The sequence below is a fragment of the Colius striatus genome, chromosome 6 (genome assembly GCF_028858725.1).
Source record: "Colius striatus isolate bColStr4 chromosome 6, bColStr4.1.hap1, whole genome shotgun sequence".
NCBI classification, from domain to species: domain Eukaryota; kingdom Metazoa; phylum Chordata; class Aves; order Coliiformes; family Coliidae; genus Colius; species Colius striatus.
The window spans coordinates 29942521-30014609 of record NC_084764.1 but is presented as its reverse complement, the minus strand read 5'-3'; the positions used below and the strand labels follow the sequence as shown (position 1 = coordinate 30014609).

At 37.9% G+C, this 72089-nt stretch overlaps 2 protein-coding genes across 6 annotated transcripts; one reads left to right on the top strand and one right to left on the bottom strand.

Moving 5' to 3' along the window:
* Positions 1-13018: 13018 nt before the first annotated feature.
* Positions 13019-20703, bottom strand: GPR65 (G protein-coupled receptor 65). The gene is made up of 2 exons (XM_061998145.1): positions 20625-20703; positions 13019-16273 (listed from the first exon to the last, which is right to left on the bottom strand). Exon 2 carries the CDS (start codon positions 16151-16153, stop codon positions 15098-15100), a length of 1056 nt encoding a protein of 351 aa, XP_061854129.1. The 5' UTR covers positions 16154-16273; positions 20625-20703; the 3' UTR covers positions 13019-15097.
* A 3422-nt stretch (positions 20704-24125) lies between these two features.
* Positions 24126-65244, top strand: GALC (galactosylceramidase). Of its 5 annotated transcripts, none has more exons than XM_061998526.1 (17): positions 24126-24164; positions 25401-25469; positions 27262-27325; positions 30548-30661; positions 32018-32157; positions 34546-34584; positions 43705-43835; positions 48375-48530; positions 50994-51118; positions 52286-52413; positions 52888-52977; positions 54895-54984; positions 55315-55459; positions 55992-56172; positions 58858-59021; positions 60677-60753; positions 62623-65244. In XM_061998526.1, exons 3-17 carry the CDS (start codon positions 27286-27288, stop codon positions 62764-62766), a joined length of 1764 nt encoding a protein of 587 aa, XP_061854510.1. In that variant the 5' UTR covers positions 24126-24164; positions 25401-25469; positions 27262-27285; the 3' UTR covers positions 62767-65244. The 5 variants fall into 5 exon arrangements, with proteins under 5 accessions (XP_061854510.1, XP_061854505.1, XP_061854506.1 ...); XM_061998521.1 differs by lacking the exon at positions 24126-24164 and adding an exon at positions 24194-24424; XM_061998522.1 differs by lacking the exons at positions 24126-24164; positions 43705-43835 and adding exons at positions 24194-24424; positions 38936-39063.
* The last annotated feature ends 6845 nt before the right edge of the window (positions 65245-72089 follow it).

The following is a 72089-nucleotide window of genomic DNA, read 5'->3' as shown; positions in this document are numbered from 1 at the left end:
AGTGAGACTAATGAAAAGACAGTGGGAAACAATCCTGTAGGAGAAGGGGGTGATGGAGTTATGTCATTATTAATTAGTGCTATTGTAACCTCATTTCTGAAATGTGGATATTTACTTTTTTTTTTAAGAGTTTAGATGTAGATTTCATACTTACATGACAGATTTTAGATTTTCAATGAATTAATGGGGTTTTTTGCCAGTAAATTGAGCCAATGCATTGAGTTACTGATACTGGTAATTCCTCAGTCAGATCCATGGCTGAATTTCTAAAACATTGTTTAGAATACTCTGGCTTTTATTAAACTATATATCAGTCTTTGCTGAGTCAACAAGATCAGTGGAAAACTCTCAGCCCAAGAAAATCACACTCGGTAGATGGTTCAGGGCAAGAAAGTTATAATTTTTAACTAACACAAACCCATCTAAAAGGTTAAGGATTTGTCCTGCTGGTCCTCTGAGGATGCATATGACAATTTTCCAGTGAGTGTACACCAAGCAGGGTGCTGAGTGACACCTAGCATTTACAAGTTAGAAGCTTTCCTGAAATAAAAGTCTGATGTGAGCTGATGAGCCAGAGCTCCTGTCTCTACTACCCAAAGGCTACCTTTGTAATGTAAAGGTGCGTGGCTTCACTGAAAAAGTCTTCTCCTTATGCCTAAGATTCTTCATTTACATTTAAATATGAAAGCAGATAGAGAGCTTTAAGGGGTTTTCCTGTCAGACCACAAAAACAGTTGAACAATATTTTTGTAGCTAAACAGAAAAACAAAATATTTGACCTTAATGTTTTGTCTCAAATGGGAGTTTCCTTGTAACTTTGAGTTTTAAAATAATAGCTCCAAAATATTAGCAAATTTTATAAAGAGAACACTCTTTCAAATAACTTGGCATGCTTTATTTTAGAAAATGCCAAAAGCAAGCAGCACTATTTTCACAAATATTGTCTTCTAAATTATTTGGCTCTGGCTTAAATTGATATGAATTCATAAATATATACTAGTTACTTATTTTTTAACAAAATAGATAATATTTTTCCTTTATCTTCAAAAAAAAGAAACATGTAAGATACACCATTATTACATTGTTATAGAAATTTATGTATATGTAGAGAGCTGTAGTGGTTTTGCCTGGGCCAGGTTTTTTGGTAGCGGGGGGAGCTCCAGGGGTGGCTTCTTTAAACAAAGAGTTGTCAGAAGCTTCCCCTGTAGCTGATAGGGCTAATGCCAATCAATTCTAAAATGGACTCACAGCTGACCCAGACCTGACCAATTAGTGATTGAGGTAATGCCTCTGTCAATAATGTATTTGAGAAGGGAAAGAAGTTGCTGCACAGTTGCTAAACAGCAGCAGCAACAGGGAGTGAGAATGTGAAAACATTGCAGACACCAAGGTCAGTGGAGAAGGAGGGAAAGGAGGGTCCTTAGGTCCTGGAAGAAAGACTCCCCTGTGACCTGTGCTGCAGACCATGGTGAGGCAGCTGTGCCCCTGCAGTCCATGGAGACCATGGAGACCAACAGAGATCCACTCACAGCCCACAGTGGACCCCGCACTGGAGTGGGTGGATGCCTGAAGGAGGCTGTGACTCTGTGGGAAGCCCCCATTGGAGTAAGTTCCTGGCAGAACCCAGGAGTTTGTGAGGAGAGAGGTGCCCACACCAGAGCAGGCCTGCTGTCATGACTTGTGATCCTGTGAGGGACTCAGGCTGGAGCAGTTGGTACCTGAAGGACTGTTCTACTGGTGAGTGACCCACACTGGGGCAGGGTGAGAGGAGCTGCCCCCGTGGGAAGCCCCATGATGGAGCAGTTTGTGAGGAGCTGTAGCCCATGGGAAGGACTCACACTGGAGAAGTTCATGAGCGACTGTCTCCCGTGGGAAGGACCCCACAGTGTAGCAGTGGGAAGTGTGAGGAGGCCTCCCCCTGAGAAGAAGCAGCGGCAAAGTCCATCTGTAATGAACTGACCGCAGTCCTCATCCCCCATCCCCTGCACAGCTGACGGGGAAAGAAGGAGAGTCCTGGGAAGAGGGAGGAGTGGAGGGAGTGTTTTAGGATTCAGTTTTATTTCTCATCTCCCTGTTCTTATTGTTCCTTTAATAAATCAAACCTTTTTCTCCCTAAGTTGAGTCTGTTTTGCCCGTGACACTAATTGCTGAGCAATCTCTCTGTCCTTATCCTGACTCACAAACTGCTCATTATATTTCTCTCTCTCTCTCCTGTCCAGTTTAGGAGGGGGAGCGATTTTATGACTTGGTGGACACTGGGCTAAACCACCAGTCTTTTTGGCGCCCAACATGGGGCTCAAGGATTGTGAGGAGTTTGAGATAAGGATTGTAATTGGGAATGGCAACGGGCAAAACATGGATTGAATGGTGTTAGAAGGGAACGATTGTGGAGATTTTTGGTTTGTTGTAATTATGGTGAAGGGACAAGGTGTAGATCGTATGTAAATTTTCCACTTTTGTTCAGTGTTGTGATGATATTATTCATTTTGGATGTGGTGAATTCTTTTTTTTGTTGTGAGTGAAGATTGTGAAAGTTGTGTGATAAATGTGGATTTTTATGACAATTCTTAAATATGTGATTCACAGAGGTGAGGGATGGAAAGATCTCAAGGAACTTTAAACAGCTATAAAAGGTTGGAGGATTTTTTTGGTCCATATCTGCATTTATGATATAAGCTATCCTGCATAATACTTTTATCTGGAGGTTGGAGATTTCAATCCATGGTGAATTTAAGACTTGTCCATCATTTGAAAGATTATATTATCCCAGAGACATCAAAATATGAGGTACATGCAGGAAAACACAGGTAAAAAGTGTATGTAAAGGACATGCATCTACAGCCCATCATGGTCCCATGGTCTACGTATCACACAAATACTTAGTATCTAGTCCTTAGTCAGACAGGGCAAACCACTGTGACACCAGTGAGGCTGTCTTTCCTTGGCACATAGGATCTGGGTGCCAGCAATGTGGTGGGATGCCAGCAGTGACACTGCTCATTGAGGTGACTGTGGTTACAAAGACAATAACCAAACTCATCAGAAGTGCAAAGTGCTCTTGCCAGGTTTTGTGTAAAGGCAGCTGGGCCAAACTTGGAGCCCATGTAACCAAACTACTCCTAACTGGAACTGCCTGAATTCAGAGGTCAACCCATTGACTTTCTGAAAAAAGTGCTTCAGAATGTAAGTAGAGGTAGGTTCCCAGGACCTAGAGACATCCAAAAGATGAAAGCACCACAGGTTTCTCAAAAATCATTCAATCAAGTCAGTATTATGTCTAAACTTGTAATTTTTTTTTGCTCAGCAAAGCTGGTTTATCTGGCTATAGTAATTTCTTGAAATTCAATGTGCCTTTAAATCATAGTCACAGGATTCTAAGCTAAGGTAATGACATGGCATTTATTTGAATAAACAACTTTTAATGTTAAACCCACATTTTCTAAGTTGCTTCAGTTGTATATTAAGAAGTTCTTCAGAGAATTAACTAACGGGGATAAAAACAAACCAAATAACAGGAAAAACAAAAAAAAAAAAAAAGAAAGGGAGAGTGAGTGTGGGGAACCCCAGAAGGTTGTGGTAAAAAGGAACCTGGATTACATTACATCAGTTTATGTTGACACTTCATGTATATGAGGCTTCATGGTGATAGGCTGTGGAGTTCATTCAAGCTCTGAGAGAATTTTCCTGAATATTGCTTACGGCTGTCATTCTGGTAAATGTGTCCTTTCTGACTATGCCAAAAAGCTGATGCCTAGTGAGTTTTTGTTTTTTTTTTTTCCTTCCATAGCAACATGACCCTTCCTTATATTGTGCAGGGGGTCAGGATTGCTTAAATATTCTTCTAGATACATAAGGGAGCAAGATGAAGCAACACAGAGGAATGAACTTGGGAAAAACAAAAGAATGGAATGGATATCAAGAAATAGTGAAATGGAGGTAGAAGGAAAAGGAAGCAGAGGACTGTAATTCTTCATATTGGATGGACTCATACAACCTAATATTTCTTTTTTCTTTATTAAATTTGATATTTAAATATATATGATTGAAACAGCAAAATGAGAGCTGATGGTGTACTACAGGACATTATTTGCATTTTACTGGACAAGTATGTCCTGATGGCAAAAAGAGAAGTACATGTAGTTCAATGCAGGGTTTATTAGCTTTCATTTTTTGGTTTAATTGCAGACATTTGGAATCTTCTCAGTGTCACATTATTGAAATGTAATTTTTTTATATGAATAATACAGCTTAGAATAAAAACTGAGCACAGAGGAGCAAAGTTAATAAATGTCGAGAATTTAATTCGTTCCCTACTGCTTCCTGAAACACATAAATCACTTTGAAATAGAGATCAAAATTGTTCAAAAAGCTAGCTAATTAATGAATATCTTCACTTCCAGGGTTGAGAAGATTCATAGGTGTCACCAAAGTAATGAAGAAAGCTTGTGTAATTGTTCCTTTTGGTCTTAATACACAGAAAGAAAAAAAACTATAAAGATAGCAAAGTGTAAAGGAACATTGATTGTACTTACAGGGAGGAAAAAAAAGTAGTAGCATCAGATAAAGATGTAACTAGCCTGGTACACTGGTTTGGGCTCAGACAGAGTTAATTTTCTTCACAGTAGAAGATGTAACCAAGTAGTTAGACAGTGAAAGTACAGTGATGTGGTTTATCTTGATTTCAGAAGAGCATTTGACACTGTCTCCCACAGCATCCTCACAGCAAAACTGAGAAAGTGTGGGCTAGATGATCAGGTAGTGAGGTGGATTGTTAACTGGTTGAAGGGAAGAAGGCAGAAACTTGTGATCAATAGGACAGGGTCTAGTTGAAGGCCTGTAGCTAGTGGAGTCCCTCAGGGGTCGGTGCTGAGACCAGTACTGTTAAATATATTCATTAATGACCTTGATGAGAGAACCAAGGGCACTGTCAGCAAGTTTGCTGATGATACTAAACTGGGGGGAGTGGCTGACACACCTGAAGTCTGTGCTGCCATTCAACAAGACCTGGACAGGCTGGAGAGTTGTGTGGGTAGAAATCTAATGAAAGTCAACAAGGGCAAGTGTAGAGTCTTGCATCTGGGAAAGAATAACCCCATGTAGCAGTGCAGACTGGGGAATGAACTCTTAGACAGTAGTGTAGAGGAAAGGGACCTGGGGGTCCTGGTGGGCAGCAGGATGACCATGAGCCATCAATCTGCCCTCATGGCCAAGAAGGCCAATGGCATCCTGGGGTGTATTGAAGGGCTGTGGGCAGTAGGTAGACAGAGGTTCTCCTCCCCCTCAACTCTGCCCTTGTGAGACAGCATTGCATCCAGTTCTGGGCCTCTCAATTCAAGAAAGACAGGGAGCTGCTGGAAAGAGTTCAGTGCAGAACCACAAAGATGATGGAGTGGAGCATCTCTCTTATGATGAAAAGCTGAGGAAGCTGGGGCTCTTCAGCCTGGAGAAGAGCGGACTGAGGGTTGATCTTATTAATGTTTACAAATGCATAAAGGGTGGTTGTCAGGAGAATGGAGACAGGATGTTCTCAGTGATGTCCAATGATAGGACAAGGGACAACGGGTACAAGCTGGAACATAAAAGGTTCCAAAGAAACATAAGGAAAAATCTCTCCCCTATTCAGGTGAGGGAGCACTGGAACAGGCTGCCCAGATGGTTTGTGGAGTCTCCTCTGGATACATTCAAAATCCACTTGGATGAGTTCCTGTGTGATCCACTCTAGATGGTCCTGCTCTGGCAAGGGAGTTGGACTGGATGATCTTTCGAGATCCCTTCCAACCCTTAAGATTCTGTGATTTTGTATGGGGCTATGCTTTTAATCTGTTCTGAAAACAACATTAATAACAGAGGGATGTTTCTGTTATCACTGAGCAGTTCTTGCACAGTGTCAAGGCCTTCTCTGCTTCTTACCCTGCCAGTGAGTGGCTAGGGGTGAATCTCAGCTGCTGGTGAAATGTGTCATATGTGTGCTGGTGTGATACATCAAATATGATGTTTTGGTAGATACAGGGAAATATTACAGCATGGTATTGTGGAACTGGTGCCAGGCCCAAGAACAGAGATCACATAGGACCCAGGGGAAAACGGCTAGTGGGATGAGTTTGGGAATGAGGGGCTCATCAGGCTAGAGTCTGGAAGAGCCTGCTTTGCTTAGCAATAGATGCCTATTGCTTGTATATATATGTATATATTTACTCTGGAATAAGTACTGAGAAGAAATGAGACACAATTAATAAAAAAACTTCACAGAAAGAAAAGTAAGCATAAAACAGCTGCTAATAAATCCAAGCTGGAAGAACATTCCTAAAGCTCAGTGTTAGGCCTTTTGTTTCGAGCTGCTGTGCCTGATGATTTGCAGCCTGGCAATTGGCAGCAGCTCAAGGCAGAGGCTGAAAGGACTGTGACAGCTCACTCCGTGGGACCTTGAAGCATGGTGGCCAACTCTGGGGACAAACTCCTTTTTCCTCTGTGTAAGAAACACATCATTAAACTAGTGATTTTTTCTCCTCCTTTATAAAGCCTGGCTGAACAGACCAAAGTCGCCACCTAGTGAGGATAGTCTCTCAGCTCACTCATTGCAGGCTGCTGTAAATGCAATTGAGACAATTGTCTCTACGTAATATTTTGCTGCATTTCCCTGAGTGAAAATGCTACATAATGCTTTGAAATAACAAATAAAGCATAAGGAAAAAAGAATTTGCTGAGGTGACAGGAAAGAAGGCGTTTTCCAGAAAATAATATGTATCCAAGCACAGGGATTCCTACTGCCTCTCACTGCAATCATTATGGTGCCTACTTTAATGTGTTTGGAGTGCATCTACAGGGGTCTTGAATGGAAGGGCCAGACTTAATGTCTGCACTGTCTCAGGCCTGCTGCACAGATAGTGCTTCAAAGTGTCTCTGTGTTCTTGGTTCTAGTTTTGCTGAATGAATAGCTAAAAATACACTCCATAATTGGCTAAAACCCAAAGAAGTATCCAAAAGTGGTTTCACTTGTCCGTAATGAATTGAGTGCAAAACAAATAAAAGAAAACGTGTACAAAATCAGCCTTTTTTTTTTTTTTTCACACAGGCTTCCAGTGAAATCCATTTTGCAGGTTCCTTCAGCCTGAGCTGAGTGATTGGACAGGAATTTGTAGTCTGAAAAACTTTTCATAGCTACAAAATAATTCTTGAAGTATATACTTTTCTATTACTTCCACCCTGACACCCTTTGTGAGTTGCTTCTTTTGACAGTAAAGAAATAAACTCAATGTTAAGCTTTAGAAATTGCATGGCAAATCACTGTTAAGATTCTACTAAAATATAATGACATTTAAAACACACTATACTTGGGATTTTTTTCTTCCCCTCCTACGTTTAGGCATTTAAAATTCACATTGTCAAGTGACACAATAAAAAAAACACAAGGAAAAGTAAAAGAAAACACAAAAGCCTCCAGATACAAGATCTGTGATTTCAAATAACCACAAGTAAAAAATCTGAAGAAATGATCAGGAAAAATAACAGTGAGACAGAAAAAATATTTTTTTTTTCTTCAATAAAGTTATTTCCTTGACTTCCCTCAGTAGGGAGGGAGTGGTGCTTACTGCTGGTATAAAGCTTACTGCTGATATAAAGTAAAATTTGGTATGTACTAGTAGTGTAAAAGGAATCCAAAAGGAACTAATTTTAAACTGCTAAGTGCTACTGCCTAAATGTATTTCCTGCTTTTCTTTCAGTATGAACACTAGACTTAGTGTGAATTGTGTTACACAAACAGAACATGAGGAATTATGGTGGCTGTGAATGTCAATGAGAGGTTATATGTTAGAGTCACTGGCAATGCCTTCAGAATACAATGTAGTATCTTATTACTGTTATATTATGAGGTCCAATAGAGTTATGGATTGTGCACCAACAGCCGTAGAGATGGGGAAGTGTGCTGGTTTTGACTGGGGCAGAGATTATTTTCTTCATAGTAGCTAGTACAAGGATATATTTTGTATTTGTGCTGGAAACAGTGTTGATAATACAAAGATGTTTTTGTTATTGCTGAGCAGTGCTTACACAGAGTCTGCTTCTCTTCCAACCCACTGGTGAATGTGCTGAGGGTGCACAAGGAGCTGGGAGGGAGCAAGGCCAGGACAGCTGACCCCAACTAATCAAAGGGCTATTCCATACCACTGGAGGCCCTGCTCAGTATAGAAACTGGGGAAGAAGAAGGAATGGGGGGGATGCTCAGAGTGATGGCGTTTATCTTCCCAAGTAATCATTATGTGTGATGGAGCCCTGCTTTTCTGGAAATATTTTTGCTTGTGTGTGTGGCTTTTGCTGTTACCTATTAAAGTGTCTTTACCTCAACCCGCAAGTTTTCTCACTTTTACTATTCCTAGTCTCTCCTCTGTCCTGTCAGGGGGAGGAGTGAGCAAGTGGCTGCGTGGTGCTTGGTTGCCAGCTGCGGTTAAACCATGACAGGAAGGAAGACTGGCACTGATCACATTAAAACAGTTGTCCAAGAAATGATATCCTGTATTTCACACATTTTTGGCACTAACTCTGTAACAAATGTGAATACAGCATTGTTTGTCTATACAAAATCTCAGTATTAAGCTTTTTTTTCAGTCTGATTATGCTCACAGAACCTCTACGCTGATTGAGGTGACATGTGCATGCCAGGAAGGAGAGCTTGCTTCTTCCTGCATGTGGTTACTATGACTATATCAGCAGCCACCAACAGTTTGACCTTTTCTGTTGTGCTGCATTCTGAGAAAAAGCAGAAACTTTAGTTTACTGAGGATTATTTATTGTGTTGTACTTCATGAAGATAAGCAAAGAACATGGGTGAAGATGTGTTTATTCCCTCATTCTGAGAACACAATGAATCTCAGGAATTGCTTCATAGATATTTGGCATAGTTACAATTTCTCTTGACCTCTGAGAAGAAGAGTTTTTTACTTGCCTTGCCATTAAAGAGTCCTTGGTTCTCCTAAGGTGAAAAAATACCTCAGAAAATGAGTTGCCTTCTTTGAGAGACCTTGGAGATGTCGTATGTGAGCCCTGGTACCTCAAACTAGGATACTAGTAGGAACAGGGAGTAACAAGGGAAAGAGAGGAAAACAATGGGGAAGAGCTGTGTACTGAGGCCATTGGCTGCCTCCTCTCACACCTACTAATCATCTGTTGTGTGCCTGGATGGACTGCTGAAAGTTGAAGTGGAAGAGCTTATAATGAGCTAGGAGAGTGACCTGAAGTGGTTGCTGTACTGCTTTGGCTCAGTTGTCTATCTGGCATGTAGAAGTATTCTGTTCAAGGGAATATGAGGGGAGGAGGCATTTTCACTGGAGCTGTCTTTTCCAACCCTTCATTCTCTGTGTTCATTAGAGTGGAGCTGCTAATCTCTGCAACCTCCCCAGAAGAGACAACCTCATCAGCTGTGCCTCCTCTATCCCATCAGTTTATTTCATTCAAGGATGTGAACCTTAGGGATTCTAATGATACTATGTTTACAAGTTGAACTGCATATTCCTTACAGTATTTCCTCACATATATAACTCAGTATGTGAAACAGAGCCCAACGTATGGACTTCTTCTTCGGACTCTTGCTTTCTGGGTTTAGTACTTGCAGTAACATCTGCTAAGGTACCACCTACCAGAAAAGGAAACAGTCAACATTTTTTCCAATAGCTCAGTGTATCTCAGAGATAGGGCTGGGAGTGAGAACAAATAAGTTCTGCTAGAAACTTGAAATGAGACTGTTCCTGGGTGTAGTTTTTCATGCAGGGTTGGGAAAAAAAGCCATTACTTTGCACATCTGTTCTTAAAAGGGAAGAAGCTTTTAAACAGTGAGAAATGACAGGTGAGATCAAACTTTTATGAGAAATCAAAATAAAGCTTCAGAAGGGATGGAATATAATGCAAGTTTGTGGATATTAGGACCAGCTCTTAGGAAAAGCTTGTGAAAGTTGTTGCTTATAATAAATGAACTTCAGTACCTCATCTGCAAGGCACTATGCCACACCTAGATATCTAAAAAGCCATAGAAAAAACTGTGATAAGACGTGAGCTGCACCCTTACCTTGTTTGCTTTATTTTCATATGTGATGGTTATATGTATATATATTTATAAATTATTGGACACAGATACTATAGTATCTGGGTGTGCTTTTACCCCATCTGTCACCACCTCAATTGTTCATCCAGCAACAGAGCTTGACTCTATCAGTAAAGCAAAACCCTGGAAAAGAATCTTTTGTCCTTGATATTAAATCTCTAATCAAACAGTTGCTATGGCAATAACATTTCTCAAAATAATAAATTTAAAGTAACAGCTCTTGAGAACTACCTCAGCTTTTGTGAGACATCAGGTTTTTCCTCTTCATTTTTTTCTATTTAAAGAACCTGGGAGCCTGTACTCCTGTCAACCAAATAATCAAAGTTAACTTTAAAAATAGAACAAAAAGAAGATTGACCTATTTTCCCACTTCCCTTTTTTTTTGTTTTCTTTGCAGGTGTTTCACATCTCCCACTGTTTTACTGTTCCTATTCTACATTAGTGACCTGATGACGGGCAGAATCTTTGTAATCAGAGCCTTTGGATCAGACTTTTTACATATCATTTGATACAACCTTTTCTTTGCTGTCTTCTGATTAGTTTTTGTTTCTGCTGTTGTTTTGTCTGTTTCTTTTTTCCTCAAAGCCTCAGTCCAGAAGAGATTTTATGTCTTTCTAGGATGTTAAAAAATTTAGTTGAAATAACTTGTTTACTTTTAACTCACAGTTGAGAAGCCAAAACCTTCCTGTGTCAAGTTAAGCTAGCAATTAATCAATAATACAGCCAGTGTGGTGCAGTAATAAAAGAAAATGCTTCACAATATGCACACGGTGTTTTTGCTTTCTTTCCCCTTTTCAGTGCCAAAGCACCACTTATCAGACGTTGCCTTGGATCAGGGCCATCAGGGAACCTGCAGCTGCAGCAGAGGTGGTGGCTGTGGGCAAGGGCAAGCTGCCATCTCACAGGGCTCTGGAACCATGAAAAGCTATTGTCTCACACAGAAGGAAAATCCTGGCAAATGGCAGCACTGGCCTGTGGATGCAGCAGCTGTCCTGGGCTCCTGCTGAGCTCAGAGCTACACTTTGCTTTCCTTTCCTGAAAGCAGATCTTCTGCCATTGTGGTCAGGCTGGCCTCAAGTATGCTAATATTACCACCAATGTTCTCTCTCTATGCTGTGTGGTGGTTGGAAGCAAAGGAACAGTTTGCTCCTTTATCTTAGAAAATGGAGAACTAGACCAATGATCACACTGATTAAAACTGTTAAGTAATATGGAAAGTGGCACATGGTTAAACTAAGGCTCAATGCTCCCTTCTTTACTGTCATTATCTTTAGAGTGTCCTCACTGAAGACTGTCACTAGACTAACCAGAAGTATTTCAGTAGCGTCACTCTCCATGAATGGAAACAGGAAATGGAATATATTAATCAAATAACTCAAGCTCACACTTCCCTTCATCTTTCTCAGGGGCTCTCAGACATGTTAGAGACACAAAGAAAAAAAAAAAAAAAAAAGACTAGGCAAGAGCCTGTTAGCCCATGTGAGGCAGGACCGACTCACTAACATTAACAATGACAAGCTGATGTATAGCTACATCAGAAGAGAACGATGGAATAATGATCTGCATCATGAATGCAGTGATGCAGGTTGTGGCTAAGATTCCAGGAAAAATGGATTAAATGAAGTCTGATATTCTACCACCTAGGTCACCACAGTTCACTCAAAAGCTCCCAATTTAACAAAGCTGAGCTATAACTTTGCTGGACTTCTGGCAGATGGTTTTGGCTTTATGTGAATTATTGATAAATAAATTTACCTCTGCTGTTATGCTGACAGCAATATCATTTGGCACTGACATTTCATACCCCATGAATGTTAACTAAATTACCATCTCACCCCTTTTAATTATCTATATTCCTATTGTATCGATTGTGAAGTAAGGCAGGAACTGCAGTGACTCGCTGAAGCCATATGCTAATGCTTTTAGGCATTGTCTATGAGGAAAATGGGATTTGAAATGCCTGCATTTCTTCTTGTCATTAAATGGACATTTGGATTTTACAAAATCTTTAAGGAATATCCTTGCTTTGGGAAGAGTCCTTGTGTATTTGCACTTGTTTTTTGTCTGCAGATCATGATGAAGATTCATGATGATGATTTCTAAATTGAATATACAATAACAATAATACACATGCGTCTTGGAGCCTGAAGACATTTATTTTTCACTGTGCTATTTTTGCATAGTGAAAAGTACCCTTCCTGTAACACTGTAAGTTTAAAAAAAAATCGTTGTTAACTTTCGTCCAGTAAATTTGGTCCATCTGGGAAAAAATATGGAGAGTGAATGAAAAGAAATGTAAATGTTTAGCTATGTAAGAATGAAGAGGAAAACAGACAAAGGATTAAAATAAGGGATGTCATAGTCTCTACATTTAAGTTTCCTCATTTCGCCAGAGGGCTGTTATAGACTGAACATTTCAGAACATCTAGGGGATTAGGTATCTACATTTAATTATCAGAAAGTCGTAAGACTCCAAACCTATCTGATCTTTTTTATGAAGCCCAGCCTCTACTCCAGACATTTTCCCTGTTTTCCTTTATCTTGAAGTATATCTTCACATAGCCAACAGCTTTTGCTGCTCCCTGATACACAAGTTAAATTTGAATCAGTGGTTTTATTGCCTAGCTTTAGTTTTCACTACTCTTTGTTCAAAATAAAGTAAAAGCCCCAAGAAAATGAGCTTTCCAAACTTTTTGGCATGTGAAAGGTCTAGAAATGAACCACTCAGTTCTTTTTTTCCATGAAGTTACAGTGAAGTGCAGTTCTGCTTTTATTCCAGTGCTGCTACAGTGAAATTTCACATTCTGTTGCAAAATACATAGATCAGCACAGGAAAAAAATATGTGGTGAAGTAACTTGCACTGCTGCTTGCATACTTTTTCATTCATAATATATTTGGAGGTATTATCAAAAAAAAAAAAAAACCACAAAACAACTCACATCAAAACAAAATAAAATCCAGCAAATGGAAACACAGAAGGCACAGGAACAGCCAGAGTAGTGACATACACAGTTCATAGTATCACAGGTCAATAAAGGTTGGAAGTCTCTAGTCCAGCTTTCTGCTCAAACGAAATTCAGCTATGAGGCCAGACCAGCTTGCTCAGAGCTTTGTTCAGTTGAGCCTTGAAAATCCATCAGGACGCAGCAGGAAGAACGTTTTGGTGCAACCTGCTCTGCTGCTTGGCAGTCCTCACAGTTAAAAAAATTTTCTTATATTAACTCTGACCCTTCTTGCTTCAAGATATGCACATGATTTCTTGTCCTCCTGCTATGCACTTGTATGAAGAGTTTGGCTCCATCTTCTCACTTCTCTCCTTGCAGGCATTGCAAGAGTGCCATTAGGTCCCCCAAAGTCTTCTCTTTTCCAGGCTGAACAAGCGCAGCCTCCTCTGCCTCTCTGAGTGTGAAATTAATTGAAAGTGTAAATAGACACTAATAGGAATTCAAGAAAATGATGATAATGTAATGGAGAAATTTGTGATCTACAAGCAGAGGGTTTTTCTCATAAGAATGTCCATATTGCATGCGATCACTGTATGTTCATCCTCCAAGTATCATGTTAGACCCAGAGTGTGCTAAAAAACCGTGCTGGTCAAAATCTTTCTACTCCACAGACTTGCTAGAAGGGAATTATTTTGATGGAAGGAACATATTTTCCCTATGAAACTGGACAACCACCATAACCAAACATTCTTCCTGGCAACAGAAAAAAGTGAAAATGTTGTTGGAGGAGAGAAAAAAAAATCCATGTTGTTTTAACTCTTTTCAAAGGGTTGAGCGTCTGCTGCTATCAGGGAACAATGCAGCTGTTGCAGAGGCCTGCGCAGGAACAGGTTCCTGAATTTAACAGCTCTACTTTTGATTTGTAGCAACTTCAGACCTTTCAAAATGTGGGTTCTTTTGCTGCCATTCTTATGTTTGTTGGCATATTCATGTTCTTTGCTGGTTTGTCAGTATTGCTTATTGGTTTGTTGTTTGATTTTTTAAAAAGCTGGCAGACTAAGAGCCCTGGAACCTCTAGCTGAGGCCTCCAGATGCAGTTAAGTAAATGGATAATAATCCTTCTTGCCCTATTGACTCTGTAAACGTAACTACACTCCATAAATCAGTCATAATAAGCAAGCCTAAAGGCTGGTTATTTATGTTGTAAAGATATGAAATCTCACCTTTCAAAATGCATATATCAGGAAAAATGCCATCTGAGTTAAACCATTGGTGGCTAGAATTTGGGTCTTAATAGGCACTTGAAGTAATGAATCGTCAACTATCTGAAACTCACTATAGGTATTGTAATGAAATTCCATGCCACGTGGTTAAACATTAGAACATATAATTTCCAAAGAAAACAAGAGCTAAAAAGCAGGTAAAAGTACCTGTCCACATGAGGTAAACCACTTTAAGAAGTGGTTAATCACAGGGGTATGCTGAAGAAGAATTTAAGTTATTACTGAAGCACAGGAACCCTCATAGCAGCATAAATTGCACGATGAAATTACAGAGATTTACCAGGTTCCCTCTGTCTGCTCTTTTGTCAATCCTTTGAAGCGTCTCCATGTGCACATGCTTTACTCACTTCTATCACAGTACTGATTTTAAAAATAATCCCTTTTGGGGCTCCTTCACAGCTAAGCTTTAAGTTTCTACTAAAACTGGAAAAGAAATGCCTAAGTTAAGAGGATTTCAGCATTCCTCCAGCTGAGTATGTGTATGCCCAGCATGTGGGCTAACTAGCAAGCTGTGACAGGAGGTAGGTCTGTGGGGGATCCTCAGTAATTCTGTCAGCATGTCATGGTCATCTTTCTTGACTATGCGTTTGTTTGTTGACACTGATTTACGTACTGTGCCTGATTTTAAGATATATGTTGATGCTCCATTGATTTCATTGACCCTGTAATAAGTTCTTATTAGTTCCAGCTACTGATTTCACTCAGATTAGTATCTGTGACTTTGCAGCTATTTCCTAGGCACAGATTAGGGAAGAATTTTTCTTTCCCCTTCAGGTTATCCAATCTTGCTTTGAATGTTCTCACTCGGGCATTTTTGTCCAGTCTCTCTTTCACAGGAAGTTCTGTAGGTGACCAGCACACTACTTTTTGTAGCAGAACTGCAAAAAGCATTGTCTCCCTCACGCTTTCGTAGGCACAGGCGACACCACAGCAAATTCAGTATGTCTGTTCGTGCAGTTTCGCTCACAAAGCAATAAAGAATGGGATCAGCGATGCAATTCAAACTTGTTAAGGCCTGTGTGATTCTGTAAACCTTATACATCAGCTGCAAAAACTGTGGGTCAGTAGTATAAGGTTCCTTGATGCTGCGAATAAGCAATATAACATGATAAGGAGTGAAGCAAACAATGAAAGTAACTGTGATATTCAGAATAAGTTTCTTCACTTTTTTCTTTTCTTCATCTACCGTGGCTTGATTACACTTCACTACTTTGTAGATTCTATGGTAGCAAAACACAATGATTATCAAAGGGATCATGTACCCTGAGCATATCCGGAATAAATTTATCTGTGCCTGCCACCATTCCAGGGGGTATTTTTCATAACATAATGTATGATTAGTGAAATTGCAAGGATCATTGAATACTTCTTTGTTCACCAGTATGGCTGAATTCAAGATGCTTTCCAGAAGCCAAACAATTATGCTGACAAGCAATGAAAATCTTCTTGTGCGCAAGTGCTGGAGCTTCAAGGGGTGAACTAATGCCAGGTACCTGTCAATTGAGATGCAGGCAAGGAATGCAGTGCTGGTGTAGAAATTCATATACATAAGGAAAGCAGAAATCTGACAAAGCAAGGCAGAGAGCCTCCAGTTATCTCCATGCCAGGCGTAATCAATCCACAGAGGCAGAATCAGAGAGTACAAAAGGTCAGCCAGGGATAGACTGAAGATGTAGACTGCTAACTCATTCTTTTTCCTCACCTGGAGGCAAGATGCACAGAGTGATATGCAGTTGATGGGAATACTGATCATCATCACGATGCTGTACACAAATGGAAACAGATACTTATCCAGGGTATGATCATCATGGCACTTAGCAGTGCTGTTCATTGTCCTCCCTGAGTAGTATCTTTGGGCTAATACCAGCCTGGATGCAATAAAAATCTCTCTGTAGTCTGATGGATGGTCATTTATTAGCTCTTCAGGATCTGATCATAAGATGCCAGCCTTCTGTTACCAAAAAAAGAAAAACATCAGCTAAATGTGGTTTTTTTTTTTTTTTAATGGGCTTCTTGGTGGATTTTTTTTTTTTTTTTAAGAAGAAAGAAACTATGTTTGTAGGAGATCAAAGGTTTTAAACACTCCTGGAGTTAGGAGTGCATAGGAAGAGGAACCCATGATGTCTAAGGTCAGCTAGGGGCAAGTTTCTACACTTCCAGAGGGGTGAGGTCCTGCAGTCCCAGGTCTGCCTTGTGGGACAGTCAAAGGAGATAAAAAAATGCATAATTCTACTATTCTAATGAGCAGAATAGGGTTTTGACCATATGACTGTGTCGGTTTCCTTATCTCAAATAACCTCCTCCTCTTTAAGTCAGTGGAGAGACACAGAAAGGAAGACAGGGATTCAGGTACTGCTGGATGTTGGGATCTGCTCAGATGATGAGAATGTGTGTCTGGTGTGTCTCCTTCATACAAATCACTCTCTTGTTGCATCCTCACCCCTCTCCACTTCCCTTCCCCTCCTTTGTATGTGATTCCGCCAAGAACCTGGGATCAGCTCTGCTATTCTAGCAAAGCTTACTATGTGTCCAAGAACTCTCATGTGAAACCTGGCAGGCTATTTGGTTTTTCCATACACAGGAGAATCTGACAGATAGTCACTTAGACTCATGGGAGGTGGAGACTTTCTCTAGCACAGTTTTTCATTTAAATCTTTTTCCTCTAAGAATTGCAGTTGCCATGCATGAGTTCATAAAATCATTAGCAATTAATCTTATCATAGGCACTACTAGGACTGTGTCAACAGCTTCAACATGCAAATACTAGTAAAAGAGCAGCTCTGACTAAAGGACTGGGATTGGAGAAGTTGTGTGAGTGAGCCTTAGAAGTACTTAGAAGAGCTGACCTTTAAGAAAGAAAGGGTATACAATCATAGCCATGAGACAGCTGGTGCTCACCAATTATATCACAGCTCTGGCATTCAGTATTTCTTTTTATCAAATACCCATTTGTTAAGTTTGTGAAATACAAGACTGGGGAATATTTGTTGTGGTCCGGTTCTACTGCCAAATATACTAACTGCTTCAAAGACTGCTTGTGATAACTCATCTGTGGTTTGAGACTAGACTGTCAGCAGAGGTGAAGGGATTGTAGAATGAGTAGGTTGCAAGATAATACCATCTACAACTGTTCCCACATAGGAAACAGCTCAAACTGCAGACAACTTGGGTGCAGGGATTTTCCCATGTGGTAGGCAAATTGATTCTGCCTTTTGTGGGTTTGATGTGTGTGCGTAGGTTTGTGGGTTTATTAGAGAAAACTTTATTGCCTCCATTGAAAGGTTGTTATATGGAATTCTTTTTCATAAAAAATCACTTTCATGAATATTTAGGAAAAAAAAAAGGAGCAACAACAAAACTAGTCACAAATCACATTTTCAATTGTACTAGCCACTGCTTTATTTGATCAAGTTGGCTAACTTTTCACAGTTGGACCAAATTTGTTCACAAGCTTGAAAGACAAGTAAAATTCTGGAGAAGGACTTGCGAATTTGGTCCATTGAGCAGCTTTACTTACATGGTGACTAATTAAAAATAACAATGCAGTGTCTACATTTAAGACAAATATAAGATGCCTGCTTTTCAGTGTGATTTAATAAAACCACTTGGTAGATAGGGCACCATAAGCTTACCAGTGTAGATAAGCATCACAAAATAAAAATCTAGTTCTAGAAATTGCATCCCAGAGTTTTGCTGACCCATTTCTCACAAAGAGCAAAGCAAACGTATGCAGACTGACCAGATGAGTAAAAGATAAAATACCTACCTCTTCTAATCACATTTTAGCATATCTTTTCCTGTGACAAGTCTTTTAATGTCTAACAGGGAAATGTGCCCTTTCAGAAGCATGTGTGTAATGTAGCAAGAGTATGAGGCGGTGTTTACTAGTCGCGTGACTGAGAAATTGGAATTCCTTCTCCCTCCCCCACAAACTCTTTCTCCATTGTTAGTCGACTTGTTATACTACAGACTCATCATCCCTACAAGCTCCTGACTTGGCTCCATGTTACACACAACAGCTCCTCTCATAGTTGCCTTTATCAACTCTTTTTGTTTACTCACAGACCACCATGCCAATTTCTTCCTACCATCCATGTTTTTTCTTCAGATTTCTTTTTTTAGCTTGTTGTTTCTAAAAAATTTCCTCTGTTGAGCTCACTGACTAGAAAGTAAAACACTTGTCCTTATATTGCACTTATTTAAATACACCACATGTTCTTCGAGGTAAGACCTTGCTTGGCTCTTCTGTCACCTCCTTAGGTAGCTAAGATTTTAAGATATAACTGTCTAATGACAGGCTAGGACATGGCACTGAATGTCAAGTTCACATGAAATTTGCCACCTTGGCATTTTTTTCCTGCCCTTCATGTTCATAGGTTACTGTACCCCATAGTTTTATTTTTAATAAATATCATTAATAGTTTATATGAACAAAGCCCTGGAGGCTGTCTAAAATTCCTCAGGTAATCCCTGTCCCAGCTTTGATGACACATTGATGCTATTTATATGAAGACATGCTTTCAATAATAGCAAGAAGTGTGTCATTCTGGCATGTATTAATGACCTACACTGAAGTGTGTCAAAGAGCCAGCATAGTAGTATACCGCTTGCATGTTGCAGCTTCTTGCACAGAAACATTAAAGCAGAAAGGACTGTTTTGCCTTGGTTACAACACATTTCATTTCAGTTACTTGGGGTTTATCTTAGGGGAAGTGGTCCATATTGTATTTCCTTTCTTATGATGTTTGCTGATAATTAGGACTATATAATGCAAAATTATTTGTCTTGCCTGAATGCATGGTCTAAAGCATCCTCAGGTTCCACACAGCTACTGAGTGGCCAATATCTGCAATTATTATCCAGGAGGGTGGTATTGCCTTACAGCTATCCTAAAACACAATGCTTGAGATTTTTTTCCCACTGATTTCTTTTTCTTCTAAAAAACTGTAGAGGAGTAACTGTTTAATGATACAGTCTAATGGTTTGACTTTTGTAGTCCAAACCCACTGTGACTAATTTCATGGCCTTTTAACTCATTTTATAGATTTGTTTTGGTGTCAGATGTGTTTCAAATAAAAAAAAAAAAAATCTCAACAGTAATTTTTTTTTTAGCCACATTATTCAATGATTATCCCTGTCTGTAATGACAGAAAGCTACAGAAAACCTGCTGTTCAAGAACTCTGAAAAAAGTCAGTCAGACATAAACCTTAGAAAAGCAGACTAGCAAATGCTTCAAGTAATGTATATAAACAAGCCTGTAAAGGAACCTTGGGAAGGTTTCTGGAGAAAAGTACTCATTACATATTGTATTTGTGTTTACATATTCCTACAATGTTTTTTTTCAGATTCAAAGAGAGCTTTATGCCATCTCTCCATCTATGAGCTTTTGAAAAGCATAAAGTAAGTGTAAATTACACTTTCCTAAGCACAAATACAAAATCATATACCATACTCTTATCTGTAAAAAGCTCTCTAAGGTAAGAATGGAAGCCTTTTTTTTTGGTTTTTCAGCTAAATAAATTCTACTATAGTTTGGGAAATCAGTAAAGCTGAAGAAGACTACAAGGATTTTGTGTTATTAACACAAAAGTTCAGTTACTAATTTAAATAAATAAATAAATAAATTCTTCCATTAGCTAATAAGCACCAGTTTAATTTTAGAAACATCTGCAATGGATACATTTCACCTTGTATTTCAAATTTAAGTTCATAAAAGGGCAAGCTGCTGTATGCAATATTCACTACAATGTGGTAAAGTTTTGTGAATACTTTGCTTTTTAGATATGTTTCAGTGGAAGAAAATAATGTTGTGTTAGTTAGCGCAGTAGCCGCTGTAGTGGTACTATTGTATATCACCCTTAAGACAGAAGGACAGATGGTTTTCTTTTCTCTCAAAACAATTTCAACAGATTGCTTTGTGTTCTCAAAATAAGTTATAGTGCCAGGCTGACTTCCTTAAGTACGAGGACCTTCCACAGCTGGACCTTGTTTCCTAATGAGAAGGTGCCATAACTTAATTCTGAACATTTCTTCGGTTTAGGAGAGTTGAAATATGCCTTTTTGTAACCTGGACATTTTGCTCAAAATGAATGGCATTTTTCCTTATGCAGTGCTGAATTTCACTCATAAGCCTTCATGAAATTCTGTAGAGGCTCAAACAGATCTAAAAATGCTCAGTCTTTTAACTCTGAGGTGCAGTTTATGGACTGTTTTATAGAGCATTAAAATTCCATTATCATAAGCAAACAGGTAAAAAGCCATGATTTTTAGGACATGGGCTTCTTGGATTCTGAACACTTACCTAGGCAGCCATGTGTCCCCGTGCAGCAGTTTCACTCTGATGCCATGGGTAGTGTAATCTGTGCCTGCTTCTGAGAAGAAACACTTCTGCATCAGATAAAACAACAGGAAGCTGCTTCTGGGTACACCAATGAGGCAACGGCTCTCACGTCTCTTTTTCTTTTGGTCTTTTTTTTTCAATACCTTGTTAATCAAAACTTGTTTGGGGAAAAAAGGCAACACACTTATGTACAAGTATGGACGAACGGTGGTACCAACTTTGGTGAACCTAGGAATACTTTTATTAAGTTTACATATTGCCTGGAGTGGAGTATATGACAAACCTCTTATGTAGGACACAATACATTCTGCAGATAAATCAGTCCACAGAAAGAAAATATTGCATTACTATTATGTATTTATTTGTGTTTACTTGTATATGTCCATAACATATGGTCATCTTTTGGCTGGAGGACTTGTCTCTTGCCTTTCCAAACAAATTTGAATCCAATAAAAGGTCACCTAAGAAGAGCCTCTAAAAAGATATAAAAATTACTTTAGGAGATGGGTTTTTGTAATTTTTTTCATTTGCCTCCTGATGGGAGGAAGTTTTGGAAGAGTTCTAGCTAACAAAGGATAACAGAATTTTATGCATTGCTATAGGTGGTATACGTATATATTTTTATTTCAACCAGTCTATGGTTGGATGCAGCTTTCACAACAGTGATTCTAATAACAACTAATTCTATTCAATTAGACATGTGGAAAATTGTTACATGAGCACAGTTTCTCTTTTCCCTCTGTGATCAGAAGAATGTACTGTGTGGTCTGGGTTTTTATTTTAAATTCTGTTTGGAAAGATTGAACTCTGCTGCTGAGAAACTGGGTACAATTTCACTTCAAGTACACATATTGGGTAACACAAAAACTAGGCTGTTTGATGATTCACATGCTAAGGAGAAATGAAACAGAAGAGAAAATTTAAAAGCTTTAAAACAGGACAGACTGACTTCCTTGAGAATAATACCAGACAGCTCTATAATATTTAACCACGGGGTGCAGAGATTTGGTTCCTTTTTTTCCAGCCAAAGTATGACTTTTTTTATCCACAATTTCTCTACTGATGAACTTATTATATGAAGCCTAAATTATCAAATCATTCTACATTGATGGTCTTTCCTTAACTGATATCACGGCCTCCCTCCAGTCTGCTGAAATCACTTTCCAGCCACTTGGTTAGGTTGATTTCTAGAATAAATTGCAGTAAAATCTAATTTTTACTGAGAAAAAAGACATTAGACAAAGAACTGTTTGATCACTCTTCAACTGTCTTTTCCTAACATGGTACCTACTAAGAACAATGTCTGGAGAGCTGGTTCTGCCATTCTGTTGAGGGTTCCTGTACTTCACTGAAGAAAAAGCAGTTTTTCTCATTAATAGAAATAGAGAAACAGAGCCATTACTTTTCTACAGTTCTTCACAGTACCAATTGATAGCAGGATTGAAAGATCAACAGAAGCAAGAGGTGAGATGATGGATTTTATTTTCTTTGGAAGTAAAGATATATGCAAAAAGCAACTCTTGACTCTGTTCATATGAAACAATTTAATGTTTTCTTCTGTTTTTTTGTTTTGTTTTTAAATCTGGACATATATAGTACCTCAAATTAGTCATCTCTGAACAACAGGTGCTTTTTGGGTTGGCTGCGACTAAAGTACTATTAAGAAAGAATAACTGAAACATAAAAGCATTGAAAAAAATTATCTACGAAGGAAGCAATGAACAGGTCCTCAATTATTTTATTGGTTATATTGGGGCTTACATCACGTGTCCTTGGGTCATGGACAAAGGTGTAAAGAAAAAGTAGGTAAAAAGCAAGGCTGAGATTCCAAATGTAGAACAGAAATGCTCAGAGTCCCACCAAAATATCCTCTTCTTTCCACCAAGACAGATTCCAAGTGTGTTTTTCTACATCAGCTGAAAAAAAGAGGCACTCAGCACACCATAGAAAGGAAATATGCGTTTTGAAAGATGACACTTTTAGGCTCCTATGAGTGAATAAGAGGCTGAATTCCACAGCTGAAGCCTTCTCTTAGAAGTGAACTGGTTCATTAATTTACAAAATTATCAAAACTGAACAATTAATAACTCATGATGGTTTTGCAAATGTTCCAAGCATGCAGTGCCATACAATCTGCTAGAACAAATGTGAATTAGGACCATAAGCATAATTCTGCCACTGAGTCACAGTAGCCTCGAGGAAGTCACTGTGTCCTTCTCCATGTAATAATGACATCATATAACTCCTTTGGGTGTGAGCAGGTTCATTAGTTAATGTTTGATATTGCTGTAAAGTGCAAAATGTTTTGTGAGTGTTTAGTATTGTTATTAAAAAAGAAATAAACAGGAAACGACAGTCAGGTATGTCATCAATGAGACATTTGATCGCTCAATGACACCGGCAAGAGAGGCAGTGGCTCGAATAACAGCATTCTTTATGGGCTGAAACTTGCAAAACCTGGGCTTATCCCCAGCTCTAACACACTGCCTACATGACATCTGCCATCTCATCAGCCTCATTCCTTCTTTAAGCACATGAAGCATAGGCCTCTGGAAAGCACTGAGGTCAGCAGATAGAGGGTCCTCCTCTATGGATTTTTATCAGATAATCAAACTAACCTCCAGTCTCCTGATTACTGCTGATACAAATGCTTTCACAACATGTGGCACAGCACCATCTCAGCTGCCCGTATTTTTTATACAGCTGCCCTGCAGTGTGCCCCACTAAGGCTGTAAAAGGGAAAGGCTCGCTGAACCACTGGTAGCACAAATCTAACCCCGCACTTCTGGATCTTTCTCCGGGGCCCTGCTCACGCAGGTGTGGATCTAACTGGGGCCAAGTGCAGCTCCCAAGGAAGGCTGCTGCCAGGGTCCTGTGCAGGGCTGGAACTGGCCCTATTGACCCGGGGCCACTCCCTGTCCGTTCCTGTGTAAGCAATCAAAGGTCCTTCTCACAACGCGCTGTGGGTTTCTCCTTTCAAGTGATGATACTTTCGGAGGGGTTCGGTGGCAGCCTGAGAGCGTGACAAAGCCTGGAAACTGTCCGCCGAGTACTGGTGAGGGCTTGGAAGTAAGATACCCCGGGAAACATCATTCCTCTCCCAAGCAGACTGCCGTGCCTTGCAAGAGGACCACCCTCCCCCCAAAAAATCCCTCCGTTTGGTGTAGCTCTCACAACCCCGCTGCTCATACTGCACTAAGCGCAACTTCCCCGTACGTTCCCAGAGAAAGCCCATCCAACTGTAACGCCTCACTTCACACCGTCAGCTTTCCAACACTCAAGATGGCTCCGGAAAAGCTCCTGTCTCTCTTCAGCGCCCAATTTCAGCAGGGCGGTACGCCCACCCATAGCCCGGACTTGCCTTGCCCTTTCTCAAAATGGCAACTATTAACTTCAACGCGCGGTCGAGAAGGGTGCGCGTAAAGGCCGAAAGCCCTCCCCTCCCTTCGCGCTTCCCTTTAGCAAAATGGCGGCGGCGGCAGCTCACGTCCCGCCCCCCAGGTGATTGCCAGGTTCTGCGGTCACATGATGCTCGGAGCCGGGTAGTGGCGCGGTGCTGTGAGAGCGAGAGGAAACGGGACGGTGCGGGTGGGATGGAGTGCGCGGCTCTGCTGTGGGGCTGGCTCCTGCTTGGCCTCAGCTGGGGTTCGGGGCCCTCCGGGGTCAGTGCCGCTGTGCTCCCGACCGCCATCTACGTGCTGGACGATGCCCACGGTCTAGGCAGGCAGTTCGACGGGATAGGAGCTGTCAGTGGCGGCGGGGTGAGCGGCACCGGCGGGCGTAGGGTCTCCTCGGGGCTGCGATGCGTGCGCGTTCCTCAGCGCGGGGGCTGCAGCGAGCTCTGCGGTGACGGACTCCGTCTGTGGGAATGTTGGCTGGCTTCAAGGCAGGCCCTCGAGGCTTCGGCGCGGCCGGAGCCGGAGGGTGTCTCTGAGGGGAGCCGTGGGGGCTGCGGGGCTCGTAGAGAGCCATTAGAGGTTGGGGAGCGGAGAGCTCCGAAGGGAGCCGTGAGGCCGAAGGGAGGGATGTGAGGGAAGCTCTGAGGGGGGGTGCCGGAGGTCCTAAGGAGAGCTGTACGGGCAGTGGTCCTCTGACTGCGAGGTTAGCTGGAGACGGGCCCTGCTTTGTGCCAGTTCAACGGTCAGCTGCATAGTCGTTCTTCCTCATCAGACGGCTTGGAGTGCCTAGGGCCAGCTATATCCTCGCTGCTGTTGGAGAAAAACTAAGCCAGCGTGGGGTTTTTTTTCCGTTTTAAAATGCTGGCCGGGCCCATAGCCAATTATACGCTCTTAGGTGGTCCAGCCAGCAGAGCCAGGAGAGCTCTGACCCACTGTTGGACCTACTGAATTGCTTTCCTTGCCCTCCTGCCTTTGTACTCCTTGAGCTCCTGTTGCTTTCGGTTTACGATGAACCAAAGCAAGGAGATATGAATAGAGCAGGAGAAATGTTGTAGGAGGGAGTTGTGTTTTAAGCTTGTGATGAGTCTGCGAGATCTCTGTTCTCTGAGCTCTCTTTGCAGTAAATTGCAGGTAATCAGAGTACAAGGTAAGTGCAATCTATGAAACCAGAAATGCACAATTGAAAGGTTAGAAAACAGTTTTTGTAGAGGCTTGTCTCAGTTCCTGGTGCTATAATTATTTTTGTAGGTTTGTGAGCTATGTGAAAGTCCTTGACTGACAAACGGGGAGGTACTTGTTTGTCTGAAAGTTAGGTTTTCATGTTTTATTTCCATTGTAGGCCACATCTAGACTGCTGGTGAATTACCAAGAACCTTATCGCTCCCAGATTTTAGATTACCTGTTCAAGGTAAAGTCAGTTTCACTGCTACAATATTGTCCAATTTCATGTAGACTTTCTTGCTGTATAATGTTGGAACTCCTGTAGTATATTCAGTACTACTTGAAGTTACACAAAATCTTGTCTTGCAAGGCATTTACTTTAATATTGATTTTTATCAGTACTTTAAATGTTATCAGTTGTTTTTGAGAACTGACGTGTTATTCGGGAGCTTATTTCTTCAAATTATTGTGAAAATTCCTTTTATGTGTTCCCAGTATATTTTAAAAATATGTTTAACAGTTTAACGGTTCATAGGAATTGCAGGAAATGGGTCTTTGAGACAGTTTTGATAGATACAGATAGATTCACATAATGTGAAAATGACTGTGCAGACTGTATTGTTTCAGTAGTACATCTATTCCAAATTAGTCTCAAGTGTAAATGCAGTTACTCTAGAAGGTGTGGAAAGCTATTGGTTTGTAAGCTGCTTTATCCAGTGTAACCCGTGGAATTACCCAACTTAATACTTGTTGCACTGGAGAGTAATAATTTGTTTTGCTTTTGGCACTTTAAATTACTCTGCTGAAGAGACTGTCACCTTACTTTCAAGCAGTGTAATCCAGGTGACTGGAGGGGAATAATTTACTGAATTTACGTAATGTGACTTAGGGGTCAAAATCTTATGTTTTTTGGAAACTGAAGCTGTGTGTTACAAATATGAGTTTTCTGAAAGAATCATCAGGCATGTTATAAAAGAAAATCTAGATGAGAGACCACGATTTTCAAAGAATTTCTGACATAGTCTGTCACCAAAATCTCTTAAACTGTCATGAGGAAGAGTATACCTTCACTCAATCTCCCTGTCTTTTAATCTTTTAATGTCCATAAATTTTCAAGATCGAGATGAGAGAGCAAATGTGTTAAAAGTTTGGAATCAGTCATATCAGGAGGAGAAATGATAAATTGGGAATATTAGGTTCTTATTTAAAAATGAATTAAAAAAAATCCCAGACTTGTAGGACAAGAAATCTCTTGTCTGTGTGGCACTTTTTTTTTTTTTTTTAATTAAACTGCATTCTCACATCTGAAAACTTTTTGAATGCTAAAATTGTACTTGGGTAATTCCACAAGGAGGCAAGTTTGTTAGCGGTAATTAAAATAATGATTAGCTGTAACTTCTGGTTTGAGTGACTCTTAAGCCACTAATGGCTGGAAGAAGATGCTAGGAGTAGGATCACCTGTAAGAGCTTGAACTTTATATTTGGCACCACCAGCCAGGTGCCAGGGGAAGAAGATAGTGGCTGAGTTGATCATTTGTTTTCTGTTGTGGTGTGGTTTTTTTTTTCCTCTTTTGTGTTTCCCTCTGTAGTTACAAATGATTTCTGACCCATATGTATGCTTTTTCACATAAGTAGTGTAACCCTTTACCACCAAAGCATAAATTATTTACAGAAATATTGCATTTTGATAACTTAAATTTAAGTGAAAACAAACTTGACTTTGTAGTAACAGTGGACAAACTGTTAGGTTCCTCGTGTAGCCCATGTTCCACTTCAAGAGTGCTTCAGTGTTTTCTTGAGCATAACCATTTTAAAATCTACACAGCTAGAGAGAACTGTCATTAATGGTGCAAGAGAAGCATACTCTTTATCTTGCTTGATTTCCTTTTGAAGCAGAATTTTGTGTAATCTCTCATTGCATCTATAATAGTTGTTAAAAAAAACCCCAAATACTTAGCATCTTCAAGGTTGTACACTTACTTATTGCGTTGTACTTGATAACAACAGGATTGTTTGTTTTTCTGTATCTTATTTTCTAGCCAAATTTTGGTGCCTCTTTACATATGCTCAAAGTAGAGATTGGAGGTGATGGACAATCAACAGGTATGGATTTTGTTTGAGCAGGGTTTAAATTCTTGTTGCAATGATGATATAAGTAATATTTCCTGTACATGTCACTTTAGCTGAAGATGTCTGCTAAACTGGTAGAGGAGAAATTTACATAAACATTCTGGAGGTGATTCTCACTGTCATACATTTAATATGGAGAGATCTCATTAACACAGGTATTTAAAAGATACATGTCAAGAGGATCTTTTTTTTCCCCATAGTGTCCAGTGATAGTAAAAGGGGTAATGGAACTTTTTGTATTCCAGCTTATATCCATTTAAACATAAGGAAAAACTACTTTGCTGTTCAGATGAGGGAGCACTGGCACAGGCTGCCTGGGGAGATTGTGGAGTCTCCTTCTCTGGAGGTTTTCAAAACCCACTTGGGTTTTGTGGTCCTGTGTGACCTGCTGTTTTAGCAGGGAGTTGGACTGGATGATCTCTAGCGGACCCTTCCAACCCCTGTAATAGGTTGCATTCTATAGCAATATTAAGGAAGCTTTTGTACCTTTGTGAATTGCAGAGCATTTCTCAAACACGAGTTTCACAATACAAACTGTAAAACTTGTGTACGGGTGGTAGTTTATATCTTAAAAACATGAAAATGCAAGAAGCAATTATGTTTCTCTGAGAATGTGCTGGTGCATTTCATTGGAGTGACATTGTCTTATACTAGTCATTGCTTTTTATTTTTTTTTTTTTTTCCTGTACACTTTGTAAATTACAGCAAGAGGTTTTCATTTGCGTAGCCTACTGCATTTACATATACAAGAAACTGTTCAGTAACTGCTTATGAAGCTGAGAAGCGGTAAATAGACTACAATTTGGATCTTTTTTTTTTTTCCTCCTCCAGAAGTAAATCTTGTCTGTGTCAAGAATAGACTTAGAGCAGACTCAGTTAATAAATAGAAAGCATAGCATCTGTCTTTTTTATTTTATTTGGTATTTTATATATATATTTTGGTATTTTATATATTTTTTTTTTAAATGTGTGTATAATTAAACAAAAAAAAATTAAAAAGTGTTTACTTTCCTTAGGAAAAATCAACGTGATGAAATGTATTATAGTGGGTTTAAGAGCTCAGTATTTGATGAATAAATTGTTGGTTGTAGGAGAATGGGGTCATCTTCGTGCATTCACAGACCTTCGCTTGCTGCAGGCTAAGTATGCTGTTGCATACTTGTGTGATGGCTTTTCAGATTTTAGAACATGAACAATAGGCTGCATATGTCTTAACACATTAGACCGCAGCTCTCATTCTGACCTCAGAGATGTAATCAGGAGTCTGTCTGAAGTGTTATCAGGAGTCACAAATTTGGAATCTAATTGTTGTTCTGTGTCTCTGTTAAATAGAACTTACAAGTAGCCAAGTGTTGGAAAAGTGTAGGAAAACTCAGGCAGTGTGGATTGGATGAGTGGATAGTGAGGTGGATCTAGAACTGGCTGACAGAATCCAGAGGATGGTGATCAGTGACACAGAGTTGAGTTGGAGGCCTGTGGCCAGTGGAGTTCCACAGGGATCGATCCTGGGGCCAGTCTTTGTTCAACATCTTCATCAACAACCTGGATGAGGGGACAGAGTATACTCTCAGCAAGTTCCCTGATGATAGCAAACTGGGAGGACTGGCTGATTCCCCAGAAGGCTGTGCTGCCATTCAGCAGGATCTCGACCGGCTTGCGAGTTGGGCAGAGAGGAACCTCATGAGGTTCAACAAGTGCAAGTGCAGAGTCCTGCACCTGTGAAGGAACAACCCCATGCACCAGTACAGGCTGAGGATTGACCTGCTGGAGAGCAGCTCTGCGGAGAGGGACCTGGGAGCAAACTAAGCGTGAGCCAGCAATGTGCCCTCATGGCCAAGAAGGCCAATGGCATCCTGGGATGCATCAAGAGTGTGGCCAGCAGGTCGAGTGAGGTTCTTCTCCTCTACTCTGCCCTGGTGAGGCCTCATCTGGGATCCTGAGTCCAGTTCTGGGCTCCCCAGTTTAAGAGCAATAGAGGACCCATGGAGAGAGTCCAGCAGAGGGCTATAAGGGTGCATTAGGGGATTGGAACATCTCTCATGAGGAAAGGCTAAAAGACCTAGGGATGAACTGTTTTGCCTGGAGAAGAGAAAGCTGAGAGAGAATCTCATTAACATTTATAAATACCTAAAGGGTGGGTGTTGAGAGGATGGGATGATGATTTTTTTTCTGTAGCACACAGTAACAGGACAAAGGGTAATGAGCACAAGCTGGGACACAGGAAGTTCCACTTGAACATAAGAATAAACATCTTTCCTGTTCAGGTGAGGAAGCCCTGGCACAGGCTGCCCAGGGCGGGTATGGAGTCTCCTCTGGAGGTTTTCCAAACCCACCTGGACACGTTTGTGTGTGACCTGATTGAAGTGAAGGTGGTTTGGCAGGGGGTTGGACTAGATGATCTCTAGAGGTCCTGTCCAACCTCTACCACTCTGTGGTTCTGTGTTAAGGTAAAAAAACCCCAAATCATGTTTTCTTTAAATGGAAATGTGCTATTTCAGCAGGCTTTGTTTAAAAAAAAACAAAGCCATCAGAAGAGATCTCTGGAACAATTAAGCATGTAGTTTGGCATAAGTAATTGTTGCAGTTCTATGCACAAATTATCTCTTGACTTGTATGTAATAACTTCCCATGCAACACTGATTCTTATGCACCTTTATATTAAAAAAAAAAAGATCTTTTTCCTATCACTGAAAAACAATTATGACAGTTTCTTTCTTTTCTCTCTCTGGGCTTGCCTTGCACCGAAGAAACAGACTATAAACTTCTTTTTTGGTTTAGATATAACCTACTTCTATTTTTTTTTTTATCTCCTGATCTTAATCCTGTAACTTTCCTAGAAGTTTTTGGGACCAAGATAATCGTGAATATTGATCTAGTATTATCAGAGCTAGGGACACAAAATGCCCAATAGTTATCACATTCTGATGTTCAAAGCAGGCATATTCCCTTAAGAATAAAAAAAGAAATAAATTTAATTTCTGCTAAGTTAAGATGCTAAGAATGAAGGATGGCAAGTCTTGGCATGTTCCCTCCTGCTACTGATTTTGCTTTGAAATACATGCCAAAGAACATGTGAACCATGTTAGAGATATGTGCTTGCATACTGTGGTGGTGAGCAATACGGAATGCTTTATAATGTGTGACAGCTTATGACACAGAAGGTAATTGTGAGGTGCCCATCTCTTTGCTTCCTAGACGGTACTGAACCCTCCCATATGCACTATGAAAATGATGAGAACTACTTCCGGGGCTATGAATGGTGGCTGATGAAAGAAGCTAAAAAGAGGAACCCCAAAATTAAACTGATTGGTAAATTGCTTCAAGCTGTAATATTTCAATGTCTTTCCCCCTTAACTAAATTATGTATCTGATTCTTAGTTAATGTGTTAATTTTAAGGGGCAGATGTTTTGATGCTGTGAAGTAGAATCTCTAGTATTTGGTAAGCTCACTTTGATGTGTCACTAACTTACTGTGTTTTCCTCTGTTACAGTAGCACAAGATAATCATGTTATGCTACTGTAACAGGTAATATAACGAGTAGTGTAGGTTAAGAAATGATTATCAAATAACATAAATGCTTAGTTAGCATTGCAGCAAGGAACATTAAGGATTTATCATGAGAGCTGAATTTCTGAATAATTTCTGAGTAAAAAAATTGGTAGGGATAAGAAAAGTTACAGGAAGTATGAATCTGTAAATCATGTACTCACTAGATTTAATTATATAATTTTGTTACAAACTCATCATCCCCCTCTCTGCTATAGTCGTTGTCATCTTCTGATTTGTCTTATGTTAAGTAGTTGAGTTGTAAAAGGACTTCCCTGTCCTCTTGTTTTGATAATGAGTTGTGTGTGCTGTGACAGTACAAATCTAGAACCTTAGATTTTAATTGAAACAGTTTACAAAATGTATTTTACATGAAACAAGGTAAGAAATGCAACTAATCCCCTCTTTTCCGTGCGTCAGGCTTTGCCACTTGCAGCCACAATGCATGAGTTGGTGCAGGATTTACTAGTCAGCTTCTGTTAGACAAATAGTGTGACAAGCAGTAAGCTTACTGTTGATAACTAATTATGATTATTATTAACTTTCCTCTTCCCTCAGATCAGGCTCTCAACAAAAGAAGGAAGATTTGCCTTCGAATTAGCTTATAGTGTTTTAAACAAAGGCAGCTAAAGATTTAGAAGGATCTGGTTAGGTTAATGTCTTATTTACTACAATGATATTTTTTCATGGTCTTAAGAAAGGAAGTAAGATTCAGATTATTACTTCAGGAGATGAAAAATTGTTGGTGTTCAGTATTGATCCTTTGTCTATAATTTTATGAATTTTAATTGCAAAATCTTTGGAATTTTAGACTTGTTAGAGCTAATGCCATTCAACTGAAAGACTGTGTAGTATTTAGCAATGAAGATTTTCTAGCTTAAAACAACCAAAACAAACCAAACTAACTATTATTACTATTTTTGGTCACAGTTTATATTAGAGCACACTCTCCAGTTAAATAAGTTATGTTTCATCGTCTGCACTGGAACTACATGGATTTGAAGTACATTTCAGCTCCTTCGTTTTAGATAGGAGAAACTACAGTTTGCTATTGAAGCTTACTCAGTCATATAGATCACCACTTGTCTCGCCTACTTGTTTTTCTTTTCTTTTCCCAGGATTACCTTGGACATTTCCAGGATGGATAGGAAAGGGTGAAAATTGGCCCTATGACTATCCAGATGTCACTGTTTACTATATTGTTTCTTGGATATTAGGAGCTAAAAAGTATCATGATTTGAACATCGACTATGTTGGGGTCAGTACAGCAAAGTGCCCTATATGCTTTGCTTGTATTAATTTCTAAGGTCTTGTCTCTTTTTGTTGATTACTGGAGGAGGGGAATGAGAAGAGAAAATGTTTTGTAATTGCAGTTTTGGCTTTTCCTGCTACAAAGGCAGAAGTTACATTAGTTTACAGTCTGTCTGCAGTAATAGCCATTAAAGGAGAACCAGTGCAAAATGACTATTTGGGAAGTCAGTAATGAATTCTAGAGCAAATTTACCAGAGAATTTGGGAATTCAGCAACTTGAGTCTTGGGCTTGTCGTTTTCTGCATTGCTTGTTCTGCTTGGGTTTTGGCAGTTACCACATAATAAAAAGCATTACTTAAGACAGAGTTTGTGTAAGTCAGCTAATGTGACTTGGTGTAAAATATAGTGACTGTTTTGCTGAAGAGCAATCCTTTACAACTTCTTCCATTTTTATCTGCATTATTTATAATAGATAAAAGTGCATGTATAGCAGTACACTATAACTACTGGAACAGACCGCGCCGAGGTTGTGGAGCCTCCTTCCTTGGAGGTCTTCAAGACCATCCTGGACATGTTCCTGTGCAACCTGATCTAGGTTGATCTTCTGCAGGGTGATTGGACTAGATGATCTCTAAAGGTCCCTTCCAACCCCTACCATTCTATGATCTTACAGTGCAATATATGGAAGTAGTGAACAAATGTCTGAGAAAAATCTCATATTTTAGAGATGAGAGAGAGAGAAGCAAACAATCTGGCAAAACACTTTTCAAGTTCTTGATTTGTCTGAGATTCAAGTTCTGAAATTTTTTTTGATTAAGCAATCGTGTTGGCTAGGATTCCTCTAAAATCAGCCCCATACTTACTGAAGTACTTATTTTGGACTTTTGTTTTGATATGAGACAGTTGTTTAATTGCAGAAAAGCTGAAAATTACCTCTGCAGTTCAGAGCAAAGCTTCTGAAGTTATGGTTCCTGTCTCTTGAAGGAACTCTGACCTTTCTGCTGTAATATGGGAGGGTATATCTGAGGTGTATCTCCTCTGTAATGCATTCCCCTTGAAATTGCTGATTTATTTCAGTTGTATCAGTCGTGTACTTTGTGTAACACGGTGCTTCAGCAGTTCAGTAGGGAGAACAAGGAGAACTGCTGTTAATTTTTTCCTTGTTATGCTCTTGAAGTAGAAAGTAAGTTCTGCACTTGAAGTACTTGAGTAATGTTTGGTTTCCGTGTTGTTACTTCACAGTGACTGGCCTTCTGAAAGCTATACTCCTAAGAAAAGGGAATTCCTGCTTCTGCAGATAGTGCAATGACATTACATATTATCTGATTTCTTTGTGGATATAATCTAAAATGACGGGAAATTTACTTTCAGGAAAGCAGTGTGGTTTGTGAAGGCTCACAAACTGTCAAAACAATTCTAGTGCTGTTGTGATACTGTGTTGTTAGTCTTGACTGCTCTGTTGGTTTATAGCATGTTACATATTATTATTTGCTTTATGATGAAATGAGTCTTTCAGTAAGTAACTTTTTGGTTGCCTCACTTCTGAAGTCTCACATTAGCACTTCAGGAGAGATCTAGAAATATAAAAATAAAATGGGTATGTGCCACCTGCAAGGAAATGTCTGGTAGTACATGGTTGGGCAATCTACACCTACAGGGGGATGCATTCACCTTTACTGGTGAATGAGTCAGTGTTCATGTTGTGGCTAGAAAAAAAGAAAGTAATACAATTTCTGTCTGTATTTTATTGGTCAGGGTATTTGGTAGAAAGGACACTAGTATTCCTTGTTTTGAATTGTAAACATGTTTAACTTAAATCCTCTTTCCATGAAAGATGGAAAATCCAGAGCAGAAATGTGTCTGTTTCTGTTTATTTAAACTGTACTGGATCTCTCTTGTGTTCAAGTATGGATATAGTCCTGTGTAAACTAGAAAGAACTGTTAAATATCATTGAATAACCTCCTAAAACTGTAGGCAGTTGATAGGCAATTTATGCTGGCTCTCTGATGTTGGTGTATGGCAGCAGGGCCCATTCGTTACGACTTCCCCTCGAAGCCACAATGTGTTCCTTTTTAACAAACTGTAGACCCGTTGATAATAATGCCATGTGGAACACTGCTACCATTGTTGAGCTGAAGCAACTGTAGAGTTCTTTTCAGCAAGGTGGAATTGGGAGACCTTAGAAACAGAAAAACAGGCAGCTACTTTGAACTTTCAGACAAAGTTTTCCTCTGAAGAGCTGATAAGAAAACCAACCAGAGCACTTTCCTCGGGCAAGAAGAAACCATGGAGTTCATTGACTTGTATAAGCTTACATATATGTAAACAAAGTCTTTCATTATGCATTGATGTATCCTGATTTTTCTAAATGGCTTTTTACTTTTCCTTTATAGATATGGAATGAAAGGGCATTTAATAGCAAATATATTAAGGTATGTATTTTTTCTTATTTCTTTAAAGTCAAGTGTTATCATATGTAAACAGCCTTTCTTAAGTTGCCTAGAAGAGAGACTTTAATCCTACAATTACTTTGAGAACTCTGTTTCTTGTAGTTGCACGCATAGAATGCTAATAGGATGAGATCTCTAGGTCTTGTCTGAAACTTTGAACTTCAGATGTGTCAATATATGCTAAATGTTTAGGATCTCTACATTTTAATGAAAGCTCCACTCAATGCTACTGAGATAATACAATTTCATCATCTTTGTACTGGCTTGGATATAGAATTACTTGAAATTCTCTAGCAAAGTTCCAGTGAATATAATGCTCTTACCTTAAGAACCCTGAGTTTTATAGCAATATTTTATAAAAAAACCCATAAAGGCTCTGTTTTTAGCAGTGCAAAATTCAGTACCTTCTTTTCTAATAGAGTTGGAAGAACAAAGAAATTTACATAACCAACCTTGAGATATTAGTAATATCTTTCACTGCTGTCTATCCCTGCTGTTTTTCGAAAAAACAACTTCTGTTTGTTATGTTGGAGTGGAATCTTGAGTACAGACTGCTTCTTTTGTTCCTTTCCTTGTATCTACTTTGAGGCTAAGAAGCAATCACATTGCCTCTTCTTAAAAGCAAATAAGGGTTAAACAGTGTAGAAAAACTCATTCTTTTTTTCCCAGAGCTCAGTAGGGTTTGAATCTCATCTGCCTCAAATTAGTCAATTAATGACTATTAGAAAAATTTAATTTCTTACAGTCTGTGTATACTAGATGAGGTTAGTCAGATAATCTGTCCTTGGCAACTTCTGTAGTTATTTTGTTCAATAATTTGTTTTAGTAAAGTGATATAGGAAATTACATAAAATGTTAAACTTGATGTTTGATATGAGCAAGAAGTATCTTTAAGTATCTTCATGACGCTGATATGTATAAAATTCTGCCTATTCTTGAAAACTGAGAATGTTCTCCCAGAAAAATCTATTTTAAAAATTATGTTTTCAAGAATGTAGAGTTAGTTGAATACCCTTACAGCTGTTTCCTTTGATTTGTGTAGCGCTGAGCAGGAAGCACTGGCGGAAAGCTCTGTGCTGGTTCAATGCCTTGTACGAAAAAAAAGGAATACCTTTTAGCCAGCTTTAAGAGTTTCTTGCTAACAAATTTGTTAATCAACCATGTGTTTTAAACTGATTTACTGGGTCAAGTACCACTACAGTAACTTAGTTTCTAAGTCTTGTCACCTCTCAGACCAAATTCTGTTATATATACTGTACAACTAATTTCATTAAAGGTATTTTCTAGACTCTCCTTTTCTTAGGCTGCTAGACCGTTAATTCCTTTTAAACACAGAGGTTTGGCATTAGAGTTTTTGAGTGACTTACAGAATTCCTTCCAGAGAAGACAGAAATACACTGAAGTGTGACACAGCAGAATATCAACATCTATGTCAAGGTGTCTTGTTTCTTTGGGCATGTTAAGTAACAGAACTCTGGTGGATTTTTAGATGCCTCAGATTTTATTCGTGAAGCTGCTTAAATCCTTGTCTACACTTGTTTGGTGGATGTGCTTAGAATACTCTTGGAATATCCCATCCTAATATGTGTTCAGCACCAACCATAGTCTAGCTCTTTTTAAAGCTAGGAAATTAGATCATAGGGTGCTCTCTTTGTTACAAAAACCTATCAGGAGCTAGAAGTTTTCTGTTAGATTTTGCCTCAGACAATGGGGGTTCTATGCTGTTCTTTTTCAAAAGGGAAAGTGATTCACTGATTTGCTGTAGTCTAATGGAGAAATCACCAAGGATACTAGTAGTCTCCTAAAGGATAATCCTAATCACAGGTAAATTATGCTGGTAGGAGAGGAGCGGGAAATATGTGTGTATGTGTGTGCAAAACCAGACAGAATGGAAAATGCTTATTTGCAGATGGGAATAAAACAGTACAAGTAAGATGGGATATAAATCGTGACTTTTTTTTTTGCAAGTTTTATTTCTTCACTGACTGGATGTTGTATTGCTTGGAGTGCCAGTGAGACTGAGCTCTTTACAAAGAATAATCAGAGAGAGGGCAGAACTTATTATAAACAAAGTCTCCTTTTTTCCCCTTTATTAATAATTGATTCTTTTTTAAAAAAACAGTTTTTCTGGCTTTCTGTATGTCTTGTAAAAAATATAAATGCTTTGCTCAGTCCTTTGTCTTGTCACCTGGAGGCTTTTTCGTCTGTGGGGAGAATGAATGTGGAGAACAAGATGTTAAGTGTAGGTGTGGTGTTCTACTTGCTAACTTTTAAATGCTGTTGAATTGGGAGTAAGCTTTTGGCTTCTGGAGCTAAATGTTTAGTTTAAAGTTTGTTCTTTAAATCACTCAAATATTTGCTGAAAAGTGTAAGCCTTTCCTTCACAGTACATTAATTGAATAAGGCATCGTTCAATTCTCTTGCCATTCATTCTCAGCTCTGCTGTGTCACCTGCCATCTGTTCTCTAATCAGCACGTTGGTTCCATTTGCAGTCTACCACTTCAAAAGAGGTCTATTTACTGAAGTGTGCTGTTGCACATCAAACATTTCCTGTAATGTCTGACAAATAGATGACTTAGATTAAGTCTTTATTATCTTTCTAAATTTTTACTTGTAAGAAGTTGTTTTACTTACCTCATTCACTAAGGAACTAGTTAGGTTTCTTACTAAGTAGAAAAATATAAAAAAGAAATGATGATTCTATTGCTTAAAAATTCTTCTTGAAGAAGATCCCATTATTCCAACTATATTTTAAAATACTCTCTTCTTAAAATACTCTCTTCTTAAGCTAACCCTTAAGTTTATCTGTATATAAACACAAATACTGAGTGTGGGGGAACCGTTCTGCGTGTTATTGTGGAATGCATTCTGAGTGTCTACAGTTCTATGTCCTTACTACTTTCAACATGGACATTCTGCAACCTTTCTAGTAATTTTGTTCTTCTGAACTGTCTCCACAGTTAGGCAGAAAGCTAGCTAGAAAGTTTTACATTGTAAGGAACTTACTGTAGGAATATATACCATTATGAGTCTTTATGCTTCCAGCACCTGAACAGAGCTTCATTGCTGCTTTACTACATCTGAAGTTTTATATCCTTTAGATCTAGGCTTTCACCAACAGCTGGACTTTGCTTTGTGTCCTTATTTTTCTACATGTCAAAATAGAAATGTTCCTCATTTTCATTCATGCTGCTGGAGTGCTCTTACAAGCAATTATTTAAAGATTCATGCCTACTTGAAATCATTAGAAAATTCTTATGCAAGCATACAGCACACAGTGCATTGTTCTTTTATATTCCAGATTGTAGAAAGAATTTTAGTGGACTTGTGTTCTTTTTTTCTTGCTACTGTATGTGGAAGCTGCTTAAAATACTTTGTTTTGTTTAATTGAGTTAAAACATGCTTGTATCATGTCAGCCCTCTGTAAGCCTGGTTCATTCTTAACTGTTAGAGCTGGGTGTATTTTGTCTGGATGTATTTTGGCTAAGAAATTCCACAAGCAAATGTGAGAGGAAAAATAGAATAGGAATTGTTTTCTGCTGACATGTTTGAATTCAAAGTTGACTACCCTCAGTTCTGTTGTAAGTATTCGATTCCAATTGAATGTATTACGTTCCTGAAAATCAGCGAGACATATGAGAGTCAAGTAGTGGGCCCAACTTAAATATCAGACACTTAGAACATTAAGGATTTTTTTATTGTTGTTGTTCAGCAAAGTATCCTGTGAAAAGAATACCTAGGTGTTCTTCACTTCAGTAGGACAGATGTTTGGCAAAGGTTTCTGTTCTTGTAGAGAACTGTGTGGTTCCAAGGTATTTTCTATTTTAAAACTTCAGTCCCTATTTTCCCAAGATTTGTTGGAATTGGTTAACTTTCACTTCTGATCACTTGTGAAGGTATGTCCACTTCTACATTCCGGCCAGTCATTAGTTTTAGGTCAATGTGACATGAATGATCTTGTGATAAATCAGTTACTCATATGTAATAAATTGCATACATGCAATGGATGGACTCAATATGTTTAAAGTGGAGCCCACATGTGCACGTGGCGTGTTAATAGTACTCAAAGTAATGAGAAGCCCATTTTTGTGTAATGCCTATCTGCATGTCATAGGTAAATAACCCTTCAGTGTTAAAAATACTTATCATTAGCTTTGTCTTAGTTGTCATTATGGCTCTTCTTAAAGAAGTGAGTACTTTTCTTATCTGACTTTGTCTGAAAACAAATGGTTCCACTGACTTCTCTTACAGTTCTTAAATTGTTTTCAGACTTATTTTCATATTGCCTAGTTAATGAAGGCTCTACTTTAAGTGGTGTTGTCTGTTACTAAGGTACTTCGACAATCTTTGGACAGACTGGGTCTAAGGAACGTTGGCATCATCGCTGCGGATGGAGATTGGAGCATTGCAAAGGACATGATAGTTGATCCCTATCTTAATGATTCTATTGAGGTAGTCGGGTAAGTGTGGGAGAAGGGAGGAGTTTTACACGTTGCTTATTGCTTCCTTTCTGTAAGTCTTCATCTCTGTTTTGAGAAGTCATTCGTTCTTATTTCATACTTCCTAGACATTCCCAATCCTTTCATCATCGCGTACAGTTGCTGACTGGTGACTCTTTCCCATCTTCCACTATTTTAGCTTAGTACATGTGTAAGATAATTTTAGCACTCTTTCATCATTTCTTTAAAGTATTCATTTGGGAACTATGTCTTAGGCTTCTTGTCTTAGCACTAGCAAATGACAGGGACTTTTAGCTATCTGCATGTGCATCTTCAAAGTCAAAAAAACCTTAGGACTGCATTCTTGGCCTGCAATCAGTTTTATTTTCAGGTGAACTTGGAACTTTTAACCTGGGACTTTCCATTGTGGCAGCATTCCCTGTTACGTGTCTTTTCCTTGGGATTTTTCTAGTCAAGCCTTAAAGCTAGGATTTTCTATTTGTTGCTTGTCTCTGATAGCAGTGTTAAAAGTGCATGCATAGACAGTAAAGTAGAAGTAAAAACAAGTTTTCAAAGTTTGTTTTTTAAAGTAATACAACCCATCTCAATTTTAGCAGTTAGGAATACCCAGTGTTGTAGTTCTGGCAAATGGCAGCTTGATTGTTTTCCTGCATTCTTGCTCCATAATATGCTTTCTTACTACCTTGCTTCTCTCAGCTGGCTTGATACTTTTTCTGTTGCTCTTGCTTTCTTAGTAATCTCTGATTTCTCAAAACTGTACGTTACTTGTAGAAATGACTTAAATGTGTGTAAATTGTTTACTTCTGTTACATTTGTTAACTTTCTTACCTCTATTGTTAACCTTACTGTGATAAGAACATGCTTGTGATCACTAGTGTACCATTTATCCTCATCTATGCTAAGGGTATGTGATAGGCTCTTAATTGCTTAAACTAATGTGTGGTTCAAAGGTTATAGCAAGTCAATTAAGTAGGGGGTTTATAAAGAAACTGCTTTTGTATGTATTGACCTTATAAACACTGATTGCCTGAAAGTGACTGCCTGAGAAATACTAATTATGATGTAAGCATTGAGTAACTTAAGTTTAAAAACTTGTACTATTTTTGATAAGCAAGACTTGCACCGCAGCAAGTTATAGTGCATTAGGAAATGTTTTAGTTATGATTTCCATGCCAATGAAACTTGCAGAATGAAGGCACTGTGTATGGTTCTTAGTTCTTTCAGAGCATGACAGAATCAAGGTTAGGACTACCTTCTTTTGTTTGTAGCTTTTAGGACCACAGATGTGTGTTAGTTTTTCTTGAATATGAAAATTCTTCTTTTGTCAGGGATTTTTCTCGAATGTTATGGATTCTCCCCCAACTTCCCATCCCTTACTGATAACAAAAAATGAAATCAGTAGAATATTTCCTGTGCAGTAGTTTATTTATATATTGAGAAATTAAGGTTAGAAAAAAATGAGAACAGCATGTTTCTCAGTGCTGTCTTTGAGGCACCAAGCACTAAACAGAGTACTTAATGACCTAGAAAAAGATAGTAGTATTTAGGGACTTGTCCTTCAAATGCTTAGGTTCAGAATATTGCTAAAAGTACACTGTGTCTACATCTTTTAGATAACTCTGTCCCTAGTTGCTTGCAAAATCTAACAATTGATTTTCTTTACTGAATAATCTTGAGTTCTTTACTTAGAAAACCTTTCCTGTACATCGTGCTGTAATCTCTTTTGCAGTGACTTTTTTTTTGGTTCTACTTTGGAATAGAAACCTGAGATTAAATTGATATTGTTTTATTTGGAAATTATCAAGATAACCAAAATGATTGCTTTAACATCCATCCACAAAAAGTAACTGACTTTCCTCTTTCCTTGTGGTTCTTTGAATTTTCTTTTTTCCTTCCCTTTCTTTTTTGTGTCAGAAAGGATTATTACCTTGATATCATTGCTCCTCATGGAGCTTTATCCCTGCCTAAAATACCATTTGCAGTCTGAAGCATATTGAAGGTAAACTTCAAGGTGAAGTTTCTATGTCTGTTTTTCCCCTTCATATCTGTTGTCTGCTTGCCTGTGATTTGAAAGATGGAGGACTTCATACTTATCACTAGAATTAAGGCTACCAAGCTGTTATAAATTTCATCTGTTTTGTTTCAATTTAATTGATTGAAGGAGTGGTCTTCCTGAACATATTAACTTGCCATTATTTCATACAAATGAATTGCAGCACTTTCTGTTGGAAACAGGAATTTTCTTAGAAGAAGAAAAGGAAAAATCTTTGTCTTCTACTAAATCAAATTACTTATCTGGTATTCATAGAGTTCTTGAAGATAAAGACAATGATGACAGAAATTGTAATACAGTTATCACAAGTCATAGACTATGTTATGTTATGCTTGCTTATTTCGTTTGCAAGAGCATCTTCACCACTATCTTTATATTATTTTGATGGATAGTATTTCCATGTTTGTATAGTATATATACGTATTACTTTTATCCCAGGATGTATTATGACACAGCACTACATCTTCTGTGTTAAACATAGATTTTGTTTGCTGTGTTTAACAAAGCCCATAGAGTTCATAGCTCTATTATCAAATCCTTTTTTAAAGGCCTATATGCCAGTACACAATTAGACTTGACTATATTCCATGCTCTTTTTTTTCTTATTTTTATCTAGAGGTAGACAAATTTAAAATGTCTTTCCATAGTTTCCAATTTTTTATCTTTGGCTTGTAAGTCATTATTAGTGGACAGTAATTGTATGTTGAGTGATAGGAAAAAATATGCCTTTGTCAGCTTTATTTATCAGACAGAACAAAGAATATTTTGTTTCTAGTTGAGGTAGCATGAGTCACTTCTGAAACAATGACAAAATAGTGGAAACAAGTGCTGCCATTTCAATTTCCTGTTTTTTTTCTATCTCCTATTGTCTGTTTTTTAAAAAAATAAAAAGCCTTAATGAACAAAGGATTGACATATTTAAGCACTATTTGTCAAAGGCTATGGCTTTTATGTAATAAATTCTTATTCTATTGATTTTCAGAGTTAATGTAGTTGCAAATTTAGAGGAATCGTTAGTCTGATAATCCAGGAATGCTTTCTCATTTCAATGGAAAGAACAAGTTCTGTTCACTGGTATTTTCTCTCTGAAGAAGAAAACTTTTCTTGTAAGAGGGAAAGATAAATTGGCTTAAGATTGTGCCAAGAGGGTGGAAGAATAAAGACTAATTATAGAAAATACTTTCTTCTGGATTTCTTTTATGATTTTTGGGCCATGCTACTTTTGCCATTGTTTTAAGCAGAATTTTTCTGTTCCATAGTTCCAAGCACAAACTTGATTTTGTATTTATGTAACTGATCTTAAGACATAGTGTTAGTCGCAATTTAAAACAATAGATTTTACTGGTAGCACAGCCTAGTCAGTCTCTTCTTTTGTATCTTATCTCTGGGGATGTTATCTGTAATTAGAATTATTGACTAATGTGATTTGCACAGGAGCTCTGGGGGTCACTGATGGAACCCTTTATCTGCAATGTCTGCAAACCAAATAATGTCTGCAAACTAAATATTCCCTTATTCTAATGCAAGATGTAACAGGAAGATACAATGCTGAAGTAAAACTAACATTTTCGTCAGACAAAGTTCTTAAGATGCTTAGGTAGGAAATCTTGATGTCTCAGGCTACCGTCAGACTCCACATTAACTAGTTCAGATTCCACTCTGTGGCAAAAAATAAATCAATCTTGCAACATTATTTCCTGCACATAGTGTTCCCTGTTAGAGAAGATTATCTGTGCTAGAAATGTACAGAGTGACTTGAAGGTAGTTAGGCATTTGATGTTATCTGAATTGACAAGTACAGCACACACTGGTCAGGAGACCTCTGGGTGTCTAGACACTACACTGTCAATCTTGATCTTGCGTGACATTTCAGATTTGTCTCAATGACTTTCAGGACCTTAAAATGTCTCTAGGGAATTGGACAGTGGTTGCATTTTTAAAACTTGAAATAAAATGCAGTTGCATAATCAGATGTATATGTGTCTGGGGTTTTTCTCATTTCTTGAATTGGTTGTGTTTAGGAAGACCTGATCTTATTTGTGTAACTTCACTGTTAAACTGAAATAGTTGATTATCAGGAAAAATAGGGAGCATTGACTCATTTTCTTAATTGAATGTTTATTGTGTGTTCACAAATTCTAAGTTGTGATTCAGTTGTCCATGGCCTATATGTTGTCCTTGTAGCCTGACCCTCAGCACTGTAACATCTAAGTGGCTAATCTGCAAAAAGTGTCTTGCATGAAATGTGTGCTTTGTCATTAACTTAATCTGCAGCTTTACGTGTGTAAGAAAATAAGAACCAAATGTGGGTTGTTTTTGTTCTATACTTTGGTTTTGCATGATAGAGGAAGAAGGTGTCCTTCCTTGAAGGCACTTCATACTTGACAATCTATTACATTTTGTTTGGTGTAGCAGTTGTCCAAGTTGCAAAAATAAGAATTGGAACATGATTTGTTTTTGAAATATATGAAAATATTGCTGAAGAAGATGCTGCCTTTCTCAATATAAATTCTTGATGATTTCAAAATTGTTTTTTATTTGTTTATCCTCTCTGTTTCCTATCTGCTCTCCTTTTCTTTTTTTCAAAGCTATTGAGATACACCTTGGATAAGCACAGTCTGCAGCAGGTGAGGATCATAGCCAGCGATAGACTATGGGAGCCCATTTCTCTTGTCTTGCGGCTTGACTCTGAGCTTGATGGAGCAGTCGATGTGATTGGGTAGGGGGTTCTCTCTGTTTTTCTTTCTTGGTAATTTGTTCATAGTTTGTCTTCATCTTGCTTATTTATAACTAGCACAGACAGAAATTTACCTCTGTATGCTCTTACCTGCAATGTGAAAGGATCGATACTTCAAACGCACATCAAATCACAGGTTCTATTGACCTGGTGACAACCTCAACCCTTTTTTGAACTGTGAGTCTCCTGTTACGTAGAAAATTCCTGTTGGCCGTGTGTTTGCACTTTTGAGGAATTGGAAATTTTTTTGACAAGAATGGTCATTCTGAGGATTGTTCTGGTTCCTGTATTTGATATGCAAAAGGTGCTTTAGCTTGACAGCTTTGTTACACAGTTGTGTATTACCGACTTCTGCTGATCTGTTACAGGAATGGGTGTGATCCAGAAATGAGCTGGGACCATAATTTTTTTTTTTCTTTTTTTTTGTTACAATAATGTCTCGGTTCTTAGTTTCCATTTTGTTTTGATGGGAAAGATTGTATTTGAAAAGCATGCAACCAATTGACTTGTTTTTCTAGTTATGTGTTTCATCATATGATGCTAATATTTTGCAAAAGTAGTAGACTAAATTTGAGATTGATTACTGACTTGTCTGCTTGAATGGAAATGTGTGTAAGACTTGCTCTTTAACTTTTTCTCTTTACAGTAGCTTCAATTAAATTAAGTTCCATAAACTTGCCTGACCCAATCACATGCTTCAAATGTGTCTGTTTCCTGCCTCAATTTGAGGTTTTCTTAATTCGTCTTTACATATCTGACCCATAGGAGATGCACAAATGAACTTTCCCTCCATATAGTCTGTGTCTCCCCCAAATCAATCCCATCCCAGGTTCTGAACAAGCAAAAGTATCCCAACAGATTTTTGCAAATGGAATGTTGGATCATGTGTAGACTCACTGACCAGTTGCAAATCCACTATAATTACTGTGATCCTGATGTAGCGAGCATGCTTCCTTTCTGGTTTTTTTTGGGGGGGGAATTACAAGTATGCATCCAGAGCCAGTTCCTGCAACTCAACTGTTTTTATGCTAATTCAGTAACATGTAGTTGCTTTACTCTTGCAGGTGCATTTTGTGCCCCTGCTTTGATTCAGTCTTCAAAGGGAGACTAGTGTTGTGTAATGGATAATCATTTGGCTACTGAACATGTAGTGCACATCTCATTACAGATGAGATCTCTTTTATATTTGAAACAATAAAAAGTATTTTGGACAATCAGAATTTTATGAATGTGCTTAAAATAAATTTTGGACTTTGATGTAATTTGTCTGTTGAGAGATCTCACAGATCACAAACTGGATGGGAATTTAAAGCTGCTCTTTTGTTTTATTTTGCATTGTTTGTATCCAGGCTTCATCTGCAAGGTAATGTAAGGGCTAGAAATTAGAGGGTGCCTGAAAGGTAGACTATAAAACTAATAATAGATGTTTATCCACGTACGAATAACCCAGGTCACCAAAGCTCTTTATAATGTGATATTTCCAAACAACTTTCTAGAGCTATTACAATTGCATCACTTTTACCAGTGAAATGAAATATAATGGATTATAAACCAGTATTACTCCTACTTTGAACACATTTAAATTACATTGTGGCTTTTAAAAACAATGGCTTTCGAGGATGAGCTTGCAAATTCCATGACTACTCATAGGAGTACTTTATATTTGCTACTTGTTTGTAACTCAGTTAAACCAGTTAGATTTTTGCATGCTATTCAGTTGGGAGATCAAGCTACTTTGATTCTGCATGTTGGAAATCCCCACCTTGCCCTGCACCTTCCTGCTGCTAATTGAAAGAAAATAAGAAATGTTTAGAAAGTGTCAGTAAGTTTAGGACTAACAACTTAAATTTTCACCCAATATAAATGTAGTGTGCTATTTGGTGACAACTCTGTATTTTTGTTTAGAATCATCAGTGTTCTTAACCAGATCTGTTCTAAACACACATTTGACTGAAAGTGGCACAGAAGACCAGGCCTTTTAATGAAATTTTGTAGTCCTAATTATGCCCAAGTTAATAACCTAAGAAAAACAAGATAATTTTGTGACATTAATGCATGATGGAATTGTGGTATTGTGCCTGTAGTGGTGGAAATTCAAACTGTGCCAGGGTACCTGTAGGCCTGTGTGTTGCTACAGAATGAGAAGTAGGAGAGATGATGGTGTTAGTTGTTTTTTGTTTTCTTAGAGATGTTTTTGAGAACTAGGTTTTGAGATTTATAGGTAGTGCTTTTCTGCAAAAGTCCGTTACAACAATGGTGTTATATAGACTGGTCTTTTAAAAGATTTATTTAATTTCTACAGCCTTGAACTTATACATGAGAGAAAAATTGTGGAAAACTTGACTATGTCTATCCTGATTTTCCCATCCTCTTATTCGTTTTGAAAATGGTAGTGGCCCAGAAAATAACACAAAGTGTTTTCTATGCTTTTTTAACTAAGTTATTTTTAGTAAGTCATTATAGGGAACTATGCAAAGCAGCATTTGAAATCTGTAAGTAGAAGAGATATTAGTAATTACTTTAGTTATTTTCCTAATATATCTGATTTAGTTTAGCTGTCCTAGATAGATAATTGTGATTTTGGTTTTTTTCCCATTGCAGTTATATTACTTCACCATCAGCTATAGAAAAGACAATTTCATAATGGTTAATATTTTAAAAAGACTTCATTACCACTCTAACAGCTAGAGACCCTGGTGATGACCCAACCATCTTCTATTTTCAGGGAGACTGAAAGGAGGAATGAACAGTGAAAATACTTTTTCAGTAAATGACAGTTCTTTTAAGAATACAAACACTAAAATAATGGTAAATAGGATGATAAAACGAGTTGGTTTAGAACATATCTGTTTCCAGCCTCCTGCCATGGAGTTCCACTAGACCAGGTTGCTCAAAGCTCTGTCCATTCTGGCCTTTGAACACTTCCAGGGATTAGGCATCCACATCCTCTTTGGGCAACCTCTGTTCCAGTGCCTCACCACCCTGACAGTGAAGAACTTCCTCATATGTAATGTGAATCTACCCACTTTGGGTTTGAATACATTATTCCATGTCCCATAAAAACATACCATTGTAAATTCTTCTCACACAGGGATAAGACGTTTAAACTTAGTGTCACATTTGTTGTAATTTTGTTCCTACTATGACTTTCATTACCTTTCCTCCACCAACATCCATTCTTTGATGTTAGTGATTCTCCTCTCTCTGCAATGTTCTTCTGTTATAGTGTATCTGACTCTGCATTTCTGAGCAGAGAATCCCAAATCTTACTGTTTTTGCTGGTGCATCACATCTGTTAAGAATGGTTTATAAACTATACTCCAGTTCATCTTTTTAGTCAGCAAGAAGGGTAGGTGTTCAGGATTCTGCAGTTTTCCCCAAAATGCTAATCAGAATGCTCAAGTCTCTCCAAATGGTACTGCTTTGAGTAGACCAATTATTTCCTGAGAAAAATTGGAGTATAGTTGCTCCTTTGTGTAGGAGTTTTCATTTCCGGTGAAGTCAAAAGATTGTTTTGGACACAGTTAATCTCCTGTCCTTTGCTGCGCACCTTGTGTTAGTTCTTGAGGTTGCAGAATGGCACAAGATATCTAAAAGAGGACTGTAACATAATCCAGTGTTTTCTTTGAATGTAAATAATATAGAATTCAATAAATCCAGCACACACTAGATTTGAAAGCCTTCACTGTAGTTTGATAGCAAATATTTATTTTGTGCATTTGGGTGGGTCTTTTGAAAGTGTTCACTCTACAGTGCTATTAAAAGTTGGTTTTTTTTCTCTTTTTAAATGGTGTACTTATGTTTTTAAAAAGTTGATTTTCATATTGAGTCGGAGTTACACCCTCTTTAGTCATGTACTACTTCTAAGGACTTATTTAGATATTAATGAAAGTAAAACAAAACCCCTTTGTTAACAGCAGTGCCAGTGAAAAGCAAATACAATGTAAATTATGTTCATTAGCAGTAATAGAAATTACATCTGAGAGCAGAGAAAAATGATTAGTTTATCAACCAGTAGTGCAACTGTTCTACTTGATTGCATATAAATGGGACAAAATGAGATTAAGTGTGTGGGCTTTAAATGGAGTAAAGCTATGAAAAAAGATACACTGAAGGAATCTGCCTCTAGAACTTGTTTTCTCTGCAACTTTAATCCTGTTTATCGTCTCTACTTTTTCCAATTTCTTTCCATAGCTTTAGTGTCTTTGCTCTGAATTTATCATCTTCCCTCTTATGAATTTAAAGATTACTCTCTGCCGTAGTGCAGGAATATATTTAAAGCTAGTTTTGCTTGTATGCTGACATGTATCAGAATAAATAGTTTCCTACTGATGCAAAGGCAATAAGCTGTGAAATATTATAGCTCGCTCTCATTCCATTTTCTTATTTTCCATTAGTATTATTTAAAAGAAAGTTTATTTTTCATTTTCAGTTTGGAGGAGATGAATCATTGCTGCTGTATGTACTTCCACAATTTTTCTTCTTGTGCTAAATGCTCTTTCTTTTTGAAATACTGTGTAGGGCTCACTACCCTGGAACAAAAACAGTGCCAGATGCCTTATTAACTAAGAAGAAACTGTGGTCTTCAGAAGATTACAGTACTTTCAATGATGACATAGGTGCAGGCTGCTGGGCTCGGATCCTGAACCAAAACTATGTCAATGGAAACATGACTTCGTAAGTACTGTGTGCTGTCGATTTCTTTCACAACTTCGCATGTAAGAATCATTTGAAGTACTATATAAGACATCTGCTATGGTAAGATAGTAGATAAGCTGAAATTGTCTCCACTGTCAGTCTGAATTCAAATACAGAAAGGTATGAAGTCTACTGTTCTTACCTCTTTCTGGGGTAGAAGTCTCACAAATTTTAATGTATTCTTGAGATACTGTTCCACAGTATCTAATGACTTATGCAACAGTTCAAATGCCTTTGCGACACTGATGATAGAATGTTCTTTAGAAGAAGCAACAATGTGAAAAACACTGGAAGAAGGTAACAATAAAGCTGCTTTATTTTTAAGATCTTTATCAGGTTATTTGACTTCAGTTAAAATGTATGGATATAATTATCTAGTTTTTCCATACAACTTCTTTCTCAGAGTCTATTGTAAAGCACACTGTAGTCTTTGATATGTTTGTTTGCTTTACATTCAGATTTCAGTTTGGAAAGTAAAAGAAAGCTGTTCTGTTTACTGGTAAATTACATAACTTGCAGTTTTAGAAGAGAATAGAAAACATCTTTTGATGTTTCCAGTCCAACAACTTCTAATCAGATCAGCAACAACAACAACAAAAGTCTTAAGTAACAGAAATGGAGGCATCAAGATTGTTCAAAGCTTTTATTTTGTATGTATTTTTGAAAAATAAAAAATAATTTTTTTTTTTTTGTCTGGAATGCTTGAGACAGAGCACAGCACAAAGCACTGAGATACTTGCAAAAGGGACTTTCTTGATTCACCTGGTTTCGATGAATCTTCTGTCTCCTCTGCAATCTGAAATTTTCTAACGGATGAATGTTTCCTATGTGAATTCCTGACCATTCTGGTTGCCTCTTGATTCTTGTATGCTTTAGTATCTTACTTTTGGGATCTTGGTTTTATAATTGTTTTTCTTTTTTATAAGACCTTTGTAATTATATATGTCCCATTTGTTTGTCAACCTCACAACCAGACCTATATATTGTATTTAGAAATTATTCTAGTTTTAATTCCATATAGCAGGATTAAAGTTACCTTGGTTTTTAAATTGAAAACTGTCTTGCTGATGAAAGGCAGCCTATCTTTCTGCTAAGCCCTTTTCATAGAATCATGGAATGGTAGGGGTTGGAAAGGACCTTTAGAGATCATCTAGTCCAACTCCCCTGCAGAAGCAGGTTCACCTAGATGAGGTCACGTAGGAACACATCCAGACGGGTCTTGAAGACCTCCAAGGAAGGAGACTCCACAACCCCTCTGGGCAGCCTGTGCCAGGGCTCCCTCACCCTCATAGTGAAATAGTTTTTCTTATGTTTAAGTGGAACTTTTTGTGTTCCAGCTTCATCCCATTACCCCTTGTCCTGTTATTATCTACTATAGAAAAGAGGGATGTCCCAATCTCCTGACACCCACCCTTTAGATATTTATAAATGTTAATAAGATCTCCCCTCAATTTCCTCTTCTCCAGACTAAACAGCCCCAGTTCCCACAGTCTTTCCTTGTATGAAAGATGTTCTGTTCCCTTGATCATCTTGGTAGCCCTGTGCTGGACTCTCTCCAGCACTTCGCTGTCCCTCTTGAGCTGAGGAGCCCAGAACTGGACACAAGACTCCAGATGAGGCCTCACCAGGGCAGAGTAGAGGGGGAGAAGAACCTCCCTTGACCTGCTGGCCACACTCTTTTTTTTTTTTTTTTTTAAATTGAACTTGAATTCCCTACACTCCTTTTCTAAGTGTGAAGCTCTCCAAAACAAGTTTAATGTGAGCAAGTTGTTTTTTTTTTTGTGAGCACTTTTTTGTAGTATTACAGAGTCTCTTCTGAAATACATATGTAGTATGATAAAACAATGGCAATTACTTCAGAACAAGGCCTTTCCATCTATGTGCAACAGCAGAACAGCATGCCATTTTGTTTTCTATAGAACTGCTTTATTAAGCTGTATTTCCATGCTTAGACTATGCAGGTCTTAAGTTTGAAGTCCTAGCAGAAGATTCTCAGTGAAATCCAAATAAAAAAATACCAGACTAATTAATCCTGGCAACTTCTTAAAATAGCAACAGCTCCTGGAGGATGGCTCCACCAAACCCCTCTCCACAAAACTCTACCCAAAAAGCTGTAAATTTGATAGTTTTTTCCCCTTCTTAAGAGGACAAAAAATACCAATGAATGGAGTCTTTAGCCCTCAGTACACATTTCCTTTAGTGTGAAACTTTGGTAATACAGAGAATGTATCACCAATTTTGTAAGAACTTCTCAACATTGGAAGTTGATTTGCCTTATTTTCCTCTACTGTAGTTTTTTCTCCTTTAGCTGTAAAGATAGACTTTTTTTCCGTAAACTTCTTTTCATTGTATACTGGAGGGGGAAAAAAAGAGTAAGTTCTTGTACTAAATTCATCTAATATTATCCAAATCAATGGAGCAAGAAAACTGTTTTACTTTCAGAACCATTGCATGGAATTTGGTGGCCAGTTATTATGAAGAGTTACCATTTGGTCGATGTGGATTAATGACAGCACAAGAGCCATGGAGTGGTCACTACAAAGTAGAAGCTCCTATTTGGATTACAGGTAAAAAGTTTGCAGTTAAAAGTTTGGTGATCCATTGCAGAGCATAACTGTATTTTTCAAGGCCTTTATTTATTCATGTGGGTTTTTTTGAGTATTTTTTTTTTGTACCAAATTGAAGTAGATTTATGGAAAGTTTTGTGTATATTTTAAAAGGGAAGGGAAAAACCTAGGCAGTTTAGTAGAAAGCAGAAGTATCTGTTAGCAAGGGAAATCTTAACATTTGATCATTAGATACAGCAGAAATTACTGCCTTTTATAGCTGTTACTGTTAAAATATTTTGATCTGAAATGCTCATAAAGGTTTCCTAGTTCCTTTCCCTCTTTAATCCTGAAGTGGACAAATGATAGATGTAAGTTGAGAAAATCGAACAGAGTACCTCTGTATTCTTGTTCTGCTAGAATTTCTTGGCATGTGTAAGTCAACAATTCCTTGTGCTTGGGGAAAAGAGAGTATGTTTATGTAGTGTCTGTACACACATAGATTCACTGAGTACTCGATAGTCCTTTTGTAATATTCACCATCTTTGTGACAGTTCAGTAGAGCAAGTAGCATATGCAATGCCATAAAGGAGAAACAAGGCACATGCCTTTGTTTTTATTCTTTTGTTAGTTTCCTGTGTATGTAAAAGCACTGAAAAAAAAAATAATGTCCACACTGCCATATGAACAGTTTAGAACAGCTGAGCAGTTGTTTCCTGTTTCTGTGCTCCTAGGGATTTTAATGATCTAGGTCATATTCTTCTTTGGTACTCTCTCTTATAAGTAAGATTTTCAACATATTTCGTTATTCTTCATGCAGATACTCATCCATACTTTCCCTGGTTCAAGTATTGATTGAAAAAAACCCCAACAAACCCAAATGACCAATATCCATGTACAACATTGACTTATATTGTGGAGTAATAGATTTTTCTTCCTGTCTAAATAATCATTATAATTGAAACTGTTTTGCTACCACAGAGTTGATGATTTTAATTATGTATTAATATAATTGTTTAATCTTTTTTCTTGTATAGGAAGAATCTGTTTTGAAAGTTCCATTACTTTCTTCCAAAAATCAGGTTTTTGTGTAAGCATGTCTCAGAGAGAAATTTGATTCAACCTACAAATGGTATTATTTTTTTACTAAGACTTATTATATTCTATTTTGATTCTGTTTTGTCTTAGCACACACAACACAATTTACTCAGCCAGGCTGGTCATACTTGCAAGTGGATGGACACTTAAAAGGTGGTGGCAGTTTTGTAGCTCTGACAGATGGCCTAGGAAACCTTACCATCATCATTGAAACTATGGTATGGGCATCAGCAATTCTAATGAACTAGAAATGATAAAGGAAGTGTTTTGTTCTGAAGGCCCTGTCTTGATTTGTATAGTTTAGTATCTGTGAATATTTTCTTGGATGCTTGTAACTTTGTTAATTAGAGCACTAGAGTGGTCCTTTTTTTCTATCTAAATTTTGAACAGCTAGTTGAATGTTCCTGGAGATCAGTTTTATATCACAAATTAACTTTAATTTTAATTTTATTTTTAACTTTTAATTTCATGGGGGAAAACTTAAATCATGGGGGTTTTTTTAAAGCAGTATTTAAAATTAAAATTAAGCTAGTATAATAGCATTTACCATTAAGTTAACAGTGAAATAGTTGTAAATTGATGCCATTTTGCTACTTTAATTTCAATTTGTGTTGTGTGTTTTGCATAGACATTGCCATGTGATGAATTCTAGTAACATATGTTCCTCCTGTTATATTTAATTTTTTGTTCAGACTCATAATCATTCTCAATGTATCAGACCTCCACTACCTCAATTCAGTGTGACACCTCAGAGAGCAACTTTCTACCTCAAAGGGTCATTTGTAAGTAGATCTTGAATATATTTAATCACTCTTGTAAGATGAATTGCTATCTATAATCAAATACATGTCAGATAATTATGTGATTCTGTAATATCAGAGATTAGCAAGAAACTGGAGTTCTTTACCTCTCCAGTACTAGAGGCTCTTGCATACATGGCAAAGTCTTAAGTATTCTAGTTCTATGTTTACTGTGAGATGTTGTGTGACAACTGGATTTGTAGACTTCTTATCTCTCAGTCTAATGATCTGTGTATTGGAAAAGAATTTACCCATAACTGAAAGCAGTTGGATTTTTCTTTAGGGTTTATTCTAAGACTGGATCCTCTGACATAGTGTGAGTGGCCAGCGTGGCTCTGACCTTTCTAGTTGTTATCAGATCCTTTCTGGGATAGTAACTCTAGTTGATTGTATAATGTAGGTTATATTGTTCCATCCTGTGATGAGATATTCTGAGAATCTTGTAGTTTGCTTTTTTTATATTGTTAATCTGAATTTCCCACTGAAATTTGAACAGCACTTTCACAGTGTAAACTGGAATGAGTCTTTTGTGATTTGAGTGATTAATTCTCAGAAACTGAAAGTGTTTACTTACATGGAATTCGATTTTTTTTTTGGTGGCATTAGTTTCCTTTCATTTAAGAGGAAATAGTTAGGACAATACTTATATCAATAAAATCAATAGCTTAGAAAAAGTAGTTGAGTGGCATTTCTGATGTACAGCTCCCTAAGGGGAGAAGTATGAGACAACTTATTCAAACCAAACTCTAGGTTACTTGTTTTGTTGTTCATGTGAGTGACTAGAAAAAATTGTAAGAGCTGGATATGATTAAAATTTGGAATCATGCGGTTGTTATGCCATAATATCACACAAGTTTAGAGATCTGCAAGTTAACTACTTTGCAAAAGTGAGTGTCAAAGAACCAACAACTAAACTAAAGGTCTTATTAATTCTATCCCTGGCCCTCATGGGGGACTTCAACCACCCTGATATTTCCTGGCAAGGTCACTCAGCCAAGCGCACACAGTCCAGGAGGTTTCTACAGAATGTTGATGACAACTCCATGTCACAAGGAGGGATGTGTTGCTGGACCTCGTGCTAACAAATAACAGGGTCTTTTGAGGAATGTGAAGGTAGGAGGCAACCTTGGCTGCAGTGACCATAGAGTTCAAGATCCTGTGTGGACGAAGCAGGGCACCAAGCAGGCCTGTGACCATGGATTTCAGGCGAGCTGACTTTGGCCTCTTCAAAGACCTGCTTGGAGGGATCTCATGGGATTGGATCCTAGATGGTAGAAGTGCTAAGAGAGCTGGTTCATCTTCAAGCCCAACTTCCTCCAAGCCCAGGATCAGTGTCCCTCCACAAGTAGAAAAGCAGGAAAAGGAGGCGGGAGGCCTCCATGGATGTGCAAAGATCTGCTGGGACAACTTAGGGGGAAAGCAGCCATCTATGAGAGGTGGAAAAAGGGCCTGGTTATTTGGGAAGAGTATAGGAATGTTACCAGAGCATGCAGGGTGGCAACCAGGAAAGCTAAAACCCTTTTAGAATTAAACCTGACCGAGAAAGTAAACAAAAATAAGAGGAATTTTTTCAGGTACCTCAGCAGCAAAAAGATGAGGGGGAATGTGGGCCCACTGCTGAACACAGAAGGTGCCCTGGTGACAGAGGATGCAGAGAAGGCTCAACTACTGAATGCTATATATAGTTGTTCAGGTCAAGTGATATGTAATGGCTAACTGAATTGAGTGGTGGCCTTTAATGTGGTCAAGAGCTCTAAAATAACAATTAGATACCCTTAAAGGACTGATGTTTCTCAAGTTGAATATTCACGATGTGTTTGTTTTGATTTTGAGGGGTTTTTTGGTTGTCTTTGTTAGGTTTATTTGGTTCATTACATTTTATATTGTGTTTCATTTTAGCATTTGGTGGAAACCCTTCAAGTGTGGCATTCTAGACTTGGTTTTGAATCTGGAAACTCTAGTCTTTTCCAGCAACTTCCTCCTGTAAAGGTAAGTTGATCAATTTTATACAGACTTTGCATTTCAGGTTCTTTTTCCACCTTTGTTGGAATTTCTGAGCTTTCCCAAAGAAACTGCATAGTTAGGAGCTGTTTTATTAGCTTTGTTTGACTACAATTTTGCTAGCTATATACAGGCTTACCTGGAGGTATTAGACAGTTTGGAGGAAAGAAGTGTTCACATAGCTTGGAGATATTAAATGCTGAGATAAGAAGACATGGCATAAATCAGGACTTTAGAGGATCTTCTTTAATTTAAGAACTTGGGTATTTTGCTTTTGAGTTGTTTGCTTTTTGCAACTTGGACTTTCTTTAATTCTAGGTGTGGAAGGGAAGCTTTTCTTTGGATCTAAATGTAGATGAAGTCTACACTTTAACAACACTCAAGACAGGGCAGAAATGTCGTTGCCCAGAGTCTCCACCATCTCAACCTTTTCCTTCAAACTACAAAGATGATTTCAATATCCGTAAGTAATAATTCTTTTATCGAAAAACTTAATTAGCACACATATATATGCTTCACTGTTATTGCCTTTTTACATTAAGTTTTATGTAAGTCCTCTAATGTAAGCATTATTAAGTAGACTGAATGTATGGTTTATTTTTGTTTGTTTATACCTGCTTCTCCAACAATTTACAGCTGTATACTTCACTTTCAGTGAGTTATATTTAATTCCGTGTCTATAAATGTGGGTGGTCACTAATGTTTGTAAAATTCTTGATGCAACTGATATAGCTCATGACCATAGTAGTTTTTGGAAGGAAGATAGTGGAATGTAATTTACTTGGTTCATGTGTTTGCAAAAACTAGGGTCTGCTTAAAAACAAAACCAAAACTAAAAAGACCTTCTAGTTCCCAAAACCTTGGTTTTGGAAACAGTGCTTTAACGGAGTAAGTAAAAATTCTGGAGAATATTTTCAGAGAAAATTGATGAAAATGAATGTACACAGAGGAAAAACACTGTTTTGATGTTGATACGTATTTTATTTTCTAAACAGGTAATCCACCTTTCAGTGAAGCCCCAAATTTTGCAGATCAGACAGGTGTATTTGAGTACTTTGTAAATACTTCTGACCCTGGAGACCACGTGTTCACACTACGCCAAGTGGTGCTCCAGCGGCCCATCACTTGGGCTTCTGATGCAGACCAGACAATCAGTGTCATAGGAAACTTTAAGTGGTGAGTAAATACTGTTTTCTAATGACATCTGGGGATATAGTCTCGTTACCAACGTGAGCTATGATCAGTTAATCTGTCTCAAGCCTCATTTTTTTTCTTGGACAGAGGGCTTTTGCATTCAGACTCTTGGTACACATGTAGAAATAATGACTTAAAGGGACTTCCAAATGTCATTGAGACCTATTCAGGGCTATCACCAGCTCTAAGAGATCAACTGTGTCTTTGTCTAAATAAGTCTTAAGAGGATACCACATTTCTTGGTATCTTGGCCCACTGCTGCATTGTCTTAAATTTCTCTTCCCCTAATTTCCTGTTTGATGTATCTGTTTAAACTGATTTTTCAGAATAATGAATCTAGGTTGGCTTACTAGGTAGACCAAGTTAAAATCCTAATTCAAAGTGCTTGCTTGCAATTTAATCAAGCTTGTATCAATGAAATAGTCTAGGAGTTAATTCCGTTAATTGTTGCAGACTGCCATCTTCTGAGCAGTTCCTAGAATTGCATGGATTTGTTTCTGCTGCTGCTTTAAACAGTTTAATTTCTTGGTAAATGTAACTGAAATTTACTTTTTTCATAAGAGTACAGTTATGATTGCAATTCATTCTAGGAGCTCTAGTGATGATAATTTTGAATCAAACAGCAAATTTCAGAAAATGTTTGTTTAAAAGGTATTTGGGAATGAGTATGTTAACTAATTGTTTTAGTAGTAGTAAGTGATAATAAACTTTATGCTTAAAACTTTCTTCTGTTTGGAAGTTTAGCTGAAGTCCTTTTGATACATTCTTAGAAGACCCATTCTGTCAGGTTTCTTCAGTTTCATTAGATCACTGATCCCCCAAATGCTTTTTTAGAACATGCTTCATGTTTCTAATTTCTGGCCTGGATAAGTGATTGAATTGCTTTGCTCTGAAGCCTGGAAGAATGCCATCATCTTTTAGCTGGAGGTTGTTTTTCAGTTGCCTGATGTTTCCTTCTGCAGTCCCCTGTTAAGTGAACTCTTGTATTCTCTGTATAATCAACTTTATCTCGTTTAGAGGATCATATTCAATCACCTCTGTAACAGCTACACAAGATACAGTCTTAAGTTACTGTACTGAGGTTCCCAAAATCTTACTGTTATTTCATTTTTGGTTAAATTTCTTTCTGAGTTTTCATCTACTTTTTAGAACCAAACTTGCAACTTCAATATTCAGCTGATATTCAAGTTTTGGTGATCTGTAATTTTTCATGTAATTTTTCATAATGATAGTCATAAATTTTAGGCTCTTCCTCCTCAGTTTAAGGCTCATCTTGTCCTAGGCAGATGTTTTCAGCCATTAGTTCGTGCTATTGACATACTGAACCTCGCTTGCACTGAATTTCTATGTGGAATGATATTTGACCTCAGTCATCAGTGGCAAATTATTATGATTAGATTTCAGGATTGTTTCTTTGATTTTAGTTGAGATTTTAAGCTTGTGCTCGTGAAAGCTTTTTACTCTGATGGTTTTATTGAACTGAGCTGTATACTAGGAGTATTACTATTTAACTCATTCTGCATTGCTTCCAGTCTCTTTAAAATGGCTAAGCAACTTGTTGGAGTATCTTGTTAAATACACAGGGAGGCAAGAAAGAAATCTTGTGTAATGAATATGTATCCAAGATCTGATTAATAGCACTATATTAGAATGAAATCTCAGGTTCTTACTATTATCTAAGAGGTGGAGAGAAGAGTTGCTAAAATAAATATGCTTTATGATTTAGTTATCAGCTGAGCTGATGTCATGGGGAGACTTTTCACTTTCTGTAAATAATTATGGATGATTAGACACTTCTTAAATAGATGACCTTGTGGTTGTATCCATATTGCAAGTCCTTATAGACATGAGATACAGATTTTTAATGGGAATGAGCAAAGAATGTTTTTAATTTTTATTGAGAGACTTGTAGTGCAACTTTTGGGATGGAGAGAGTTCTGTAAATTTTCTAGGTGCCATTTGATTATTCTGGTATTTTTTTTTTTGCTGTATTTTCCTTCACAGCTGTCATTATGTGTATGTCATGGTACTTTACTGTTGAGATTAAGTGTCATCTCAGGAAAAACAGATACTTTCAAGCTATTTGAACACTTAATTTAAGAAAGTTTGGTTTGGCTTTTGGGAATGATGTCTATATTATGTAATCTTGGCCTATATTAAAAATCCTACCGAAGTCAAGATCAGCTTTTAGCAGATGAGGTGCTATGACCTTCAATCTTGGATTTGATTCACTTACCTAAAAGTAACTTTTCATTTTGCAGACCTGACAGTTTTTCAGTGGAGATGCAAACCTTCTTTTTCATGGAGTATTTTTTTAAAAGGTTTGTTTGCTTGTTTTGGATTGGGTTTTTTTTTTTTGTAGTTCAAAAATTTCTTTTGTATTTAAAATAATTGAAAGTTGCTGTCAGTGATACACTTTGTTCTGTTGTTGGTTTTGAGAAGAACTGCTCTTCCTAAGAAAATCTATAGATTGACAGGTAGTGAACAATCAGTCTAGAAAAGTCCTGTGTATCTTACACCTGTAGATCACAATTAGGATTGATAAATCTTTGCTCAAAAAGGTTCCTGTACTACATAGGCAGTACTCATCTACCTACTAGCTGCGCAATTCTTTTTTTTTTTTTTTGCTTTAAAAAAAAAAAACCACAAACTGAACTTCTCTTACAGGGTAAATATGACAGTGACTTGTGACATCTATATAGAAAAACAACGTGATGGGGGCGTGTTTGTTGCAGGCAGAGTTGACAATGGTGGGATATATGTTCGACGTACAAAAGGAGTTTTCTTCTGGGTTTTTGCAGATGGCACCTACAGAGTCACTGGTGACCTAGGTAAGCAGCTGTGTGCTGAAGAGGATGCTGACATATGGATATGTCATTTTGATAACCTTGATAAATATGACTAATGTTCAGATTTTATAATTCAGTTGTCGTCACTAGAAATTTAACTAGAAATTGTGCTGTAATGCTGGCCACAATTTTTATATGAAGAGAGCATCTGAATGCTGCTGGCTGCTTCTCTTCTTGGTCTCAGCTTTCTGCTGACAAAACCTATTAACAAATGTAAATTATTTTGCTTTTCATAAATACTCTGATCCAATACTGTTTACAGAAATGTTTGATCCTTGTTCTTATACTACACCTAAAAAGAAAATCCTGCTTTTGAAGTGCAGTGACCTGTCTTGTAGAGCAGTGCAAGTCAATGTAAATACCTCTGGCTTATTGTTTCCACAAATTATGCATTCTACTAAGTCATTAGAGTGAGAGCATGTTCTACTTGTGATGCTAAATTTCATATGTGTTCAGCTGTAGAGCACTTGACAGATACGTGAAAGAATATATACTGTGAATACTTCATCAATAGCTAAAAGCTCTTCTTAATTTTCTTTGAAGTAGTGGCAGGTTTTTATGTTTAAATGCATCTCCGGTCGTTTCATGAGTATAAATTAAAATTTTCAGAGGTTTCTGATGAGTCAGATGCAACTTCTAGATCTACAGTGTATGTCATAGGAAGACAACCTCTAATGACCCTTTTCACACTGTACTGGACCTTAAAAATAGTTACATCTTCTATTTGGTAGTTGTAGTTTCTATTTCTCCTAATTTTGTTGGGATTTTTGTGGTGATTTGTTTCGGATTGTTTTTTTCTTTTTTCCTTTTTTCCTTTTTTTACCACTGATAGGTGTAGTGTAAAGAAGGCTTTACATAAACTTCTCTTAACATACCAGTGCTCCATAGGGAAACTTTGCAATGCCTACCTCCATAACAACTTCACTTTCAACTGTATGTAAAAACACACCCATATTTAGGATTGATTCCAGTATTTATTTTTAATAAGGCATAACAATGTTACCCAAGTAGTTTCTCTGACTGTCAGAAATAACTTTTCCTAGATGAAATGAGAGGATTGTTGATTAACCACCTCATTATTTCAGATTCAGACATTTGTTACACAACATGATTTTTTTTTCTGTACAACTATTTTTGTTGAGTTTTATATCTTTTAGAAGGGAGCCTGAATGTTAAAGTAACTTGCAGCTAAAACTGTGTACTGAATTAATTGAAGATTCTTGTAGTACTTAATTTTTTTCATATCTTCCATCCAGAAACTTCATACTCCATTTTTGCTTAGCTTAAATTTTGACTATAACTGAGCAACATGATGATGTGGCAACTCAAGCCCTCTGATATAAAAACAAAAATCTCCAATACAGAAACAAAGAGATCTGTAGAATAAACAGAGCAATAGCTACTGTCACACTTCATGAATGCATTCTCTTAATAGAGGATATCCTTATCTCGGGCCAAATTCCCAAGCATGCCAGAGATTTCAGTGGAAAACCAATTCTGGCAAAACAGGAGAGTGCACTAATACTGTAGAGTCTAAGTTTGCATGCTAAGCTTTCCATTCTGCAGTTGAAGTTGGTAAGAAGATGTCAGTCCTGAACGCTTCTGAGAAGTAGGCTAACCTTAAGCATGTTTTTCAGCTGGTGAAGAAATACTAATGAAAGGACTTTCTGGTGTCCGGAATAACGTGTGGCACACGCTTACTCTCAACATTCAGGTAAGGACACAGGCAAAAGACTAGAAAACCAGTTATGAAAGTCGTAAGTGGTTTGGAAAAAGTATGCTATTGACTGTCTACTTGCATTAGTTTGCCCTATCTAAAACATAAATATCTCTCATTTCAAACGAATGTTATAATACCACGTTCTGCTGCTTGTATTTTTAAAGAAGTCTTGAGAAACAGAAGATGATATAGAAAGTAACTGGGAAGATGAATTGAAAGCTGGAGGTAGGAGGCTGGAGAGGCAGATCTGTTTAACGTAATGAAGAGATCATGACCTGACTTCCTGTTCTGAACACTATCAATAAACTATTAAACTAGGCTGTTTTACACATCTGGCTTCCACCTACTCCCTTTACATGGCAAGGCCCTGTATATGGAACTAGTTAAGGACTGCGGAAGTGAGATGAGCTGCCATCCTTCTTTCCTATGCTGAAAAAAGCATTTCTGTAGTGTTGCTGTAAAAACGGGGTACAGTTAACGAGAAGCCTGTCAACATTTTGTTCCTTCCCTCACCAGTCCACTCGTAGTCACTTGGTGAGGAAAGTAATTGCAAGCTCTACTTTAAATATATTGTGCAGTTGTCTGGGTGTGACATTGGTGCAAGTAACTGAAAGGCTTTAAGTTCCTCTGCTGATTGCCCAGTCCCTTTGTCTGATGTAGCCTTTGGAGCTGCAACATGGACTGAAATGTGGGGAAGCTTAAATTCTATCTGGGACCATCTTGTACTGAAGCAAACTCTCTTTTAAAATTATGCACTGAGTCTTTCCCTCACCCTAAACTGTTAGTGAATATGCACTGAGTCTTTCCCTGATCTTAAATTTTCAGTGAATATTAAAAACTAGTTTTTGACTCTTGTGCTTTCACATTGGGAGGCAAAGGCTTTCTCATACCTGAGACATTCAATGCAGTAGTTTAGTTTTGGCTTTTGTACACCCACACTTACAACAGCAATTACTATCTGTATAATGGGCCAATATGTTTGCTAACCTGAATGGAGTGCTGAGAATGAACACAAAACATTGGAAATAATCTTAAAATGATGATACTGCAAACTTCCATCTGTGCTGTACCAAATTTGCCTTCAATGTAATGACAAAAGCACAGTGCCTTCTTTAAAGAGTTCTCAAGCTTACCCTTTCTTAAAAAGCATTCTTTGCTTTTACCTATGTATGCAATGTCAGATTCAGAAATCCAAGTAAACTGAAGCACTTTTCTCCTCAATACTGTTTAGTGCAACACTGGTAAGATAAATTATAACTTTTCCTGAAACTGTTTTTAGTGACAACATGATACTTGAAAGTTCTATTGTCCTCCTTTCCTCTAAAATTAATGGCCAAAATGCATCTTTCTTTCCTCTTGGCTTTTGCCTAATTCTGCAGAATGAGTGCAAGGTGTATCATACCCCCTTAAGACGGTTGGGCTATCTGAGAGAACCTGAAGTGGAAGAGGATAACCAGCTTACCTTTCAGATTCATAGAATCATAGAATGGTAGGGGTTGGAAGGGACCTTTAGAGATCATCTAGTCCAATCTCCCAGCAGAAGCAGGTTCACCTAGATCAGGTTGCATAGGAACATGTCCAGGTGGGTCTTGAAGACCTCCAAGGAAGGTCTTAAGATTCTACACTGAGCTTGCAAAGCTGTGAATTAGCAAAAGATGAGCTTTTTATATATTCACTGTGAGGACATTAGAATCTGTTCCATTGAGCTGATAGGCACTGGGGGGTTCTATGCAATGTTTAAAAGTACTTCTGCATGGAAATGCGTGAATTGACACGTTTTTGCCTTTTCTCCCATGTGAGTAAGCTCACTGTCAACAAAATCACTGGGTTTTACAAAGCTAACCTTTTTTGGTTTTTTGACAGGGCACTTCTGCCTCGGGGCTGTTAAATGGTTATCCACTCTGGGAGAATGTCACCATCTCTACACCAAGTAATGGCTGGGCTGCTATTGGAGCTCGCTCGTTTGAGTTTGCACAGTTTGACAACTTTCATGTTGAAGCTAGCTGAGCTGGCTTTTGCATTTGGAGGACCCAATTCTCAAATTACTTTGAAAAAAAGCCAGTTCAAACTTTGAGGACAACTTAATGCTATGTTAAGATTGATCTGTTGGCAAGGAATCTGAATTCTGTCCTTTTTATTTGTTAAAGGTTTACTTGAGTAGGTATCAACATGACTGTAACTTTATCCCTTGGTTGCTATGGGATTTTTGCACTTCGATTTTTTTTGGGGTTAAAATGTAGTTCAAGGTAATGATGAAAACAAAATAGCGGATTTACATCTCTTTTAATAACATTTTAACTTCTCAACTTCCTTTTACGATAACTTTAGAAGTTAACAGAAGACAGAGGCATCTAAGTTGGATTTCTGACACTTACATGATTGTGTCCATTCCTTTCACTCTGAATTCAATGCCAGTAAGCCTTATGAGCCAGTGGCCCCATACTTTGATGATCTATCATTCTCAAATTTCATTTGAATGAAGTACCTAGTTTTTCTAGAGACAAAACTTTTTTTTTGCTATTTTTCTGATGCAGTCTGAGACTAGACATTACTGTACTCTGAGTGCATTTGATTACTTTTTCCTGATTACTTCTTCCACCTTTCATTGCCAGCCCTAAAATAGATCATATTTTCAGTGAAATGGAAATATGCCTTATGGCTGCTCAGGCAGTGCAGGATATACGTTACTTGTAAACTACCTCCTCTTTCCAATGAAGGAGTTGAAATGGATGAAATAGCTTTTATTTTTTTTAATGATAGCCTTGTAGGGGTGTTTTTGCATTGTGCAAAGAATTAAAACTATTCATCATGGATGCTGGCAAGCAGAGTGCTTACAGTTCACGTGTGGAAAAGCTGGCCTTTTGTTCATAGAAACTTTGGCAAACCTCTCTCTTTTGATGGATCTAAAGATTAGAGCAGAAAAAGTGTAACAAAGTTATTTAGCTGCTTCTCTTACTGTAGCACAGAGGAGATTTGGATACTATCACATCCTGGTATAAAAGAAAACTTAAAAAAAAGTCTTTTCCTTTAAGAGTCTGCAGTTCAAAAGATAAGGGGAGAACAGCAGCTGGATGCAGACAGAATTGTTTAGTGTGCCAGGCAATGGTATTGACACAATAGTGATCAGTCTGTTTTTACATGTTTCCTAAGCATTACAGAATAAAGTTCAGAGGGAATTTCAGATCCTTGGGAAAGAAGGGAATCTGTTTTGCTCTTGCTTTATTGGTTTTTTTATTGTGTTTTTTTTACTGTACTATGAAAAAAATCAAATATCAAGAGGTACTGAATGGGATTTTCATCGTGTACGTTCCAAGTTCAGTTGACTTCTGATTGTTTTTCTTGTTTCCTGTTGGTCAGTGTGAAGATGATGTCTGTTGCCATAATGAAACATATTTCCTGTGTCCATCTACTTTTCACATTCACATCTTATTTAATTGACAAGCAAGTAGTTCCACAGACTTGATAGGGCACTAAGAGTTGCAAGAGGCTGCCTGTGTCAGGCAGTATATTGATAAACAGATTTGCAGTATACTTTGCTTGATAGAGGTTATTATTCTGATCCACTTTATTTTGAAGGCTGATTCCAGTAAGTGTTTAATTTAGTCTTAGAAGATCTTGTCTAATATAGAGTTAATATATTACAAATGATTACTGGAAAAGTTTTATAAAAGTTGTCTTCCAAATTAGCATCTGGAGAAGAGTCCTCAAATGTTTTATCTATTATACTGACACTGCTATTGATTCGTTATGAATCATTCATACATGCAAGTTTTTTGCATGCTTATAACCTTGAAAAAAGATCCAAACCACTAAAGTGTAAAACTTTTGTAGAAGGCTTTCCCATGCAAAATAACTATTTACTGAACTGGGTGAAAAAGGAAAGCCTTTTTCCTATTTCAGTTTCATTTGATGGTTGAAGCTTGGATGGAAATATGCTTGCTTGATTTCAGAAGGGATGTTGCTGGTAACTCCAGACGTGAGTGAGTCTAATTTTAGGTCCTCGTGTTCAAGTAATGGGAGTACAGGAGAAGTAGTTCCCAAAATAAACTTATTTTGGTTATGATGGATTTTCCTAGTAGGATATTTCTTGGAGGCTTCCAGGCTGTGTGTGGCTGCAAGCAGTGTTTGTGTAAAAGAGAAATCAGCAATGATGCATTTATTCCAAAGGAGCTGTCAGGTTGTTTTTACGTTGTAATGCACTAGCATAATAAAGTGTACTGTTATATTGTGTACTAAACACAATGTACTTTGTCACTGGAAATGTTGATTTTTTTCTTTTTCCTAATCTTAATTTATAATATTAAATGATTAAACTGTTATGAACAGAGTGATTTAATGGTGATAGAACGTTATTCATCTTTATATGTTTGTAATTCTTCACCCCTCAGCAGGCCGTAGTATGTTTGGCAATAACAAGTTGTCAGGTCTTTCATTGAGGGATGGATTTATGTTGTTGATTATAAATACTAATCATTCCAAATGGACAAATAAAACACTTAAAAAGCCTTTATTTGTGCAGAATGCTTTTGTAAATGGGTATTGGTTTTCTCAGTAAGAATGCTGAAGTTTTTTCCATTGTGATTCCCGAGAAATACACTTGGCATGAGCTTAATTGAGTTTGAGGAGTTTTTCTGACACTGAGTAGCCAAACAGTCCTCATTAAAAAGTATCTTAAAATCCACATGGATTTGAACTTGTAAAGTGATTTTTTTTTTTCATAGCTCTCAATATACATTTTGTTATATTTTCATTTGGGGTTTGTGTTCTGTGATGGATTTTTTTTGTTGTTTGTTTTTTTTTTTTTTTTTAATGGAATTGTATTTGAGGGCTGGTCATGCAGAACTGCTGAGTGATAAGGTCTTGTGAGATTTGTCTGAAAGTCTGTTTCCAGGTATGGATCTTTTAAAGTTTAAACAAGGCCTTTGAATTTACTTTGAATATCTCTTGGAATCTAGCTTCAAATGTGCCTTTTTTATTTTTTCCCCTGAACTTAAGGGTTCCATTTTAAATGGAGAGAGAAGATCCATAAATCTAGTCATGTTTTCCAGACCATCGTGCAAGTAGATATTAATTACCCTGGAAATGCTGTCTTCCATTATCCAGGTATGTACTACCGCCTACACACAAACACTGTATGAAAGTCAGTTCTGAGGTTATCAATCTTTGGGATTAGACACAATGAACAGTTCTTGGGATTTTCAAATTCTTGCAAAACACTTTTGCTTTAAAGTTACAGGAGACTTTTCATAGAATCATAGAATTGTAGGTGTTGAACTTTGAGATCATCTAGTCTAACCCACTTGCTAAAGTAAGTCCACCTAGATCAGGTCACACAGGAACACGTCCAGGCAGGTTTTGAAAACCTCCAGAGAAGGAGACTCCACATTCTCCCTGGGCAGCCTGTGCCAGGGATCCCTCACCTCAACAGTGAATTAATTATTTCTTATGTTTAAGTGGAACATTTTGTGTTCCAGCTTCTTCCCGTTACCCCTTGTCCTGTCACTGGATATATGGATGATGGTTCCTTTTGCAGCAGTCTCCTGGTTCCACTGTATTGAAATAAAGTTTCTTGTTCAGTGTTTCATTTGGAATGCTGATCACTTGCTCTTTCCTTACAGAATTGATGTTTTTGCATTCGTATAGCAGCAAGTTGGGTTTCACTCAGTTTTTCATTGGCTTACCTGAAGTGTCTATCCCTTTTCTGGAAGGATGTGCATATTATGAAAACAGCTACCATAATTTTTGATCTCTTTGATTTCAGCAATATGGCCAAAGAGGGACAGTGCTTGGAGACATTATTAAGATCACTTAGATGTTTTTGTGGTTTATTAATTTGACTTCTTTTTTAAAACCTTCTTGAAAGTACTACATTCATGCAAGTCTAATGCTGGGAATGGTGTGTGAGGGTCAGGAAGAGGTAGTAAAAAACTCCTAATTTTAAAAGACTTGGTAGGTTTGTATTGGAATCATTGGGTAGCTATATTAAGGTTTTGAGCATATTGTACTTTGCTACTAGTATAGTAGTAGAAGTATCATGTGCCAATTAATGTCAAGGATTGCTGAAGTAGAAATAAAATGTAAATGATAATCAATTTTCTTAACAAAGATTTCTTGGGTAAAGGTTAAATGCTTTTTGTTTGTGGCTGAAATCTTAGCAATCATCCTGCCCACACTTGTAATGCATGGAAAGTTAGCAAGCTCCTCTTAAACAATAAAGGTGTTGTTTCTAGAACTTGTGTTTAAAAAAAAAAAAAAAAAAAAACAAACCAAAACCAAGCACCTACTAGCAGTTGAGCAGAGGAAAATGTGTGTTGCAGCAGTTCTGCCAAGTGCTCACATTATGTAAGTTACTTCTTTGTGGTTTTCATAGTGGCTAAGACAAACGTGAGACACTTTTTTTCCCCTCAAGGAATTATATTTGGATAAGGTAAGAAACAGATACAGAACCCCAACATCAATTTTGTTAGGAGGCTTCAAGTAAATTTGCAACTAGTGTGTTAAAACTGCCCTTTACTTTCCTACACCTGAGGCTTAAACCTAGGTGTACCTCTGGAAAGTGAAGGTGAAAGTAACCTAGAAGTATTTGTTAGTGTTGGGGTTTTTTTGTGGGTTTTTTAAACAGCTTTTCTGTTGGCATCAAGTGTACTTGACTGAGAGTTAAAATGTCACTTACAGCAGAAAAACAGTAATTTTGGTTTACTGTGCTCATGGATGCATTTCAAAATGCAGAATTGTAGTAGAGGATGGCTCACTGTGGCATTAACTAGATGGTTTGCAAGAGAAAACAGAACCTAGTACACTAGGCTAATGTTGTACAGCTCTGGTCTGGAAACCCTTAATGGTCTAAGACAGAGGAAATAATACCAAAATGGCTATTTAAGAACTGAAATAATGAAAACCAAGCAAATACACTGCACACGTGTACCCTAATAATACAGGGAAGAGCAAAGAACAGTCTGGGTTTAGCTTGGCTTCCCTTGCTCAGTGCCTGCTGAGAGATGCAGCCATTGCCCTTGCTATTTTCCATGAACAATCATTTAATTAAAATGCCTGTAAATAATGCAAGACTTCATTGTTGCTAAAAAGTAAATATTTAGCTAACCTCTACCATTCTGTGTAACTTGCAGACACTACTCTTTTCCAGGAACACCAGGATTAAAAACAGAAAATATGACTGCAAGTTCTGTGCCTGTGATGTATGCGTCCTGCTCCAGGTTGCAGAAGGTTTCTAGCATAGCAACTAGAATAGCATGGCATAGGTGCTAGCATAGGAGCAGACCTATAAGAGAGAAGGCAGAATGTTTCTCTGCCACTTTCCAAGGTTTGGAGAAGCTTCATGTGTTATCAGCCAGCTTGAGGTTACCCAGGACAGACTCTGTAGCCTCTTAGCTTGATTATACGGAGTTAACAGTGTCATTGGAAAGAATGTGTGACAATGATGAATGGCAAATCCTATTAAAGATGTCTGTATTCCCTTCTGATGTGATGGCTCCTGTAGTGTGAGCAATAAATGGGAGTGTTTGCTGGCAAGAGATCAGACAGGTTTTGTGCTGAGCTGAGGTGCACGCTAATGTCTCAGTGCAGCAGCCTATAAAGCTGCGCTGGGATGTACAATGTCTCTGGCATGAGCTGCCTATTTCCTATTCAGTCTAAGATTGCTGTTTAACAGTTCACCTTCATTTTTTTTCCTCACTGCTCAGATGATACTTTATCCTAAAATAATATTTTGCCAGCACTATAGGAAATTCTCTCAACAAAGCAGAACAAGTCTGTACCTGAAGGATGCTGAGAATAGCCTGTTGATCATTCAGCCCTTTGCCTTGCCTTGCCTTGCCAAATAAGACTTTTTTTTTTTTTCCTGTTATACATTTTTGGGGCCTGCTTTAGTGAAGTGCAGAGAAAGAGGGTGGGAGAGCTTCCATGTCTCTCTTGGTGGCTATCCTGCTATTTGATTTTAAAAAACCCCAGTATCATTACTTTCATTTATGATCTGTGTAAGGGATGGAGGCAGATAGTTCAGCTTTTATTCACCATTCGTGATAAAAGCAAGGTTGATATTGCAGAATTTGTCTAATATTTATTGAGCTCTAGTATTTAATTGTGGAGTGGCTTGAGTCATTCATAAAACACCTCTGATTCTACCTTTAGAGACAAAATGCTTTGATTAGATAAATGCCTTTCAAATGCTATATAGAAAAATGTAAATAGCTTGTTCTTAATGATAACTACAGTAGATCCCACCCTCCCCAAATGTAAATATTCATTCTCCTTCCATTTTTGTTATTTTACAGTGGTGAATACTCAGAGACGTCTGTCGCCCTTCCCACTCAAACACACAGCCAGGTGAAAATGCAGTGATCCTCATCTTTTGTACAATTCAGGTTTTTAGCTTTGTATTAGCGATAATTAGTTTTTTTTTTTATTGTGATCAATCTGAATATTATCACTTCACTGCATTTTGCCACATAGTCTACAGTTAATGAAACTGAAGAGGATTTTATTGAAACCTCATTTTTGTGATAAATAGAGTTCACATAAACCAGGTTCTGCAAGGAGGCATCAGCAGGACCCTGTAGGCAGCTAAACTTTCTTCTTATGTTTTAGCTGCCAAGCCACAATTTCTTACCTGTATTTTTGTTGCCCTACTGCATTGCCTCACATACTCCCCAGTGCCATATAGGGTGGCTTCCAGGGTAACATCCTCAATGGCAGTATTAAGGAATGAAGCTGAGTGTTTTTCTTGTATGTTATATGTTGAATTGGGGAAGGTAGATGCCAGTCTTCTGCACCTTGGTTGTAGAACTTGAGCTCTTAAAAGTCAGTGAGGTTTTTGATCACTTCAGTACCAGTTTCTTGATCCATTTTCTTCAGTACTAGGTAAGTATCACCAGTGCCCTCTACTGCAGATAAATAGGAGTGTGTGTTGCATGCTTGACATTTCTGATAATGTGTAGATTATTTAGGTTTATCTCTGTTGTGGACAGTGCTCTGAGAGCAAAATATAATGAATTTACCTATTAAACTGTTACGCTGGTTTTGTCTGGGAGAGAGGTAATTTTCTTCCTAGTAGCTAGTACAGGGCTGTGTTTTGGATTTGTGCTAGAAACAGTGTTTATGTTTTAATTATTGCTAAGTACTGTTTGTGCAGCATCAAGATCTTTTCTGTTTCTCACCCTACGCTGCTGGCCAATGGGCTGGGGCTGCACAAGGAGCTGGGAGGGGACACAGCCAGGACAGCTGACCACATCTGACCAAAGAGATACCCCAGGCTATATGATGATGTGTTTAGCATATAAAGGTGGGGGAAGGAAGTGCAGCTGAGGTTAAACCATGACACCAAATTGACTTTTCAAAACGTACTGGTTTGCTTTGAAGTAATTATGGAGCACTGTATATGGTCCTGAATAGTCCTGAAATTTAACTACAGTTACTAGAGCTTTAAGTCAGTGGCAGAGGGAGATGTGAATTCCAACAGTGCAACTGTTGCTCAAAGTGTCTGTGCAACCCAGAATGAATAACAGCAGTTTGAAGGTTTTAAACAAGTCTTGGATGTCGTAGTATGACATGGACATGTCCTGGGTTCACTCCAGGCCTCAGTTTCCTTGTTAGATAATGGATGTAACACAGGGATGTAGTGGTACCAAGCACTCTCGCTTAATGAACCTGAAATGGAGCTGCTGCTTTAACCTCCTACAAAGACTGAAAGTATTTGCAGGGAAAAACACTGATTAAAAGCTCAGTGTCACCTCCTATTGAAAGTGTAAGTGGGAAAATGATGCTGTCCTGAGAGCAAGCTACTTTGGATGTGCTCTGATCAGCAGTGTGAAGACATTGGTGTCTTATGGTTTCTCAGTTCAACAGTCTCACAGCAGAGAAAAAACAGGCAAAAGTGATGGAGTCAATGAGCTGAAACAAGCAAATCACCAGCAGCTGCCACTGCCTGTAAGGAAATCTTCCAGAGAAGGTAAGGCAATGTGCTGTGCTTCATGGATCTGCCTTTCTAGTGGAACCAGTAGAATGGAGGAGAGTAGGATATGTTAGAAATGGCTTTTTTTTTTTTTTTTTGATAGAAATACATAAGGGAGTGATATAAAGTTTGTGTAGTGTCTCCTTGGAGTTGAATCAGTCCCTGTGTACTTATCATGATTTAACAAGGCAGGAGAAATTGTGTTGAAGCATCTATAAAAAGCCTGATCCACAATATGCTCTCAGAAGTGCTTGTCTTCCTTCTTAAAAAAAAAATAAATTCTAAGTCATATCTAGAAAATAGCAGAATGGTGTAAAAGGAAAACAAGTCCATTGCAGTCACCTTTTCTCAATGTCATATTCCTGAAACTAATGAATACTTTTCACATGGTTTCTTAACTATAGCCACTTCTTTTCATCCGGAAGGCTGTTCACTGTGAGAAGTCTCTTGATCTAAACCAAAACCAGATAAATAGCACTGCTATTCCAGTTCATTGAGTGTGACTGACACGGTATTTGAAACCACTACTCAGCCCAGACAGTCGAGAAGGATTGCTACAAAAAAAAACCCCAACCCTCTCATTACAGGAAGTCTGATCTATATTGAGAAAAAAAAAATCTATAGTGGTATCACAAACATTGGTTTCCGAATGAAAAATTGAGGTTTGACATGAACCTTAGGACTTTTTATCTTTTGTGACAAGTTTGTGAAGAACGAGAATGTTGTAGTCTGTGCTGGAAGCACTAGATGGCAGTGGAAGTATGTCTAAGAAAATAACTGTCTTTCTGGATTTGGGTCCAGCCTCTCTGAGCCATGAAAACAAGGAGTGAGGCAGCTTTACTTGAGAGGAAAGATAAGGTTGAGACTACGGTCAGCCTTCTATGCACAAAACCCACGGCTTCCTTTACAAGGAATACTAATTTGTCTTTTAATAATTCTGCATCTACTTTAAGCAGATTCACCTTTAAAAATTAAATGTTTTGTAAAGCATCTTTTACCTACAGTGGTTTGTCTGTACCAAAGTCTTTAAAACAAGAAAATGTCCCAAATGTCCAATTCTGACAATGGCACAGCTCTTATGTGACTCTTGGTTAACTCATATGTTCAAGCTATGAAATCATCTGCAACGATCATTTTTAGTGCACAATGAGTTTGCTCTTGACTGACAATTGTACTGCCACAGCCCATATCCTGAAAGCCTTTTATACACTGCAGCCCCAGTATTGGAAGGCACACATGGGGGTACTGCTGCATGCAGCTGTATCTGCCCTGCTGAGACTCTACAGGAGAGCTGTGCATGTGCACAGGTGTAATCACAGGATGGAACACCAGACTAGATGTGATGGTGAATGAGGTGTGTAAA

Coding starts and splice junctions, on each gene's coding strand:
- GPR65 (XM_061998145.1), bottom strand. CDS start 16,153: ATGAACAGCACTGCTAAGTGCCATGATGATCATACCCTGGATAAGTAT.
- GALC (XM_061998521.1), top strand. CDS start 24,257: ATGGAGTGCGCGGCTCTGCTGTGGGGCTGGCTCCTGCTTGGCCTCAGC. Junction 34,585..43,704: donor TTAATAGCAAATATATTAAG/GTATGTATTTTT, acceptor TTTTTTTCAAAG/CTATTGAGATACACCTTGGA. Junction 56,173..58,857: donor GTCATAGGAAACTTTAAGTG/GTGAGTAAATAC, acceptor CTTCTCTTACAG/GGTAAATATGACAGTGACTT.